Source organism: Nicotiana tabacum, chromosome 3 (genome assembly GCF_000715075.1).
Source record: "Nicotiana tabacum cultivar K326 chromosome 3, ASM71507v2, whole genome shotgun sequence".
NCBI lineage: Eukaryota > Viridiplantae > Streptophyta > Magnoliopsida > Solanales > Solanaceae > Nicotiana > Nicotiana tabacum.
In genome coordinates, this window is record NC_134082.1 from 137265827 (window position 1) to 137337915 (window position 72089).

Below are 72089 nucleotides of genomic sequence, written 5' to 3' on the forward strand. Positions count from 1 at the left end.
ATTACTTTATGATGCCTCACCGTGTATTGGCTATTCACCTATCAATATGCAAACAGAGACCTAATAGAAATTAAAGCACCTTATTCAGACATGTATTTTTTCTTAATTCCGATTTCAGCCATGATAATTAAGGTACCTTATCTAGGCACAAGACTAAAAATTCTTCCTGTTAAATCCTGTATGTCCTCCATTCCTCTCCCTTTAGTCAATATAATCAGCATGAGGAAGGGAGCTATGCATCTCTTCTTAGCAATTACATCCAGTTGGGAATTTACGCTGGCAGTCAATCTCCATATAGTACTCCCTTCTACATATCCTGACATATTTCTCCAAAACACTTGAATAAAATAGAGCCAAGCAGTTGGTGTAACATCATCACATTTTTTTTCCACTAAGAAATCCTTTAACCATTTTATTTTGCATAATATGGACCATGAAGAATCATAAAACTACCCCCAACTTGTTGACATTGAGGCATATTAATTATCGTAGAAACTGTCCAACCACCTCATTAGCATGAAATGGAGAACGAATACGAGGGTAACTTACTTTGATATGCTTTATATTTAATCTATGTGCACACACAAATGGACGCCCGATTACACAATGTGCTTACAAGTGCAGAACCCCAGGAATTTCCTAATCACAAATGACAAAGGAATTCAGAAGAAAGATTAGCCTACTTAATCACCAACGCACCCTAAACCACTGTAAACCAGAAAACTAGCAAACCAAAACCCTCTGAAAGAAAAATAAAACACAAGCTTTGCTTGAGTTTGAGTAGTACAGGGGTGAATCACACTAAACTCATGGAGTGACCAATAATAACCCCCCCCCCCCTAATAACCCCCCGGCCGATAAGAGAAGAGAATCAAAATAAAACGACTGATTGTAGTGTCCTAATAAACCATTTCCCACAGTTACAAAATTGAAGTGCCATACCGTGAAAAATCAAATACTTATGGCCAGATGCTCATATATATATATGAACAAATTGACATAACCATAAATAAGAATCATGCTAGCACATATATGTGTGATTCATGAACTTGTTGAGTTCTTCTCCCTAAATTTGGAAGACAAATGCATTTCTTCCACTATATGAAAAAATGAGCTAAGTCGGACCTATAATCAAATGGAAAAAAGTTATCTCGAAAAACCTATAATTTTTTTGATAAGGATCTCGAAAGACCTACAATCTCTTCGAATCTTGCAAACTTGGTGAAAAATAAAACACAATAAAACAAAAGTCAATATAGACGATAAAAATTAGTTCGGATTAATGCTTAGTAATGTTTGTAAACTTACATTAGGTCCCACATTAGCTAGGAGTATTTTTAATTAAAATTTGTATGTTAAGAGGAAAATATAAACGACATTCTAACATTAGAATCTAAATTATTTGAATATTGGCATAAAACAAGTTCAAATGGAGCGAAGTAGATAGAAGGGATTCATAGAGCCGACCCCTGCCAGCTTGGAATTGAGGTATAGTTGTTTATAAAGAAAAAAGGAAACCATCAAAGAAATTGTGAAAACAAACCAATCAAGGGCACTAACAGAAATTTTTCCAAAATAAGAAATCAAGGGCACTAACAGAAATCTAACATTCATAGCAAAAAGAGGGTTCCCAAAAACCATATGTACATATAAAACCTATAAATTGCACCACACATATACACCACTTGCTTGATTAAGCAACCTGAGTTCTCAATGAATCAAGCATTACTTGATATATAACCGTGAGAAAAAGAAAGTCAACAACTTGAATTTTCTCAGACGAATCAAGTATTACCTGACATAAACTTGATAAGTAGACAGAAATAAAGAATGACGTAGAACCCTACTCATCAAGATAACCAGGATATCACAAAGATTGCACCCTCAAATAGAACAACTAGTAAAGGCCTCTCTGCAACCCTTGAACTGCACGAACCAATTAATGAGTAACCTCAAATCCACCAGAACACAGCAATGGAATTGAAGAACTGGCTATTGTCATCAAATTTTAAAAACTGATAATAGGAAGCTGGATGACAATGGTGAAGGTGATTAAGCAAATGTCATAAGTAAGTTACCTTGAAGGCTTTCACGGAAAAAGCGCTAAAAAGTCAGCATGAGGAGGTTAGTGCAACAATTGAATTAACTGGGTTTTATTTACTCCTGACAGATGAATGAGGAATTGATCTCTAAGAAGACAGTCAAGACAGTGACAGATATCCTGATTCTGCAAGTGGTTGGTGCAGACTTCCTTGCAGCCAAATGAACCAACAGTGATATCAAGATACAAGATCAATCTGATCAAAAGAGAACATAACTATCTCACATCTCAAGTAATTACCCAGCAACTTTAAGAACAAATTTGGAAGAAAATACTCACAATTTCAGTTACACAGGATAACATTTGTGGTAAGATGAAAACCAACATATTTAAACTGACCTTCATCCCAGGATTATCTTTCAGTATGACAACAGATAAAGAGCATGATCATAACGAAATACATTTGCATTACATGAAGGGATTCATTACAAAAACTCAGCAGGAACTGTAATTAACTTTCTCCAACATTTTATCGCCGAAAAGCATTGCCTTCTGACGCTTCTGCTCTCTGCGAATAATGTGTTCGGCGACGAACACTTTCTTCAATTGTGGAGCTTCCTCCCTTCCCAGCACCATAAACACTTCTTTGAGCAGCGTCCAGAAAATTCTTACCACCAGACAAGCCAACATGAACAGCTTCCTTAGCGTCCTTTTCCTCTGCCTTCTTAATTCTTTTCCATCTTTGCTCCTCATGCACCTCAGCATCTCTCTGCATCTCCTGTAGACGGGCAGCTCTCTCTTCTTCAGAAAGCCTAACAGGCCTACGAGAGTTATGACGTGATTCATGCCTTGGTGCAAAATCAGACCTTGTCTGCCTCTCGTACTTCTCAGCTTCAAGATTACCATGCCTACTCTTAGTTTTTTCTCTGCCAATATCATCGTCTCCTTCAGGAACTCGTAACAGAGACGATTTCCGCTCATTAAACTTCTTCTCCTGGTGAGAGACTTTCTTTCTCCTGGAATCGTCTTCGCTCGAGTCTTCATCTAGATCAGAGGTTTGTCTAGGTGAAGGATTCCTTAAATGCTTTGACTTTGAGTGGTGATGCTTTGATTTCTTGTCTCGATGCTTATGTCTGCGTTCATCCTTCTCTTTCCCGTCATGCATCTTATCCTTATTCTTCATCGTTTCAACAGATTTTCGAATCATGGCCATCTGGACAGGGTTGTTCTTCACACGTGCTAGCGCTTCTTGCTCTCGCTGACGAATCATAAGCAAGGGATCTGAATGGAGTTTCCTCCAAGCATCATTGGAAGATTGTGGCTTATCCTCAAATAGAGCTCCTGGCGCAGATGGCACAGATGCTTGCGGCTTCGCAGAAGAACTGGAAGCAGCAGTTGTTCCAGGATCGGTCGGCTTGGCCAAAGATTCAAATCCACTAGAACTTCCCTTGCCAACAGCTAACCCAGAATCATAGAGAAATTCCAGCCTCTCTTGCCTGGGAACCAAGCCAGCTTGTTCCTGAAGTTGGCGAAACTCACTGCGCTCACGCTCCTCCAGGATCTGCTTGCGGAGCTCCTCCAACTTCTTCTGTTCGGCCTCATGCTTCTGCTCTGCTTTCCATACATTTTCAATGTTCCGAAGACTCCCCGTGTGCCATCCCTTCTTATTCAAGAACTTCAAAGCCATTGAGTCTTACAAAATTTTTAACGCTTAGACTGTTAAGACAGATAATTCCTCTCTTGCTTACCTCTAATACCTACATATCACAGGAACCAAATAGGATAAATCAGAATGCGTTTAAGTACAGTTTTTGTTATTTGGTTGAACATAAAGCTCAAAACAAACATCTTATGTCTATCTCTATCTCAAGAATGTTATCATACAAAAAATTCAGCTACCAAGTTCTTCATCCAAAAAAAAAAAAAAACAGCTACCAAGTTGTCTAGCATCAGCTCAAGGGGCCGTGTGGATAGACTAATTTGGATTTACAGGATATTTAAAATTAATTGATTTCAAATTCTTACTTGTTAGTTGTAGTATATCAGAAATCGTAAATTGTTAACTTAAATAATTAGAGAGGATTCGGCAAATACTTAGATCTATGCCTTTCGCTAAAAGTGCTGAAACACACAACCTAACTGAAGAAATTCCATCTTTTACGGCCGCTAATTTTTCTTTTTCTATAGAAAAAGATATGCAGAGAATTTACAAGTAATACTTCAAGGGCAGATTATTACCCACCAGACCCTTGAAGCAATTACAACATCGGAAGCAAATAAAAAACAAAATTAACTTGAAAAAATAAAAAAGAAATCGGGTTGAGGATTTCTATATGCAGTAAGAGTAAACAAAAAGAAAGAGTAGAACGAATTAATACCTGATATGTTTTACCAATTACAGGAACAACTTTAATTAGGGTTCTCCGGATAGTAGATAGAGACAGAAAGAGAGAGGTGGGAAAGAGAGAGGTGGGAAAGAGAGAGTAAAAGAAAGGAGACTTACAGCTTGATTCGGCGGAGAAGGAGATCGCCGTAGCTCGCCGACGGGAAATTGGCAGCCCCGTAATATAGTGGTTCGAACTGGTCCGGAAAAATGTGATCGCAATTGGCAGCCAAGAGACTGTTTTAGTCAATTCTCTAATGCATATTATCTAACCGCCTACACAAATCCTAATCCTGGATAAACCGGAACCTAACTTCTACAAATTACAGTTTGACCCCAAAATCAAATATAAAGACCCCTGTTCGGTTCTTTTTTTTTCACCCTCCAAAAAAAGATGTATTTGAAGTATACATGTTAATCGGGCTTGGCCAGCCCAATGACAGTCCGGTTCAGCCCGGGTCAGCCCATCATGCCAGGGGTGGGACGGGCTGGGAAGGTTAGGGGAGGGGGGAAAGCCGGACGGAAACGAACATATTTTGGTAACCGGTGCCCCGGAACCCGGTTAGTCCTGTTATCCATTATCGGGTTTTTACCGGGCTACAACCTGTATCAGCCTGGTTACCGTTGGAAAAAAATTTTAAAAAAACATTTGTTGATCGTTGTCAATGGTCAAATCCAAAAATGACCGTTGCCAACGGTCAAATTCAAAAATATCCATTGGGCAACAACCATTTTTTATAAAAATGGTTATTTCGGCTTACCCCCTTAAGAAAATAGCCTCACTCTAACAATTGATAAATTACAATTTTAACCTTTTAAAAATTATAAATAGCCCCCTTTCTTCTTTATTTTTCTCACAATTTGCTCTCTTACTACTCTAATTCTCTCTCAATTCTCTCTTGATAATATTGCTTATTGCTCTTAAATTCTCAATTATGTTATAAAATAAAGACTATAAAGTAAAGACAAGTATAGAGAGAAACTGATATATTATTCGAATTCAAACTAATGTACATAATGAACTGAAATCCCTTCTATTTATAGAAGAAATGAAGCTGTTGTGTAAGCTGTTGTGTAAGCTGCTACTACAAGCTGTTGTGTAAGATGCTATTACAAGCTGATGTGTAAGCTACTACGCAAGCTGATGTGTAAGCTGCTACTGCAAGTTGCTGTGTAAGCTGCTACTGCAAGCTGCTGTGTAAGCTGCTACTATACCAGATATGGATAATCTTCTACTGAGAGCAATGTTTATCCATAACGGAGTACTGAATGGATAAGCTTATTATACCCGGTATGGATAATCTTCTACCTAGGGTAATGTTTATCCATAACCGGGTACCAAAGTGATAAGCTTCTTCAGGAAGCTTATTTCCAATAGAGTACTAAATAGATAAACATATTTACGGTGGAGTCCCATATGGATAAGCTTCTTCAGGAAGATTATTTACAACGGAGTACTAAATGAACATCCATAATATAATATATTTATAACACTCCCCCTTGGATGTTCATTAAAAGATAATGTGTCTCATTAAAACCTTACTAGGAAAAACCACGTGGGAAAAAAATCCTAGTGAAGGAAAAAGAGTACACATATTTAGTAAGACGCATTGCTAGGTGCCTCATTAAAAACCTTGTAAGGAAACACCCTATAGGAAAAAACCTTAGTAAGGGAAAAAGAGTGCATCGCGTATTTTACTCCCCCTGATGAAAACCTTGTTTCAAATATTTGAGTCTCCGCATTCCAATCTTGTATACCATCTTCTCAAAAGTTGAAGTTGGCAAAGATTTAGTGAATAAATCTGTTGGATTATCACTTGAACGGATTTGTTGCACATCAATGTCACCATTTTTCTGAAGATCGTGTGTGTAGAATAATTTTGATGAAATGTGCTTCGTTCTATCTCCTTTTATAAATCCTCCCTTTAATAGGGCTATGCATGAAACATTGTCTCCGTATAATATTGTGGGTCTTTTATCACATTCCAACCCACATGTTTCTCGAATAAATCACTGATCTCAATCATATGCACTCTCTGCTTGCCGGTTTGAAATCGAGCTTTATGGGTATCGGATAAATAACCTGCATCTGCATTACCAATATGATCTGCACCACTTTTGTTAGTATTAACAAGATAAATAAGTGCACCATCTACATCGAGATAGAGTATTTCAGGACCAAGGAGCTCCTCGTCCTCTTCTAGAGGTTGGAACGGATCTTTATTCACTTCAAGTGATTGAATATTCATTGGTGTACTTAATGGGTACACTTTGTCCATGTAAAAGTATTTTTAAGACCCTATTGGAGCTCTTCCGGAGTTCCAATAAGATTTATGTCTCCAACATAAACAGCAAGTGTAACAAATTTTGATGACATTTTCTTTATAAAAATACATGGACAAATAACATAATTTATGTAACTTTCTTTCAGCAAATATTTACTGAGACGATTATACCACACGCGCACAGATTGCTTTAAACCGTACAAAGATCTTTATAATTTGATCGAGTAAATTTCTCAAGACTTTGAATTATATGCTTCGGGCATTTTCAATCCTTCAAGGATCTTCATATAGATTTAGCCAAATAAGTCATATAGGTTAAGACTTGTATCTAAATGGTATGACATCTTCAAGTGTCTGGACTGCTAGTCCGATCCTCACAATCTTTTACAATATTGTGCACTATATTGTATTAAATATATCGTCGACGATCATTTTGTGTCAGTTCCGAAGCTACATAACTTGTGGAGATCTCATCACTTTCTTTATTTCCAGGTACCTGAACTTTTTCGGGGGTTTCATGAAATGTTATGTCGTGGGCTCTTCTAGAGCTTATTTCCTCCTCATTTTGATCATTAGCTCCTACTATTTTTCAAGGATTGTTACCTTTGGAACCGATTGGTCTACCACGCTTCATGCGTACAGTAAACTCTATCCTTCAGGGACTTTAATTTTAATAGGAGCATTTGCAGCTGAAATATGATATTTAATTTTGGATCAGCAAATGCTTCTGGCATTCGACTTGAATTATCTTCTAAGTGAGGATCATGATAATTCGATTCATATAGCATATTTTTCAACTGTTTATTCCATCCTCCAAATGTTAGAAAAACTAACATATATCCCCAATCATATTTGGGAAACATATCTTTGTGTATTATGGTAGAGAAATTAATCATATACCACACAACAAAAGATAGTAAAAATATTTGGTTTTTGATCCTAAACCAATTGTGAAGGGAGGACTTATCATATATTGTTGATCTGATGCATACAGGTGCTGCTATATGCAATTTAGAAAATCTTAGACCAACACTTGAAGCTTTGTTCTCATAAGCAATGGTTTAGCCATTAATAGGAGGTATTCAATGATAAACTAGTTTGGATATGAACCAGCATTATCAAGATGAACTGTCTTGATTTCATAATCTGAAAATTATGCTCTTAATCGAGAAAAGCAATTCCAAATGCCAAACTGCAGGTTGACAATAATTACACATGTAACCATCTCATGTATGCACCTATAAGTGGTTCACATGATAGGTGAACGGGCCCATATTCACCTTTTATATATTTCAGAATCAGGGGTCTTAGTCCCAACTTTAGCTGGTATAATCAATTCATTATGAGAACAAGCAACACATGAGAATTCCTGAAGAATCTTCTAGTTCTTTAGTATATGCTTATCTGAATTCTCAAATAGCTCATTTAAAAATGGCAAATGAAAACTTCAAGTTTATTATGTCATGTGATATCTCTTAGTAAACTTCTGGTTTACTATGGCATAAACTTTTGCTTTAGTAAACTTCTAGTTTACTGTGATACATGATATAGTACAAATTAAAGAATAAGGCGGGTAACTTCTCACATACATATTATTTTACCCCCTATGATTGTGGAAACATGAAGATTATCAATCTTCCAATCATTTGTAGTCTCAATATGATAGCCATTTGTATTAGTAAACTTCAGGTTTACTACAACATATGTTTTGACCATAATCATATAATATGAATGACATATTTGTATATAAGCTCTTCGAGAGCCTTCATTTATTATCCACAATCTAATATTTATCTGGCACTACGGGTGTCATGTATTCTTTAGGCAAACATTTAGCTCTTCAGGAGTTGTTGATACATTTTGTACTATCAAATATTGCTTAGACACTGTTGGTGTCATAAGAGAAAATCACAATCAAATAAACAATGTAAAAACAATTGTTTAAGCACACGCAAACTCTTCTTCATAATATTTTCCTACTTCAGGAGGTAATTTCAATTGTGTTGCTTCTTCAGGAGCAAATTTGAAATACGAAATATTGAGTATATATTCTCTCAATTATATTACCTCTTCTGAAGGTGAATTGTGATATATTCACATCAAGAGTGCGTTCATATTTACCCCACTTATTAGTATTGTCACATTCACTTCAGGGAATGAATTAATATTATCAAAAGTTCTCATCCTTCAGGAAATCGAACATAATTATCTGAATGTGCATTAATCACATCAAATTATGATGCCTCAGCCTCTTTTAAAATATGTACTACTTCAGGAGCAAATCAAGGCGTGCATTTAATATAGAGAATATTTATGTAGCTTATCTTCAATTGAAACCATAGAAAGCCTAAATTATCACTTCTGGTGATCATAGGCATATACCACTTCTGGTAGTTAACAAAATATAATTATAATGAGATATACGAAATATAACCACTTCTTGTGGTTGTATATTTCTTGCAAACTCTGCTAGAGTTTAAGTTGATCTAATAATGTTATCCATATTCTTCAAAATGACATAAACAAGATATATTATAGTAAACATCATTATCAAATCATAATTTTTCTTTATGTACAACAATTACATAACCATACTATCTATTACAAATAACAAAAATTAAAATATTTATATTTCTACAGATTCACCACCGATTATATGACTTGTTTCTCCTTCTGGGAGTGCAAGGTAATCAGTTACATCCAAATGCATGAAGTCTAAATTATCTTCAGAAATAAAATTTGCTTCAGCATTTTTCTCTGTCTTCTTTAGGGAGGCTTGATAAAGCTCAACCAGGTGCTTTGGCGTACGACAAGTACGTGACCAGTGCCCTTTTTCTCCACATCTATAGCATGCATTTTTTGCATTTGGTGTTTGCACCGCTTCATGCTTTTGTTACTTCTTTTTCCACTGCTGGTGGTGAGGAGTGTTCTTTGGTGCATTATTATTACCATGATTAGAGTTTCTTTCCTGACCACGACCATGACCACGACTGGGGCCACGGCCTTTTCCACGTTTAGCCTGGTGGAAGTTCGTCTCATTCACTTCAACGAATGGACAAGAACCAGTAGGTCGGCTTTCATGATTTTTTATTAATAGCCCATTATGTTGCTCGGCTATAAGAAGATGTGAGATAAGTTCAGAATACTTTTTAAATCCCATCTCTCGATATTGCTGCTGTAGGAGCATATTCGAGGCATGAAAAGTGGTGAAAGTTTTCTCCAACATATCATGATCAGTAATATTATCACCACATAACTTCAATTGGGAAATAATTCTGAACATAGCAGAATTATACTCACTGATAGATTTAAAATCTTGTAGCCTTAGATGAGTCCAATCATATCGTGCCTGTGGAAGAACGACCATCTTCAGGTGGTCATATCTATCTTTCAAATTATTCCACAGTATGACTGGATTTTTAACAGTAAGATATTCCATTTTCAGGGCCTCATCAAGTGATGGCGTAGGAATATCATTGCTTTGGCATGGTCTTGGTTTGATGCCTGATTTTTGTCTTTGATGGTGTCTGCCAGACCCATTGCATCAAGATGAATTTCAGCATCAAACACCCAAGACATGTAGCTTTTGCCCGATATATCCAGGGCTACAAATTCAAGTTTAGAAAGATTTGACATTATTTAGGAAAAGAAAGTTCTTACCTCAGATACTTTCAAAATATTTGCTCGAGATGGCAGAGTCTCGTGCTGATAACGTGTTATAAAATAAAGACTATAAAGTAAAGACAAGTATAGAGAGAAACTGATATATTATTCGAATTCAAACTGATGTACATAATGAACTGAAATCTCTTCTATTTATAGAAGAAATGAAGCTGTTGTGTAAGCTACTACGCAAGTTGCTGTGTAAGCTGCTACTACAAGCTGTTGTGTAAGCTGCTACGCAAGCTGCTGTGTAAGCTGCTACTGCAAGTTGCCGTGTAAGCTGCTACTGCAAGCTGCTACTATACCAGATATGGATAATCTTCTACTGAGAGCAATGTTTATCCATAATGGAGTACTGAATGGATAAGCTTATTGTACCCGGTATGGATAATCTTCTACCTAGGGTAATATTTTTCCATAACCGGGTACTGAAGTGATAAGCTTCTTCATAAAGCTTATTTCCAATAGAGTACTAAATAGATAAACATATTTACGGTGGAGTCTCATATGGATAAGCTTCTTCAGGAAGATTATTTACAACAGAGTACTAAATAAACATCCATAATATAATATATTTATAACAAATTACTTATTATTTCAAGTTTCATCATATATTTACTTTAGTAACTACAAAATTATAATTATCAAATCAAGTATTCAAGTGAAGTGTTGTATCAATATTCAATATTATCAAATATTAACTGAAGTATGATATCAAATTTAGTGCGACATCCGGAATCTGGTACACTTGTTCCATCTCTTTCTTTTCTTTTGTGTATATTTTTATTTTATTATTTAGAATTATTAATTTAATTTACATAATGGATATATTTAGAGCAGCCAAAAAAGTGTGTACTAGTAGAGGTGGTAGTAGTAAGAGTAAAACTCCTAAAAGATCAAGAAGTGGTATTGATTCTTCTATTAGCTTTACACATATTTTTGAAAGTTCACTTGAGAGTGCATTTAGCCAAGCAAGACAACAACTAGGAGATACTCGTCATTCATTGGGCAGCAACGCTTTGGAAATTCTAGTATGCTTTCAGAGATTAGATAAGATCAGAATAGCGAAATCAAGGGCGTGAAGAGATAGATGAAACGGAGGACCAAGAAATTGAGATATAATGGTTTATGGTTCTGATTCAAGCAATGCCAAAAATGAAGAACCTCATGTTGACATGGATGAACTTACAAAAATGATGCAAAGCATGTGATGTACTCTTTCTTATTTTTTATAATGGTTGTAAACTTTTAATTTGCAAGTTCAAAAATAGAAAAAATCAAAATAGAACTTGCAAATTAATTTGAAGTATTATTTATTATTCAATGAAAATATAAAACGAAAGCCTTCGAGTTTGATCCTTACATATTGGTCTTATTAAATAATTTGTTGTAGCCACTTACTTTCAATTTTAAAATTCAAATTTAAAACTTTAAACTTTAAAGTTTAACGTTTAATTCTAAGCCTTAAAAGTTTTCAAACACTTAAGTATCAGTAACATTGAATAAGAAAAATATAATATTCCCAAAAAAAAAAGCAACCCGACCCGGTCCGGACCCGTCAAGCCCGAACCCGGACATACCATAATTAACCCGAATTTTCCCTATCCATTACCAGCCCGATTAGCTAGCGCACTAACCAACCCGAAAAACTAACCGGACGAGCTGTTTTTTCGTGTCTAGCCTGGACCAACCCATCTGTTTAACACCCATAATATAATAGTTTATTGTTCCAATTCAAGCAGTGCTGGAAATCAAGAACCTCATGCCTCATGTTGACATGAATGAACTTATAAAAATGATGCAAAACATGTGATGTACTCTTTCTTATTTTTTATAATTGTTGTAAACTTTTAGTTTGCAAGTTCAAAAATTAAAAAATCAAAATAGAACTTGCAAATTAATTTGAAGTATTATTTATTATTCAATGAAAATATAAAATGAAAGCCTTCGGAGTTTGATCCTTACATACTGGTCTTATTAAATAATTTTTTGTAGCCACTTACTTTTAATTTTAAAATGTTAAAATTCAAATTTCAAATTTAAAACTTTAAAGTTTTAAGACAAGAGGGGTTGCTCTAATGGTAAGCAACCTCCACTTCCAACCAAGAGGTTGTGAGTTCGAGTCTCCCCAAGAGCAAGGTGGGAAATTCTTGGAGGGAAAGATGTCGGGGGTCTATTTGGAAACAGCATCTCTACCCCAGGGTAGGGGTAAGGTCTGCGTACACACTACCTTTTCCAAACTCCCACTAAGTGGGATTATACTGGGTGGTTGTTGTTGTTGTAAACTTTAAAGTTTAAAGTTTAATTCTAAGCCTTAAAAGTTTGCAAACACTTGTATCAACAACATTGAATAAGGAAAACATAATATACTAAAAAAAAAAGAGTAACCCGACCTGGTCCGGGCCCATTAAGCCCGAACCCGGACGGGCCCTAATTAACACAGATTTTTACAATCCGGTTAGCCATCCCGGAACACTAATTGGATGGGCTATTTTTTTCATATCCAGCCCAGACCAGTCCGTCCGGTTAACACCCAGAATTTGAAGTTTGAGAAGTTTTAATATAACTTCTACTGCCTCTCAATTTTTAAAGTCTCTCAATTATTATTTGAAGTTTGAGAAGTTTTAATAAAGGCTTCCATTATTTCAATTAAGAGAGTATATATGTCAGGCTAGTTTGGATTTTTTAATTATCAAACTAAATTAATGGTGTTAGGTTTTTAAATCTATAAACCAAATCAAACCAACAAAGTCAGATTTTCACTCTCGATTTTTCTGAGGTTTAATCGGATTATTTCCGGTAAAGTCTTCATAGTACAAAATATATAACTTGTGCTCCAAGTATTTCTTTAGTCCTAATAGGATATAACTACATAATGTATTTTTCAAAAAATAACATAATAATATGAGATGAGTTATAACATTGTACTAAGATACTCAATAACAAAGATAATAAAATCGTATAAAATAAATATTACTAACTAATAAGCCATAATAAAATGAACATAATCTAAAAGTATTATATAAGTCATGCTAAAACAAGTACGTCGAATAAGTACTATTAATTGCATGACTGAGCATTAAAGAAAAAGATAAACTAAGTTATGGATTTTCATTATAAATCAATGCAAAACTAAAAATAAATATCCAACACTATTATCATTTCTAGTGTTGAATTGAATTATTGTGTCAACATTAATATTGATTTGAACTTTATTTGAGTTACTATATTTATGGGCTCTAAAACTTATTGGACCATTCCACAATGTTAAGTCCAAGCTTGAAATAATACATTAAAAGATAAAACTGTGAAAAAGTTTAAAAAAAATTTATAAATTACATTATATAAATATTTATATGTATAAAATATTTTTAAAATTTGTACAAATGCATTGTTAGTTTGGTTTGGTTTCGGATTGACTTTTTAAGCCAAAACTTAGGCAAATCAATTATGGTCGGATTTTTTTCCCAACACTAAACCAAATTAAGGCAAACGTTTTTTCGGTTTGACTCGGATTATCGGTTTGGTGCGGTATATAGGTTTTCTTTGTACACCCCTAATTTTAATTGTAGCAATTTGGTACCTTAGTTCCAGTTTTTTTCCTTTGATTGATTTGTTTTAGTTAAATATATTTGCTACTATTACTTTTTATTTGCACATATTATTGTTAGAATCAGCCATGGAAATGAAAAAGAAGAGTGAAGCAGACGAGAAGAATTGGGAATTTTCACTATGGCACTAACTGAATGAAATGTACAGAGGTGTACAAGCTGTAATATACAGCTCTACTAGCTAACTAACCGGCCTATTCTAACAATAATAATAAAAGACTCCAACTTTATATTATTTACATATTGACTCCAAGACTAATAACTAACTAACATGTTATACTTCAATACTCCCCTTCAAGCTGGAGGGTGAAATATATTCAGTACACTCAGCTTACTTAATAACAAATGATGTTGCCCTGAAGTTAAACCCTTCGTAAGCAGGTAATCCAACTGATTTGTAGTATGCACATACTTGGTTTCCAGAACTCTTTGGGTGATCTTCTCTCGATCAAAATGACTATTAATTTCAATATGTTTATTACACTCATGGAAGATAGGATTGGCAACAATCTCCATAGCAGCCTTGTTATCACAATAGAGAGTAACAGGTCGAAGAACAAGCACACCTAACTCTGAAAATAGTCCCAGTAACCAAGTGACCTTAGCAACAACAATGGTCATACTTCTGTACTCTGCTTCTTTACTACTCCTAGAGATTGTGTGTTTCTTATTAGACTTTCAAGAGATCAAGGAGTCCCCAATTTTGACCAAATAGCCACTAATAGATCTTCTAGTGACCGATCAAGCTCCCCAATCTGAGTCACAAAATGCAGTAAGAGAATGCACAGGTGATCTTTTTAGGAGAATGCCAAGACCTGGTGCATTTTTGAGATATCTCACTACCCTAAGATCTGCCTCCATATGGGATCTTTTAGGAGCCTATATGAATTGGCTAAGACTCTAGACAAGATATGATATATCAGGCCGGATAACTGTTAAGTACAAAAGCTTGCCAATAAGCTTATGATAACTGGTAAGGTCTACCAAAGGATTAGATAGTAGGTGAACAACCTGCCACCTTATTAAACTCTATTGTGGTCAATTTTTGATTGATTTCTAGAGGAGTTATGGCTGGCTTGGCTCCACTAAGCCTTAGATCTAAGATCAATTCTAGAGTGTACTTCCTTTGATTGAGTAGGACACCATGTTTGGACCTCACCACTTCAATACCAAGGAAGTACCTTAGCTCACCCAAATCCTTAACTTTAAACTGTTGATGCAATGAATGTTTGGCCTCTTTGATCAACTCTAGATTGCTACCGGTGAGTAACAAATCATCTATATAGATCAATATCACCACAATATCCTGTCCAACCTTCTTAGAGAATAGGGAATAGTCAAACTTGCTCTGTATGAAACTTGCATGTAACAGAACTTGATTAAGCTTAAGTTCCACTGTCTAAATGCCTGGTTAAGCCATATAATGATTTCAACAACCTGCAAACCTTTTTGTTCTCCCCCGTCTCTAAGCTGAATGAAATGTACTGGGGTGTACAAGCATTAATTGAATGAAATGTACAGGGGTGTACCAGCTGTAATATACAGTTCCACTAACAAACTAACCGGACTATTCTTACAATAATAATAAAAGACTATAATTTTGTATTATTTATATATTGACCCCAAGATTAATAACTAACTAACATGTTATACTTCAATAATTATAACACACAATCTCATTCTGCTTTTTAATACAATAAGGAAAAGACCATATGATGAAAACGATAAATGAAGAATCAATGTATATCATATTTACGAGTTAAATTAAGCCTCTACTAGTGAATTAGAACATCCATATATTGAATTAAATTTCCTAGTTATATGCCTATTTTAATAGAAATTGTTATAAATATAAATTTCCACTACATGTAAGTAAAACAAAAAATTTAAGAAACTGTGAGTGGTAGTGAGGGAACAGAAACATTAGCTTGCCAAATGATAAGAGGTGACTTTAAGGCTTTCAAAACTCAAGACATGCATTGCTAACTCAAGTACAACAAACAATTTACTCACGAAGCACTTTGCTAATAGTTTCGTACCATGAAGTTTAGTTGTTGAACATGTTTAATCTTGATATACCCATTATTAACAATTAACTCATTAGATAGACTGATCTCTACATTTTTTCCATTTTGCTATGTATTACTATTGTTTTCAGTATACAAAATAACAAAACTTTAATTTGTTATTCACCTATTGCTAGATAGAGACAGAAGTAGATCCAAGATTTGAAGATAAGGGTACATGAACGGATTGTTCAACCAGTGCCTCTATTTGACTTTTAATCTTAAAGGTTATGAGTAAAATATATGACCGTTTTTTTTACATATATACATATATTCAAAAAAACTGCCAAGGTTGATCGTGTCCAATGACCTTGTTCAATATATAGGTCCGCCTCTAGGTAGAGAGGTTTAAACTGAAACAAAACTAGAGGGGTATAATATAGGAAGTTTGATTATCCCTTAAGTGTAGTAGGGATGTTCTTGTTCTATATGAAGCACAATGCATGAAGATACACACAAGAAAACCATGTTTTAACAATCTTTTAATTAGATGCCCTGGTTTGTACTTCCACTATTACTAGTAATGTTAAAGCTCGTATAAATATAATAATATGGTCGGAGTGATATTTTGGAAAAGCAAGAGCCATATGTATTCCATTTTCAAGAAACAAGTAACATATTATTTAGAAGGACTATGAGGAAAATATAAACATTCAACCTGTGAATTGTATACGGTAAAAATCGATCTCAGAAGACAGATAATTTAGGAAGCAACACGTATCAATCAGCAGTGATTCAACCATGTTCACACCGGGTATAAACTTGTGGCCGAAAAAGATGTTTACACCGGATACAAACCAGTAGCCGGATAAGATATTAATACTGGATACAAACATATGATCGGATAAGAAGCAATTCAAGATATGACTGTTATAGCGACGTTACAGAAGACCCCAAGATTCATTTAGCCTTTACTAGCCTTTATTAGGCTTTATTACCCATTAATATTCTTTATCGCCTTTTTATTACCTTTTATTATTACATTAATATCGGTGATTAATTGGGCATAAATGGCATATACATCTCATAGCTCTAGTATAGAGGCTTTAATTCTATTGTAAGACATCAAGAAGTACTAATAGCAAAAGACTAGAATTCTTTCTCTCAAGCTTTATACAATATTGTCAAGATTTTCTAATTATTCCGGATCCTGGTGGGAGCATTCTAAAGCTCAAAATTGTATTTTTCTCAATTCCTTTTATTTTAATCATTTTATTCTTCATCACTTTATTTTATCAAATTAATTTAATCCCCGTGTCTATAAATTACATTATAAATTCAACTGAACTGTTTTTTCAATAAACAGTTTGGCACCAAGCATGGGGCATAGACAATTGTGATTTTATTTTGATCTGTTCATCTTATACTAACGTGTTTTAAAGATTTTTCCTATTTTAAGAATATTACAGTTATGGCACACAATGATATCAATAGCTCTCTTAATGATGGAACAAATTATAATGATGAGCCCTTGGACAATCTCCATAATAGAAATCAACAGGATGGTTCAACTAGAGAAACCTCTCTCGATAGTAATGAGTCAATTCCTAATCGAATAGAAAGAAAAATTCGACACGAGAGGAGTCCTACCCCTGATGATATGGATAGTGAGCTGATCGCAACCTACTCCGCACCACTAAAAAGTAATGAGAGAGGGTCGCAATAGCTTTTACCCGATTTTGGGTCGGGATCGATTTCCACAGAGAGCTAGAAAGGGAGTTGAGTATCTATTTAGGTTGGGATTGCGTATTGGTTCCAAATTGCACTTCTATTCATTTTTTGGTTTTCTTTATAATTCTTCTATTATCAAACTACAAATTATAATTGCAACTAAATTAAGCTAAGCGTAAAATGCTACAAGTTGTTCAAATATTCTAAAAGGCACTAAGGTAGTGACTTTCACCTAGGTGAACAATTGACGGATAATTGCATATAAGACACGATTGACATGATTGGGGAATATGTTATAACTGTTGCTCGATATTACCCACTCTCATACCTCTCGGTAGAAAGAATGATTTTGCCCAATTGACTTTCTCAAGACCAATTGGGTATGCATATTTGCTCAAGCAACTAGGGTTCAAGTCGGATATTACTCTCTCAAGGTTTAACCCTTTAATTGGGACTGTCAATTCTCTTGAGTCCATCCCAATTCCTTGTTGGATCAATTTTCGGAGACTTAGGCTCTCTTTCTCAAGAAGAGCCCAAGTCAACTTAGCACAAACTAGTGTTTGCAACCACTAATTCAGTAATTAAACCATGAAATAGACCCAAATAGCAAACACCCATAGTCAATCTAGCCCTAAATTGCAACACCCGTCAATTACCCACACTAGGGTTGAGCCACAACCCTAGCTAATGGGTCTAGCTACTCATACTTGAAGAGAAAAATAGAGAAATAGATGAAGATGAACACATATTAATTAATTGCTAAGCTAAATACAAAGATTCAATGATAAAAAGTAAGTAAAATGCCCAAAATGGCTACATGATACGTTCCCACGAGCGCAACAGCTATTCTAAAATGCCTGATACCCTAAAAATGGAAAAAGATTCTATTTATACTAAGCTGGAAAAACTGGACAAAAATGCTCCTGCGGGGTTAGTGCGGACCGCACAAAATGGTGTGCGGCCATACTAGGCTCTTGAACTTGAAAACTTGACTCTCTGAACCCAGGCTCCGCGGGCCGCACAGAATGTACTGCGGCCGCGGAGACTTCTAGCGCGGTCTGTACAGAATTGACCGCGGACCGTACAGGCTTCAATCCTTGAACTTGGCATCTCTCTGAATATTGGCTCTGCGGACCGCACAGAATGGTAGTGTGCCGCATTGCCTTCAGTGGGGACCGCACAAAATCTTCTGCGGCCGCACTGCCTTAATGCCTGAAATACCAGCTCTCTGAATCTCCCTAGTGTGAACTGCACAAAGTGTAGTGCGGCCGCACAAGGCCTGTTTTTCCTGAGTTTGTCTTGTCTTCAGTACTTGTGCAGGTTTCACTCCTTTTGAGTTGATCTTTGACACCGTAGTCACTTTGTGGATCAAACCTGCAATCAAGCACAACTTATGAGCCTTTTGGGACTAGTTTATATGAATTTATAATCAAAGTGTAAGCAAGAAGGAGTATAAATGCGTCAAAATTCCTAGTTATCAACTCCCCCAAACTTAAGCTTTTGCTTGTCCTCAAGCAAACAAAATAAGACTCACCCCTTAAAGGTAAATCTAAGAAATTTTCAGCTGTCCTAAAGCAACCTCAACTAGCATCAATTGGGACTAACAATTGCTCTTAATACAAATGAGTCATTAACAACATTTAACCTTTGAAAAACCATGGATCAAGTGCGACACAAGAGCTTCAAGAGTTGACTCAACACATTAAAGAACTCTCTCAATTACTTTGGTCATTATGGAACCCAAACTCACACATCCTCAACTCTCCCTAAGCAAATCTCACTTTTAGAATATTGGTACACAAAACGAGGTTAGTGGAAATTCACTCATCTCTCACAAAAAAAAGTCACAAGTCCGGCTCTAAGTACCATATACTTGCCCCATATGTGAGTATCCACTAATGTAAGCTTCATTCAACTCAAGATCAATAGGGCTTTTGTGGAGATATTGTGAAGGCTTTTGGTTCAAGGTAGAACATGTTTTGGTCTAAGTAGGTTCCATCTTCCCTTAAGCACTTCTTTTGATTCATTTGGCAAACATTCTCTTGACTCTTTGAGTCATTTCACTTCTTTCTAAGGGGTTAGAGAGACACATTGTCACTCTATCTTATGCATTTCAAACCTTTTTCTCCTTTCTCAACTTTCCACACCTTTCATTCTTTGCTTTTCTTGAATCCCTTTTTATTCTTTTTCACATTTAGCATTCTTTTTTTTGTCTTTTGCTTTTCTTTTTCATTGCCTTTCCTTTTCTTCACTTTTGTGCCTTTTTACCACTTTGTTGTCATCCTCGTCTCTTCCCCCTCCCCCCCCCAAAATTTACACTTTTGCCATGTGCTAAAGGAAAGATCAGGTGCCAAGAGAGGATATCTTTTAGAACGGGTATAGGCTTGTATCATAGTTCTTGAAAGAAAAAGGTCTAAGGCTCAAAAGGGTTAACTAGGGATCATATCATTGGTAGGCTATGGAACTGTTCAAACTATCATTTGGATCAAGGAGAGCCTATAATCATGCCTCAAGTCAAAATTCACTTATAATTTTGCCTCAACAAATATTCAGGGCAAGTTCTACACCAATGGCTCGGGACTTGGACGTGCAATTCAATTACTCACCACACAAGCTTAGGGATTGCTAAAGACATAGAGTCGGGGGCCCACAACGACCTTAGATACGATTTGAGAACACAATGATCCTGAAAAACTACTTAATATTTATCGGTCAATACAAGAGTCTCAAGGTCATGACTTTCACCATCCTAAACACAACAATTTATTTTTGACCATGAGATCAAAGGCAAATGTGTTAGGCCCAAGTGAAGATTTGCTTGAGGCACCCTTAACTACTAACTATTAAAAACAAAAAAAAACGGACTCAAACCTTTAAGAAGGTTGTCACGTCATCCATCATTGGGAAGAGCTACCCGGTTCACACAACACTCCACCTTTGGAAAGAACCGTGGCATTAAGAAAACTAAAGGCTTGTTGAAAATATCCAAAACAAAACAAAAGGCTACGAACATAAAGAAGAAGCTAAAAACGAAAAAATTTGCGGAAAATAGAATGAATATATACAAGAGGGGATTTGAATATACAATAGATGGGATGAATATGTACAATAAAATGTAACTTTATATACAGACCCAAAGTAAAATAAAAGTGCGATAAATGTAACTAAATATCAAATTATATACAGACCAAAGATGAAAAATCAAGAAAGCATAAAAATGTATCAATATATGTACAGTCATCCAAAATGTAGGGCCTACCTCCTCAAATGAAAGTTGGCATTGTCCCCAATGCCAACTAGTCTAAATAAAGCATCAAAAGGATAAGAGGAAAAAGGATATAGAAGACTCCCTAAGCCATGTCTGTCTGCATAGGATCATGAGTGGTCCATGGGTCCTCTGTGTGCTCGGGAACCTTAGACTGGTTCCCGGTGGTCTGCTCCTCTGCTACTGGGACCTCGGCCTGGACCTCGACAGACTTTGGAACTGGTACATCCTGTGGCTGATTGGAGGAAGTCTCTGGTGGGTCCACCAACTAGATGATAGCATCATCAGCTCTAGGAATAATCCTCATCCTCTTCGGAGGCCTCTGTGTCTGCTCCTATTGTGGCTGAGCTGCTGGGACCAGGTCCTCGAGCAATAAGTCTAAAGGCAGCTGATCTGCCTTCAGTCTGTCAACATCTGCACGCAGCTCCTTCACGGACTCCTTAGAGGCTCGTGTCTTCCGTAGCTTCTTGTGCTCCCGAGCAAGCTCCTTGAGAGCCTTGCTATGTGAATCAACTGCCTTTGAGAGCGCAGCCTGAGTGTTGAGGATCTTCTTCTGATTGTCATCTCCTTAAGCGTATCCTCTATCGACTGTGGCATCTGTGGAGCTGGGGGAACCGACTGGGCCTCTACGGTGGTAGTCAAGATGGACAATTTGGATGAGGTAGTCTGCATCCAGTTGTTGATACTCAGAAGTGCCTGGCTCAGACGATGGGCAGTAATAGGATGGGTTTGGGAAGATAGGATCTCCGAGCCCGCTGATGTGGATGGACTGGCAGGAATAGATGTGGATGTGGAAGGTCCGGGAGGGATGTCAGCAGGAGTGGAAGTAGGATCAGCAGGGACCTCTACCACAACTGGCTCTTCATACTGGCCAATTGGGGCAGGAGCTTTGTAGTTCTTGCTCCTAGGATTGTCATCCCCCTTCATGCTATACCAGGAAAATGGGGCTATCGCCTTGATCTTGATGTCATAGGGTCTCTTGTCCACCTCCAAGCCCCGAAAGTACATTTTAAGGAAGCTGGGAAAAGGGTAGTTCCGGTCATGCTCCGCTCCCACTATAGTGATAATCCGAGACATCACATTCCCCACGTTGATGGGGTACCCTACCATGATAGAAGCCACTAACACATCCCGGTGGAGAGGAAGGGTGTTTTCATGAGTGGTAGGGTCCAATCGACTACAAACAAAAGTCTCTCATCCCCTCGCCTCAAAGTTCAAGCTCCTTCTCAATATTTTGACTCCAACAGTCAACCAGTCGGGGACGGTACCTGGGATTGTCAGGTACTATGCTAACCATGGACGGACCTCCTCGCCCATTTCCAACTTCGCCATATACAATGTCTCATCCTCCTCATTGAAGCCCAGATACTCATTTATCGACTTCCCATCAAATAGCACCTTCAAGTTCCGAACTTTGGTCACTTTGGAGCCCTTTTTGATGTGGGCTACATTGCAATAAAACTCCTTGACCAAGTGTTCATTGGCGTCTACATAGTCATCCATGAAATGCTCCCAGCCCACTCTATTTCTAAACTGTCTTTGCAAGTCGGGGTTGTGGGGTAATAGGTCTCTATCTATGAAACTCCTCTCCAGGATTAGTTTTCTCATCAGCCACAACTCCCTAAACTTATGGTACGCCACTTCACTTACAAACCTATCCTCCCAAGTTTCGGGCTTCCTAGTTCTAGCAACGCCTCCCACCTGAGGCTCACCACCTTCAGCTACCTCCTTATCTCCCTCTACTTACTCCTCGTCTGCACCCTCCCCATATAATGAAGCTGTGGGGGAGGTGGAGTATTCACCACTACCGGCTGCTGAGCCCTCACACAACTCAGTAGAAACATGTGTTGGTGCTTGGGCAGTGGGTGATGGTAGAGGAGTAGTATCTGTCAGTCCAAATCTTCCCGGCCAATCTTTTCAACATATTCTGGCACGGAGTCCGAAGAAATGTCCTGGGAGGGCACATACTCACTCCCCGACTGATCACAGGCTCTGCCAGCTGCTTTTATTGCCTTCCTCATCTTTTTTATGCTTTGTCTAACTTGGGGAGTAAATCTAATCATCTTCTTGCCTTTTCCCCCTGGGAGGATTCACTTCTGCCGAGTTGTTTTGAGTCTTTCCCTCGTTGTTTAACCATTATCTACAATCACAATCACATGACATTGTTAGTATCAGTTGCAACATTAGAGTAGCAGTGAAAATTAAGTGTTGCAGAACATGGGAACATAGTTGCAGAAGTCCTCAGAAGTTCCCAGTGCGGACCACACAAAATGGAGTGCGGCCGCACAGGGCCAGTGCGGTCTGCATAAAATGGTAGTGCGGTCCACACAGAGATGGGGTTCAAACTACCCATCCTTTGTATCTAACCAGTGCAGACTGCACAAAAAGGTAGTGCGGCTGCACAGGGGCCAGTGCAGTCCGCACAAAATATAGTGCGACCGCACTACTCAAGGTTCAGCTTTTCAGAAGTTCATCAGTGCGAATGGTACTGCGGACCGCACTGGGGCACTGCGGACCACACAAAAATGACCGCGATTCGCACTGAGTGCCTAATTTTGGCACCGAGTTAGGGTTCATGGGATTTTTGCTTTTAAGTCCAAATTTTCACCTAATGAGTGCCCCTAAGTCATTTCCCAGTCCACTAAACTAACAAAGTCCTCATGAATTCAAAATTTAACTACTCTAGCCTAGGCAATTGAAATAAATACGAGAGGAAGAAGAACAGAAGCTAAGAAAACAAAAATTAAACGAAATTACAAAATTAAATAAGGAAAAAGGAAGATTTTGTTACCAGATTATGAGATGAAGTGAAACTAATCAATGCCAAGCAAGTAATTACAATCAAATGCACGGGATGAACAGTATTAGTATGCTCTGAGAGTTAAAATTTTGAAAAGGGTAATAGGAGACCCTCAAGGTCTATTTATAGAAAAGCCCCTGAGGCCCAGTCTCACATACCAGTGCAGATCGCACAAAATAGACCGCGGTCCGCACTGAACTGTTTTGTTCAAGTTTGAGAAGGCAACACTCTACGGTTCGCACAAAATGGACTACGGCCGCAGAGGTCCACCGTGGACCGCACAAAATGTAGTGCGGCCACGGTGGAAAACTTCAGAGAGGCTTCATTTTACCCACACCAGTGTGGTCCGTACAAAATATACTGCAGCGGCACTGGCAACTTCAGAGACCTGTGCATTTTTTTCTACTATGTCTTGTACTGCATCAACACAACTTTGTAACATCTCACAACTAGTTAGCCTAAAAATCAATCTTATACTTCAAAGAAAATCAAAGAAAGTAAGAAGAAAAACACATAGGTTGCCTCCCAAGAAGCGCCTGATTTAACGTCGCGGCACGACGCAGGTTACCATCACATCATTTGAAATGAAGAAGTGCCACCACGTGGCTGTCATCAATTTTCCCAAGATAATGCTTGACCCTGTGCCTGTTAACTCTAAAGACTTCACCATTTTTATTTTTCAAATCAAGAGCACCAAAAGGGATCACAAACACAACTTCAAACGGCTCACTCCATTTTGATTTAAGCTTTCTCGAAAACAGACATAACCGAAAGTTGAACAAGAGAACCAAATCACCTACTTTGAACTCCTTTCCACGAGCATATTTATCATGAAGGTACTTCATCCTGTCCTTATACAAGGATGAACTGGAGTAGGCATGGAATCTAAATTCATCAAGTTCATTGAGCAGCTCTACACGAAGATTGGCTGCAACATCCCATTCAAGATTTAACTTCCTCAAAGCCTGCATGGCCTTGTGCTCTAACTCAACCGGATGATGGCAAGCTTTCCCAAACACCAACCGATATGGAGACATACCAATCAGAGTTTTGTAAGCTATCCGATAAGCCCATAGAGTGTCGTCCAACTTCTTTGACCAATCGGTCCTATTAGCATTGACCGTCTTTGACAATATACTTTTGATTTCCCTATTGGAGACTTCCACTTGACCACTTGCTTGAGGATGATAGGGGGTAGAAACTTTGTGATTGACACCGTACTTAGAAAGCAACGTGTCGAAAGCTCTATTGCAAAAGTGAGACCCCCCATCACTGATAATCGCACGAGGAGTGCCAAACCTTGTGAAAATGCTCTTCTTAAGAAATGCAACAACACTCCATGCTTCATTGTTAGGCAAAGTCACGACTTCAACCTATTTTGAGAAATAGTCAACTACCACAAGAATATAAGTATTCCCATAAGAGCTAACAAATGGACCCATAAAATCGAAGCCCCAAACATCAAAGATATCCACTTCAAGAATGGTATTGAGAGGCATCTCATCCCTTTTAGAAATTCCACCCGCTCTTTGGCATTCGTCACACCTCTTCACAAAATCACCCGCATCTCTGAACAAGGTTGGCTAATAGAACCCACAACTAAGAACTTTCGAGGCGGTCCTCACCCCACTGTGATGGCCACCCTAGGGTGAAGAATGACAAGCCTCCAAGATACTCAATTGCTCTTCCTCTGGGACACACATTCGGATCACACCATCCGTGCAAATCTTGAACAAGTATGGCTTATCCCAATAAAAATCCAAACTATCCCGCTTGAGCTTCTTCCTTTGATTAGAAGAGAGCTCACACGGGATTATTCCGGTCACAAGGTAATTAGCAACATCGGCAAACCATGGCATATCATTCATTGACACTGCAAGGAGTTGTTCGTCGGGAAATGAATCATTGATCTCAAGGCCATCACAAGGCCTCCCCTCCTCCTCCAAATGGGATAAGTGGTCCGCCACTTGGTTCTCACTACCTTTCCGGTCCACAATTTCTAGATCAAACTCTTGAAGTAGTAGCACCCATCACATCAATCTTGCCTTGGAGTCTTTCTTTGTCATCAAGTACCTAAGAGTGGCATGATCGGTGTGCACTATGACTTTGCCCCCCATAAGATACGGCCAAAACTTTTCATTGCAAATACTATAGCCAACAACTCTTTCTCGGTAACTGTGTAGTTCCTTTGAGCCTCATTCATGGTCTTGCTTGTGTAGAATACTGGATGAAATATTTTATTAACCCTTTGGCCCAAAATAGCCCCAACCGCAACGTCGCTTGCATCACACATGAGCTCGAAAGGCAAGCTCCAATTTGGTACGGTAATGATAGGGGTAGTGGTCAACTTAAGCTTGAGAAGCTCGAATGCTTGCATACATCCCTCATCGAACACAAACTTAGCATCCTTTTCTAGTAGCTTGCACAAGGGGTTTACCACCTTCGAAAAATCTTTTATAAACCTCTGGTAAAACCCTGTGTGCCCAAGAAAACTCCTCATCCCTTTGACAGAAGTGGGGGGGGGGAAGCCTTGAAATAACCTCAATCTTGGCTTTGTCAACTTCAATCCCACGCTTTGAGATTTTGTGGCCCAACACTATGCCCTCCTCTACCATGAAGTGACATTTTTCCCAATTAAGCACGAGATTGGTGTCTTCACATCGGGCTAATACTCTATCCAAATTTCCCAAGCACTCTTCAAAGGAATCACCAACCACACTGAAATCATCCATGAAGACCTCCAAGATATCTTCCATCATATCGGTGAAAATAGCCATCATGCATCGTTGGAAGGTCGCCGGAGCATTATATAACCCGAACGGCATTCGAGAGAAAGCGAAGGTTCCATACGGACAGGTAAAAGTGGTCTTCTCTTGGTCCTTCGGGGCAATTAAGATTTGATTATACCCCGAGTATCCATCCAAAAAGCAATAAAAAGCACGCCCCGCAAGACGATCAAGCATTTGATCAAGGAATGGCAATGGGAAATGATCATTTCGGGTCACCTTATTTAGCTTCCGGTAGTCCATACATACCCTCCATCCGGTAACTATCCGAGTAGGAATAAGTTCATTGTTGTCATTTGTTACCACAGTCATACCACCCTTTTTCGGTACACATAGCACCGCAGAAGTCCATGAGCTATCGAAAATAGGGTACACAACACTGGCATCCAACCACTTGATCACTTCTTTCTTTACCACTTCTTGCATTGCCTCGTTCAATCTTCTTTGATGCTCCAAGGAAGGCTTTGCATCATCCTCCAAGATAATTTTGTGCATACAGAATGCGGGGCTTATTCCCCGAATGTCGGCCAAAGTCCATCCAATTGCCTTTTTCTGCTTTTGAAGAACCGCCAAAGTGGCCTCAACCTGCATGTTAGTAAGGCAAGAAGAAAGAATAACTGGTAAAGTAGAGTTTGAGCCTAAGAATTCGAATGGTAGTGCGGCCGCATTGCCTTCAGTTCGGACCGCACAACACCTTCTACGGCCGCATTGCATTAATGCCTGAAAAACCAGCTCTATGAATCTCCCTAGTGCGGACCGCACAAAGTGTAGTGCATCCGCACTAGGCCTGCTTTTCCTAAGTTTGTCTTGTCTTCAGTACTTGTGCAAGTTTCACTCCTTTTGAGCTGATCTTTGACATTGCAGTCACTTTGTGGATCAAACTTGCAATCAAGCACAACATGTGAGCCTTTTGGAACTATTTTGTATGAATTTATAATCAAAGCGCAAGCAAGAAGGAGTATAAAATGCGTCAAAATCCCTAGTTATCATGAGCCGGTGGTTGTTACCGTAAAAATGTTAAAAGCACAATGGAAAATTATGGATCATCTCTCAAGACAGGACCGAATAATGACTAAGCTTCAACAGGCAATACCAGAGACTTCAAATAATTCAAATGGTAGAGTTCTAGTCCCTCTTGGTGTCCCTATAAATCAAACAACACCAAGAACCGGTGACACCATTACCTGGGGGGGAGTTCGGAAGAAACAACAATAAAGTAGGCGGTGCTTGTAGTGGATCTAAAAATGAAAATAACGCATAAGATTCTTTCAAAACTGAACTCATGAGTTTTATGAGGGAAATAAATGCTCGAATGGATCAAAATGTTAAAGAATTTCATGCTCGGATAGATCTGATTCCGAGAGCACCTCCGGTCCTAAAGGGCTCGGACTCAAAAAAGTATTTTCAATTACAATTCAAACCCAGTGCGGCTCTGGAGTTGATTCCAAAGATATTCAAAATGCCAGGTATTCTAAAATTAATGGAATATCGGATCCATAAAAAAACATTACAACTTATACTTCATCTGTGAAGGGAAACGATTTGGCTCCACATAAGATCGAATCAGTCTTGTTAAAGAAATTTGGTGAAACCCTAACAAAAGGGGTTTTAACATGATATTCACTTTTACATGAACACTCAATTGATTCTTTTGAAATGCTTGTAGATTCTTTTATTACAGCTCACGCTGGAGCGAGGAAAACAAATATTTTCAGAATTATTCAAGGAGACTCAGAGTTGTTGCGAGGGTTCGTGATAAGGTTCCAAAGGGAATGCATGTTGTTACCGACAGTACCGGATGAATGAGCAGCAGAAGCATTTACAAAGGATCTCAATCCCTTAAGCTCTAATGCCTCAAGGAAGTTAAAAGAAAGTTTGTTAGAATTTCAAGCAACAACTTGTGCAATTGTTCATAACAGGTATGAGCCAAAGATTCACGTAGAAGATGAACAAATAATTACATCGGCATCTTCTAAAGCCCGGAATCAAGGTCAACAGAACTTTGATCGGAGGCATTCCAGACACCGATTTGAACCATACCCATTAATATCACGGACTAACATGAGGCAGGGGCATACTCGAAGCGAGTCGCTAGAAACTAATTTCGATGAAAGACAATAATGTCTACAAATGTTGGGGACTGTTGCATTAGAGCAGCAAAAATCGCGACAATAAGTATCGTAAGCATCTGAAGATGGCTTCAAAAAAATACGTACAAGATGCCATAAATAGCCCGAATTGGCTTCAAAATAAAGAAAAAGATTGGGGACTGCAAGTTAAAGGACTCGGGACTGCCAGATCAACCCGGGGAAAAAAGAAATAAAAGAAATCAGAATCAAAAACCGGGCTAGACCAAATAAATGTTAGCCCAACCACAATACTCTTGCAAGATATTTTTGTTCATTTCCTATGAATTCTCATATATCCAAAGTTATAAATACTTGTGTATATTCAAGGTATAGAATGAAGCAAAACTTGCACTGTCTAAAAACATTCTTGTATATGTTTGAATCATTCTTAATATTTGCTCATACTTAGAAGCAAAAAAGGGATTACAAATCCGAATAATTATGCCTGGATGAATAAGAGACGTCCTCTTCATAAGCACTGTAAACATAAGTTCCCTCTCTTATGAATCCATCCAATCAAATGGCTAAAAGTTGGATGCCTTGTTTCCCAATTGTAAAGTTAACCAGAAGCATTAAAATCTCATATCTCATCAAAATCAGAAGTACAAAATTCCTAGTCATTAACATCTCCGATCTCTAAGGCTGTGAGGTTATAAAAGTTTTGGGTTCAACTAAAAACCCAAGAACCAAAACTCAAAAAAAAAAATTGGGTACAACTAAAAGTCCAAGAGTTAAAACTAAAAAAAGGTTTTCGGGTACAACAAAAAATCTAAGAGTCAAAATTCAAAGATTAAAAGTGTAACGATCTAACTGGTCATTTTGAGCTCTAGCATATCGTTTGGCAGTTTGAGACATTGAGTAGCTTCACTTCATGTATTATGACTGGACGTGTAGTTGGATTAGATTTCCGGGAAGATCAAAGTTGGTTTGGAAGAATAATTCTCAATTCGGAAGCTTTAAGTTGGAAGAGTTGACCAAGGTTTGAATTTTAAGTAAACGACCTCGGATCGGAGTTTTGACAATTCTTTTAGGTCTAGATTATGATTTTGGACTTAGACATATGTCCGTATTTGGATTTGGAAAATCCGTAGGTTGATTTGATGGAAATTAACCTACGGAAACCAAGAGCAAGGTGGGAAGTTCTTGGAGGGAAGGATGCCGAGGGTCTATTTGGAAACAACCTCTCTACCCCAGGGTAGGGGTAAGGTCTGCGTACACACTACCCTCCTCAGACCCCACTAAGTGGGATTATACTGGGTTGTTGTTGTTGTTGTTGTTGTTGTAGGTTGATTTGATGCTTTTTAGCAAAAGTTGAAAGATTGAAGGTTTCGAAGGTTGATAGATTTGACCAATAGTTGACTTTGTTGATATTATATCCGGATTATGGTTCCAAGAATCGGTATAGATTTGTTGTGTCATTTTAAACTTGCATGCAAAATTTGAGGTCATTTCGGGTTGATTTGGCATGGTTCGACATAAGTTTTAGAAGTTTAAAAGTTCATTAGTTCATTAAGCTTCAATTGATGTTGTTGTATATGACTTAAGGGCTCGAGTAGGTTCATGTTATCTTTTGGGACTGGTTTGTGTGACTGGACAAGGTCTTGGGAGCCTCGGATGCGTTTCAGATGTGTTTGGGTTGTGTCGCGCTCTTATTCGATGTATCAGCATCGTTTCCTTGGGTATAAAGGATGCTATATTGAGAAAACGATCATTTATTTGTTATTTTATTAAACCATTAGCTCTGTCATATCAACAAGAATAACGAATTCCGACGTCGTACGAGAGAGTTATGCCCCTTTCCGTGTCAGGAAAGATTGCTGGTTTTTTGTGCGAACCTTTGTTCTTTGCGAATGCGAGAGAGGTTCCGTGAACATGAAGAAGGATTTCTAAGTTGACCAGTTAACACGAAAAATTTCTCTCCGCGAAGGCGAAGGTGTTCTGCCAAGGCAAAGAATGAAAATCACCTGGATAGTGTTTTAAATAGACATACCAAGCATTTTAGTATTTTGAGTATATCTTGAGTTCTAGAGCTCCGTTTGAGGTGATTTTCACGGAGTTGCGTATCAACAAGGGGGTAAATATATGACCTTTATTTTGATGTTTTTCCATGATTATTTTTGTTGGTTGTAGAAATTGGGGTTTTGAGCCCTAAAGGTATGAGATGGTAAATCCATGATTTGAGGGTCAATTCATGGACGAAATTGGATAGTTTTTGGAATATATACTATATGTTATGGGTCATACTTATTTTCGATAATTTTCGGAATTCAGACGCGTGGGCCTGGGGGATGACTCTGTTGACTTTTCTTGAGGAGTTGGGAATTTGTTTCTAATTGTTAAATTACGAGTATCGGATTATATTTTGATTGGTATGCATGTTGTATGATTAGTTTCGGATCGGTTGGCATCAGTTTGAGGTGTTAGAAAGGCGTTGGAGCCGATTATCAGATTTCGGAGCAAGGTAAGTCTCTTGTCTAACCTTGTGAGAGGGAAATTACCCCGTAGGTGTTATATTTATTACATGCTACATGTTGTGGGAGTTACGCACATATAAGGTGACGAGTGTCCGTGTGTATGCTAGAATTCTTGATTACGTCCGGGTAGACTTAGACTCACGCTATGCTTTAATTGTACTATTTGAGTTAGGAAAAATACATATTTTACCCATCGACCTTGTATTCAAATCCCTCTTACATACTTGTTAAATACGAAAATAGTATTACACACAAAAAAATTTAAAAGTATGTCAATTACATACCTCTTTTGCCATGTGTTACACCCATGTATTACACATAAAAGAGACGCGTGAAAACTAAAAAATTTACCTGAAATTAAGTTTTTTCCCTCCTTTTTTCAACTATTTCCTTTTCAAATTAAAGAAAAAAATATAACTCATGTTCTTCCCCAACCCCAAACCCCAGTGTTTTCTCCCCTCCCCCATTTCGTATTCTTCCCCAACCCTCATCCTAGTTTTTGTCTCTCCAACCCCCATGACTAAGAAGCAAAAAAAGAATTTAGGAGCTATTGGGTCTTGTAAAAATTACCATTATTGACTTTTTGAAAAAGCTTGAAAATTTAATCGGGTATTGTTTATTTTGATGTTCCATGACCTAGAAAATGAGTTTGAATTCGTGATTATTATTGAGTAAAAATTTACTTATGTGATTAATTTTGATAAAATTTTAAAAAATACCATTAACAAATTTGAAGATTTGGGTTTGAGCTTGAATTTGAAATTTGTATAAGAATTTGTGATGGATGTTCCTAAAACTTGTTAAAAATGGGCAAAGAATTGAATCTATAGTTAGGAAAGAAGGTTCTTGTGGTAGAAGTGTTGGTGGTAGTATGGTGGTGGTGGAGAAGATGATGGGATTGAGAAGATGAGGAGGGGGAGGGGAGAGTTTCTTTTATGTATTTATTTTTCTTTGGGAAGATGAGAAGAGGGGGTTTTAGGGGGGGGGGGGCAGGGGTTTTTTTTTCAGTTTTTCCTTTTTTTTATTCTCGATTTGAAACGTGCCAGATGCTGATTGGCATGTGTAAGAGCAATATTTAAGCAAATGTGGTCAAACACCGAAGTGGTGTGTAGATACACCTTTAAAAATTTTGGTATGTAATATTATTCCCGTATTTAAGAGGTGTGTAAGAGGAATTTGGGGACAAGGTCGATGGAAAAAGTATGTATTTTGCCATTTGAGTTATTCTTGCATGTTTAATTGCTTTAATTAGCATTATGACTTGAGACTAGACTCGCGTAGAGTAATGGACTCGTCATTTTAGATATTTGACAAGCTACTTGTTTAGTCGTAGAAATTGTACTTCCGTTACGAATTTCTCCCGCATTGTGTGTATTCATCAAAAGTTTTCTTGAATCTCATAACTCACACGTATATTCGTGAGTGAAGTCAAAGACCCATAAAAGCTTCCTATTCTAATGGGATAGGGCTAAACGCCTCAGTAACACTCTTATGGGATCGGGTCATTCGCCTCGGCAGGATATTGTAACATACTCTTATGGGATCAAGTCTTTCGCCTCGGCAGTATGATGTAATTATTCTTTTGGGATCGGGTTGTTTGCCTCGACAATTTCATAAAATACTCTTATGGGATGGGGCCGCTCACCTCGGTAAAATCGTGCGTAATATTTGACAAGAAGTCAGTGTACTCATAAGTTTTCCTAACTTGAGATGTAACGATCTATTTCGTGGGGACTATATTATATACTCCATTTGAGGACTTCATGTTTACTGTTCAGATAAGATCGTATCATGTACCAATATTTATTTTCACTGTTTAATTACCATGTTTCGTACTTGTCTACTTTATTGTACTTGATTTATTGGACCACTAGCAAGTGTCGATGTCGACCCCTCGTCACTACTTCTCTGGGGTTAGGTTAGATACTTACTGGGTACGCATTGCTTTATGTACTCATGCTACACTCCTGCACTTATTGTGCAGATATATATTTTTGGTGGTCGTTGGGCGCAAAGGCGCAACTATTGCGGGAAATTTACGGTGAGCTGCATTCCATGTCATGATCCGCAGCACACAGAGTCTCCTTCATGCTTGTTATTGTTACCCAGTATATTTTACATTTCATATAGATGTTGTATTATTATGGTACTTCCTAGTAGATGCTCGTGCACTTATGACATCGAGTTTTTGGGGTTCCTAGTGGATGTTCATTATTGTAGTTCACGTTATTATAATCACTTCATGTTATGATTCATTTATATTCGAAAATTTGGTAAATAAAAGCACAAATTTCTATGGGTTCCAGATTTTATTCTATTTATTTAATGAAGTTCCTGATTTTAAAAATTAAAATGGATAATTTAGAGGAGGTTCACGCGTTGGATTGCCCAGCAACAAAGTTGGGAGCCATCATGATCTATTATGAAATTTGGGTCGTGACAAAGTTGGTGCACACAAAAAAACCAAGATCAAGCTTTCTACAATGGTAGTACTTTTTCAGCACCAATCGGTCATCGACAAAAGAATAATAAGTGATGGAGTTGTCATCTAAATTCCTAAATTCTGCACTCTTTTTTTATTCGCTCGATTTTTGTCCAGATTGAGTTTTTATGGCAAGGTTTATAATGAGGCAATAACGAGGGTGCAAAACTTCCACTTTTTGGTCACATTATAGTGAGTAACCAGAAAGTGGGGGGACTATCTATATATGGTAAAAATCAATCTCAGAAGACGGGTGAATTAGGAAGCAACACGTGTCAATCAGTACTGATTCAACCATGTTCACACCGTATACAAATCTGTGGCCGGATAAGATGTTCACATCAAATACAAACCTGTGGCCGGATAAGATGTTGACACCGGATACAAACATGTGATATGATAAGAAGCAATTCAAGATATAATGTTACAGAAACGTTACAGAAGACCCCAAGATTCCTCCGGCCTTTATTAGACTTTATTACCCTTTAATATTCATTATCACCTTTTTATTACCTTTTATTGTAACATTAATATCGGTGATTAATGGGGCATAAATGGTAGACTACGCACCCCATAGCTCTAGTATAAATAATGGCTTTCATTATATTGTAATACATGAAATACTTAATAGCAAAAGACTAGAATTCTTTCTCTCAAACTTTATACAAGTGTTGTCAAGATATTCTTATTATTCTGGATCCCGGTGGGAATATTCTAAAGCTCAGACTTGTATTTTTCTCAATTCTCTTTATTCTAGTCGCTCTGTTCTTCATTACTTTATTTTATCAGATTAATTTAATCCACTTATCTATAAACCATATTACAAATCTAACTATACCATTTTTCCGATAAACATGAATCAGAGATGATACATTATTACACTTCTTTCTAGGTACATTATAATGTCAATGAAAAGAACAAAAAATACCAACATAATTACGAAGTGACAAAAGAAAATAATTTCAAGTTAGTACTAGGAATGAATCTTTCTCTTGATGCAAAAGGTATTGTGTCACGCCCCGACCTTGGGAAGCGCAACCGACGCTCAATCGAGATATCCAGTCAAGCAAGTCTACTCGATGATCTCTACCCGACCTAACCTATGAATAAAGTGAAGATGAATATCAGGAATTAGACAATGAAAGGATGACATGTACCATACTGGTTTTGTTACCATTAGTTACAAATTCCCAAAATACATTATGCCTTCGTAGTTTTAGAGGTGGAAATATGTGTCACAAGAACAACATTTCAAGTTTGACTTACCCAAATCAAAATACAACCCACACTATATCTACGGAGCCTCTAACAGAAAAAAAAAGTAATATGATGGTGCCGGTAATAAGGTCTCGGCTACCTCAAAACACTATACATAAGGAACAAAGACACAAGACCCCGATATCAAGTGGGGCTCACCAAGTCAGCTAAGAAGAGAGTGTACCACTATCACTGATCGATGTCGCCTACTTTGGAACCACCTGCATCTATTAAAGATGTAGCGCCCCAGGAAAAATGGACGTTAGTACATATGGAATAGTATTAGTATGTAAGACTAAACACCCTCTCAATGAATCGAGTAACGGTACAAGGAGAAAGAAACATAGGATCAATAAGAGCCTCAAACAATATTAATCCGTCAAGCTAAGAGAAAGAAAATTTTCAAGTAAATACCAATATGTTTAAGTAGGGAGATCTTTAGTACCGATACACCATTTGCTTTTAGTACGGAGTCGATCTCGGCCGGATGTTCTAAGCTGTCTCACCCCAAGACATCCAGTCACAACACCAGTATATATGCATCATGGCGTTCGATCTCGGCCCGATCGGCTAAGCCGTCTCACCACAATGTCGTATGGGTCGACATCATCTTTTGCTAGCAATCATCTCATCCAAATTAAAGGGAATAATCTCAACACATCAATCTCATCCCAATTACGGGAAATAGTCTCAACACATCAACACGGGGATTTACCCCTCAATTACTACTACACCGGCATATGTAGTTTCGGGGTTAGGTTATTTTAACCTATCCTTCCTCGGTGACTAATCAATACTCTCAAAACATTTATTATATAAAGGAGCTAAGCTTATTTCATAATCTTTCACGCATCCTTTTATTTCATAGGCTCTATTGGCCACAAGTATAATTTTCATTATTGGCACGATGGCCGCATTTTATATCTTATACTCATTTCTTTCACTTTCAAGCATCATAATTATCTATAATAAGAGCATTTGAAATCAAGATTTCAAATATGTATATGAGCAATATAAGTCTTAAGCACATTTAATTTTCCTTCCAAAATTAGGCATAATAAACTTGCAATTGAAACATGATTCTAAATCATAGCATTTTGATACATTGGTCATACTTGAATACATTCCCGAAGGAGAACATAATATGATATGAGCAATTGGAACACATTTTGAGTATGTATCTTTTGACACAAAGCTTATTTGGAGTAACCGAATTTATTAGGAATGACTCGAAACATGAGAAATAAGAACTTGGGCCAATCACACTTGAAACTTATGAGAATATCATGAAATTCGATACTTTACAAGAGAAGTTTGGCCAACATACTTCATTTGAGCTTTCCTTAAACTACTACAACATTCCGAAAATCCAAGCGACTTCAATCTATTAAAGCATGACAAAATTGAATCATAATTAAGAAGAGATTTGGGGGTCAGCTCATTTAAGCATTTAATAAAAGACTAGGTGTGTAATTTGACTACAAGGTTCTCTTATGGAGTATTTCTTCACCCCACAACAAAAATCAATCAACAATTAATCCCGGGTAGTTCAATAACCTCCAAAATCCCTATATTGACACATGTATGTCATATCTTCTACTCCCCATCTTATTTACGCTCGTAACAACTTGCGTGGAAGATTTAGAAAAAGAACTTACACAAATAGGTAATGGCTTAGCAAATGGCTTCCTTGATTCTTCAAGATTGGGCAAGATGGTTGAGTAGAGTGGTTGGAGCTTCTTCCTCCCCACTCTAAAAACTCCAGACCTTTGGCTCCCAAATGACCCCTTTAGCGGTTTTTATTAAAATGGGATCGGGTTATAAGAACAGAAAATGGACCCTCCAAACTTAACTCTGCGATTGCAGCGTGTACTGTAGAATAGGTATGCAGTCCGCATAAAGGACAACGAATTCATCCTCCAAAACTGGGCTGGTCGGGTTAGGTGTGCGGTCTGCAGATCAGTTATGCGGTCGCGGAATCACCCTCTGGAATTTCTCATGTTGAATCTGCGATGAAAGTGCAGCCCGCGAAATGATTATGCCGTCGCATAATAGACCACAAAATGACCTTTAAACATTGGCTTTGTTTCTGTTGCACTCTGCAGCAGATCTGCTGTCTGCGAAGTGGTTCTACGGTCACATAGTGGACTATAGAAAAACCATATTTTGCAAAAATTATTCTTCCAGCTCCCCAACGCATTGTACAACCCAAAAAGTTTGTAACGCGATGAGCTTATCTACAACCTTCAAACACGTTAGCCTACCTCGATACCACGAAACTCCGAATTCTAGGTACATTTTTTTTCTTTTTCCGGGGCCTTACATATTGTCTTGGTATATTTGTTCAATCAAAATCTTAGAAATTGTGATATGGGAGGTTATATTGTCGAATATAAAGCATGAGATCCAATGATTACTCATGTTATGAAGCAACAATAATTTAAGCATGATCCGTTAGGAAGACAAAATATAAAAGGTATTTATTTAGTATTTAAAACAAAAACCACACCAAATTATAGAGGCAAAAATAAGTGAAAATACATATATTTTTCTTCCTCTACCGCTTCGTTAGAAAATTTTACTAAATATATGTATTAATAATGTACGGAAACGATAAAGTATGAAAAAATGATACCACTTGACATAAATTGTATTTTGGTGTATTGGTTATTTGCTTAATTTTGCTCAAAGAGATCAAAGGCTCAAAGGTTACCCTTATGTATATTTTTAGAAGAATTTCTTACTCCTCATATTAAATATTTAATTAAAAGTAATACACATTAAATATTTAATTAAGAGTAATATAGTTATATACTAGGTATTTTTGTATAAAAATAAATTGGCCACTAAGAGAGAGTAACAATAAGTTGATCTTTGATCCACCAACAACGCCATTAACAACCATTACAAGTAATAAGGATCGGCAATAGGGAAGAAAGCATGTTGAAAAAGAGAAGCTGAATATTAACAGGAACAGCACGTTAATTTACACAGGTACAAAACGGTTAATGTCGAAGCCCAAGTAGAGATCTAGATCCTATCTACACTACACAACATCACAGACAGAAAGTAGAAACTTCATTTGCAATATTCACAAACCTAACAAACAAAAGGCTTATTACTCCTATTATCTACTCTATATTAGCGAGCCGCCATACTTAAGCTGCAACTTTCTTAGCCCTTTTAGCTGCAGGGGACTTAATAGACTTGGGCTGCTTTGCCTTTGCCGGAGCAGACTTCTTTGCCTTCTTAGCTCCAACCTTTTTCGGCTTCTGTGTCAGTTTTGCTTTCTTCGGCACCTCTGTTTTCTTCGCTGTAGCGGTGGCAGACCTGGTGCTTCTAGGTTTCTTCTTAGAATCGGCCTTTGGAACCTTTTTGGTAGAGGCTGTTATTCTCTCCTTTTTCCCGGCCTCGGATAGCTTGTACGAAGCCTTGATTTTCATAAGCTTACCCTTTGCTGCAGAATTTTTCAATTGAAGACCGAGAATTTTCCTGAAATTCGCTGGTAATTCGTCCTTGTGTTTGTCCTCCGTGTATTTTGCAATTGCATAAGGACTTGATCCACCTTTCTCGTTCAGAGCCAACAGAGCCTCTTTAATCATCTGTAATATTTCCATTCCAATATTAAATACACCGAAATTGCTAATTATAAAATCTATATTCATTAAAAATTGGCAAATTAATGGATAAATACCTGAAAGTAGGGAGGATGAGTAACAGTTTTGGCAGATTTAGGCTTTTTCTCTCTCGGCGCTCTAGGTTTCTTCTCCTTAACAGACTTCTTCGTCGCCGGAGGTTGATTCTCAGCCGTGGGAGCCTCTGCCGGCGGCTGCTCCACGGCGGGGTTCTCCACTTCTCCAGTTGCCGACATCTTTCTAAATTCTCAAAATTAAGGTGATTGAATTACAACGTGCTGTGATCATTCTGGAATACAAGTAACGCTATTTATATTGGGGAAATGATCCTGCTTTCACAGTTTCTGCATTTTGATTGGTTCAATTGGAGTGATGAGGATCGATATTTTAATTAAGAATTAATCACGTGAGCACACGTGGATGTCATCTAGACGTTGGTTCACTGTGAATTGGATTAAGAGCTGTTATTCTTATCTAGAAGGAAATACTGGTGCTGGTTTTTTCTTTCATTGTGGGTGTTCTAAGGGGTGTGTTTTCTATTTAACTTTGTGATTTTATTTTAAATCACAGAATTTTGATCTTGATTTGAAACTTTTTTAGTTATTGAAACTAGAAAATTGCTGATCCAATGTGGCTGGAAAGTAGCAAAATGGTGGGCATTTGCATGTATTTTTGAGGTGTTAAAGTAATACGGTATAAAGGTCAAGTGATAATTTGTATACATTCTAGTTAAACTAATACTCCATTGACAATTATAAAATGACATCGTGGGTAATTAGCCATGCTTAGCAGTAATGATAATATAATTCTTTTTAGAATTTCTTTTTCTTCTTCAGAGCAGTAAACTTACCAAAAAGATTTTAATACTTTGAGATTTGAGTTTCATAAGTATGGGTCACGGTAATTTTTCTAACTCATTGGTCACTTAAGAAATGATACTTCATTTTTGTACAGGGTAAAATATGTTCATATTAAATGATCATATAAGAAAGTGATACGCGGAGCCGAAGATAGAAGGCATTGATGTCCAAAGACAACAATCTCATTTGTTACCGGAGAGAATAATATTCATAAAGGAGAAATAAATGTCCGTCACCCGGTAGCATTTAATGAAAAATATTTTATAGCATTAAGTGCATAATCCGTTACAAAGAATATGACATTCACTGTCTACCGTTACACATTATTCAATGGCCCTCATAATTGTCATTTAAAAGGGGCTTGATCCTAGGACTTTGTTCCCTATGTGCAACTATAAATAGTGAACTCTACCAACATTGTAAGGACACGAATTTTTTGACAAACATACACTATACTTTGTTCAAAACTCAATAACATTTTACTTTCTTGCTTATTTACATTATTCTTACTGCCTCCGGAAGCTCTGCTCCCGGGACCAAGATATCTGTTGTTTTATCTCAGTTTTAAGGCTAAGTCTTACATTTTTGCCTAATTTATTTATCAAATCGATTCACTTGTTTATAAACCACGTATAAATTCAACTGTATCGTTTTACTAGTAAATAATTTGGCGTCCACCATGGGGCATGGACAATGGTATAATTGAATTGATCCCTACATCTATTACTAACTTTTTTGATTCTTTGTTCTTAGCAAAAATTATTAAAAATGGCAAATAACGATGCCAATATCGCACACAACGTTGAGACCCAAGGAAATCAGCCTCAGCATGAAGATTCCAACAGCGATACCCGTAACGAGGGGAATGAGGCCACGCCAGTCCATGACAGGCAATATCCACGACATGTTCGAGAGACAACTCTCGATGATGCTAAAGACGAGCACGTTATCGAAACAGTAAGGATCCTAAGGGAGCAACAAAGGGCCATTATGGGACATCTCTCGTGGCAGGATCAAGTTATGACGGAATTAAGGAAAGCGTTGTTGGGTGATTCCAACAACACGAATGGACGAGGTCCAGCCCCTCACGGTGCTCCCGCAAATCGAACAACGCATAGGGTCAATACCAATACCCAGAGAGGCGACGTGGGCTTTGACAGGGCCGGGGGGAACGGTAGCGGATCCGGTAACAACAATAAGAATGATCCTTTTAAAACTGAATTTCGGGCGCACTACTAGTATTGAAAGGACCGCATTCAAAGAAGTACACTCAATTGCCATTCAAACTCAGCGCAATACCAGAGTTGATCCCGAAGTGGTTCAAAATGCCAGACGTACCGAAATATGATGAGAATTCATATCCTTATGAGCATATCACCACCTATACAATGGCAGTGAAGGAAAATGATTTGGCTCTGCATGAGATTGAGTCAATTTTATTAAAGAAATTTGAGGAAATCCTCACGAAGGGGGCCCTCACATGGTATGCACTCTTGTCCGAACATTTTATAGATTCCTTCGAGATGCTCGCGGACTCTTTCATTAAGGCCCATGTTAGGGCCGAAAAGGTACATGCCCGAAAGGCCGACATATTCATAATTGCATAAGGAGAGTCCGAATTATTGTGAGTGTTCGTGACTCGATTCCAGAAATAGAGGATGTTGCTCCCGCCGTACCAAATGAATGGGCCGCAAAAGCATTTACTAAAAGGTTAATCCGAGAAGTTCTGATACTTCCTGGAAATTGAAAGAAAGTTTGTCTAAATTCCAGGCAACAACATGGGCGAATATTCACAACTGGTACGAGTCAAAATTAGAATTGAAGATGACTAGCTCGATTTTCCGGCGTCTACCAAAGGTCGAGACCGGGAGAAAATAAAGAGAAGTTGAAAGATGATTTTGACACAGATCGACGATTTTCAAGGGGATGATTTTTGCTCTATGAGTGGGCCTAAGGATGCGACAAAGGTTTTCGGTCGGCGGATAGATTCTCTACCGATAGGAGAACTGATCGCGGCCAAAATAATAAGTCATTAAAGGACAAGGAGACATCGGATCCTCGAGATTCTTCCTACCCTAGTGTCACGACCCAAACCGATGGGTCACGATGAGTGCCGGAGTCCTACCTGTCGAACACCCATAAGCATACGACTAAGATATAAATATGAATAACATCTACTGAATTACAAGAATAACATGCATAGGGAAAACCTGTCCAAAAGACATATACATATATACGTGTGGAATACGTAGGGCGAGCCGACAAAGCTGCTATAGACAACTATATATCCAAAATTGGAAGCTGACAAGGCCACATATTATCTAACTATACATAAACTGTCTACAGACCTCTAACAAAATATACAAATGTACAAGGGCGGGACTAGGCCCCATCACACCCATATATGTATACAAACATATCGTACCCAAATCCAAAGCAGCTTCGGAACAAATGGAGCACAACAACTCTCGCTGATCAAGGATCCTAAGAAGGGGTCAGCTTGTCTACCTGCACCTGCGGGAATGAAATGCAGGCCCCGAAAAATAGGGCATCAGTACAATAATGTATTGACTATGTAAGGCATGAAGATCAGTATATAAGAAACATAGATGAAACATGGAATAACGAATTCCATCTGTAAGTCTAAATAACTTTGTAAATTCTGAAACATTTATAATGTCATGCACGTTCATATAAATGTCGTGTCATGCATAGGTATATGTGTACATAACATCATCAAGACTCTGATAGCATCCCATCATATCATCTCGGCCACTATGGGCAACATCGTTAACATACACCAGTTGATTAGTTGGTGGTGAGTATATAATGTCGTAACCTTTTTTCATATCCCATATATATATAAGTACATATATATATACGTGTATATAATGCCATGTGGTCATGGGTCAATGTACATGTATAAATGAATGAAATGCATAAAAATATGCCACCAAGATCAATATACATTTCGGATAAACTTCAACAACTACATATTTTTCTGAAACCCATGAACAGAAGGTGTGATAATAAGATATATGGGAATTCAAGAACATAGGCACCTGAGCACCTCTAATACTCCTATGAATAGAGTCATTTATGGAAGTTATGCATTTGCTCGTTTTGTTTATAACATATGGATCATGACAAAAGAAAGGAAGGATAGCCTTAATATACCTGAGCCGGTTCTCTAGATAATCCTTCTAACACACGACAATTGCGACAAAACTCGTGACGGCAAGATCGGAGTAGGCAAAAAGTTGTAAGGTATTCTTGTGATAGATTCTATAAACCACGTATAAATTCAACTGTATCATTTTACTAGTAAATAATTTGGCGTCCACCATGGGGCATGGACAATGGTATAATTGAATTGATCCCTACATCTATTACTAACTTTTTTGATTCTTTGTTCTTAGCAAAAATTATTAAAAATGGCAAATAACGATGCCAATATCGCACACAACGTTGAGACCCAAGGAAATCAGCCTCAGCATGAAGATTCCAATAGCGATACCCGTAACGAGGGGAATGAGGCCACGCCAGTCCATGACAGGCAATATCCACGACATGTTCGAGAGACAACTCTTGATGATGCTAAAGACGAGCACGTTATTGAAACAGTAAGGATCCTAAGGGAGCAACAAAGGGCCATTATGGGACATCTCTCGTGGCAGGATCAAGTTATGACGGAATTAAGGCAAGCGTTGTTGGGTGATTCCAACAACACGAATGGACGAGGTCCAGCCCCTCATGGTGCTCCCGCAAATCGAACAACGCAAAGGGTCGATAACAATACCCAGAGAGGCGACGTGGGCTTTGACAGGGCCGGGGGGAACGGTAGCGGATCTGGTAACAACAATAAGAATGATCCTTTTAAAACTGAATTTCGGGCGCACTACTAGTATTGAAAGGACCGCATTCAAAGAAGTACACTCAATTGCCATTCAAACTCAGCGCAATACCAGAGTTGATCCCGAAGTGGTTCAAAATGCCAGACGTACCGAAATATGATGAGAATTCATATCCTTATGAGCATATCACCACCTATACAATGGCAGTGAAGGGAAATGATTTGGCTCTGCATGAGATTGAGTCAATTTTATTAAAGAAATTTGAGGAAACACTCACGAAGGGGGCCCTCACATGGTATGCACTCTTGTCCAAAAATTTTATAGATTCCTTCGAGATGCTCGCGGACTCTTTCATTAAGGCCCATGTTAGGGCCAAAAAGGTACATGCCCGAAAGGCCGACATATTCATAATTGCACAAGGAGAGTCCGAATTATTGTGAGTGTTCGTGACTCGATTCCAGAAATAGAGGATGTTGCTCCCGCCGTACCAAATGAATGGGCCGCAAAAGCATTTACTAAAAGGTTAATCCGAGAAGTTCTGATACTTCCTGGAAATTGAAAGAAAGTTTGTCTAAATTCCAGGCAACAACATGGGCGAATATTCACAACTGGTACGAGTCAAAATTAGAATTGAAGATGACTAGCTCGGTTTTCCGGCGTCTACCAAAGGTCGAGACCGGGAGAAAATAAAGAGAAGTTGAAAGATGATTTTGACACAGATCGACGATCTTCAAGGGGATGATTTTTGCTCTATGAGTGGGCCTAAGGATGCGACAAAGGTTTTCGGTCGGCGGATAGATTCTCTACCGATAGGAGAACTGATCGCAGCCAAAATAATAAGTCATTAAAGGACAAGGAGACATCGGATCCTCGAGATTCTTCCTACCCTAGTGTCACGACCCAAACCGATGGGTCGCGATGAGTGCCCGAGTCCTACCTGTCAAACACCCATAAGCATACGACTAAGATATAAATATGAATAACATCTACTGAATTACAAGAATAACATGCATAGGGAAAACCTGTCCAAAAGACATATACATATATACGTGTGGAATACGTAGGGCGAGCCGACAAAGCTGCTATAGACAACTATATATCCAAAATTGGAAGCTGACAAGGCCACATATTATCTAATTATACATAAACTGTCTACAGACCTCTAACAGAATATATAAATGTACAAGGGACGGGACTAGGCCCCATCATACCCATATATGTATACAAACATATCGTACCAAAATCCAAAGCAGCTTCGGAACAAATGGAGCACAACAACTCTCGCTGATCAAGGATCCTAAGAAAGGGGACTGTCAGCTTGTCTACCTGCACCTGCGGGCATGAAATGGAGGCCCCGAAAAATAGGGCATCAGTACAATAATGTACTGACTATGTAAGGCATGAAGATCAGTATATAAGAAACATAGATGAAACATGGAATAACGAATTCCGTCTGTAAGTCTAAATAACTTTGTAAATTCTGAAACATTTATAATGTCATGCACGTTCATATAAATGTCGTGTCATGCATAGGTATATGTGTACATAACATCATCAAGACTCTGATAGCATCCCATCATATCATCTCGGCCACTATGGGCAACATCGTTAACATACACCAGTTGATCAGTTGGTGGTGAGTATATAACGTCGTAACCTTTTTTCATATCCCATATATATATATAAGTACATATATATATATACGTGTATATAATGCCATGTGGTCATGGGTCAATGTACATGTATAAATGAATGAAATGCATAAAAATATGCTACCAAGATCAATATACATTTCGGATAAACTTCATCAACTACATATTTTTATGAAACCCATGAACAGAAGGTGTGATAATAAGATATATGGGAATTCAAGAACATAGGCACCTGAGCACCTCTAACACTCCTATGAATAGAGTCATTTATGGAAGTTATGCATTTGCTCGTTTTGTTTATAACATATGGATCATGACAAAAGAAAGGAAGGATAGCCTTAATATACCTGAGCCGGTTCTCTAGACAATCCTTCTAACACACGACAATTGCGACAAAACTCGTGACGGCAAGATCGGAGTAGGCAAAAAGCCGTAAGGTATTCTTGTGATAGATTATGCTGGGCTTATTTAGAGTCAAGTTTCTAAGATGATTAAGGAATTTTCTCGCTTGAATTCTTGAATTCTTGAATCCTTTGCGTGAATATTCGTTGTCTACCTTAATATAAGACATTTCTCTTAAATTAGAAAGGTGTTAGGCTTTAAATGGTATGACTAAGCCACATATTACTCAAATATGCCACCTTTCCACTCATAATGTAAGTGTCATAATTTGGACAAGGTCTTGCTGCCACGTTAGACTCATTGGTCTTTATCCAAAGACCTTAATTAACCATCCACCAACTCTTTAATCAACTTATTAATTCCCTACTAATCCAATATTTACCACATAATTAAGAATTATCTCAAATTACTTAAAATACTACTCACTTGACACACTTTATGTACTCTACTATCATGGTCATGTGGCACCTTGTATGATACTAGTCCATAAATATCGGGTATTGTAGCTCGGAGCGTATTTTATCCCAAATCGACAACTTTCAACGAAACTCATTTTCTTTGATTTGTTTACCCTTTATCTTTCACGATACTTACTTATTGCTTGTTATAAATAGCATAAATTCTTATAATCTCAAGAAAATCTCATCCCCAAGCTTACATCGTTTAACTTACGATAAAACTTTAACGTATGAAAACGCGAGATGTAACATCCTTCCCCCCTTAGAAACATTAGTACTTGAATGTTCAACTCCCCGGGATCTATATAAACTTTGGCAGAGTCGTCTTTGTAACAATAATACTACCCCCTCTTCTTGTAGAAACTCAATAATTCAATGGCACATAGGACCACAATCATCAATAACGACAATGGCCTCACACGACCAATGACAATAACTAACACAAGAATCCATACACGTACCTTAAGGTTGTGATGTCTCAGTCGACCCTTCTCTGGAAGAGGAAATAAGTGAGGATATCTAGGCTTCATGTCTTCTTCAGCCTCCCAAGTCGTTTCTTCCACATTGTTGTTTCTCCAAAGTACTTTTACCAAAGCTATGTCTTTAGTTCTCAATCTTCGAACCTGTATGTCTAATATAGCAATGGGAGTTTCTTCATATGATAGCTACTCTGTGACGTGAACATCGTCAACCGACATGATTCTGGAAGGATCTCCAATACATTTACGGAGCATAGACACATGAAAGACTGGATGTACAGACTCCAAGTCCGAAGGCAAGTCTAACTCATATGCTACCTGGCCTACCTTGCGTATGATCCTATATGGTCCAATGTACCGAGGGCTAAGTTTTCCTTTCTTACCGAACCTCATAACACCTTTTATCGGTGATACCTTTAGGAATACCCAGTCGTCAACCGAAACTTCAAGTCTCACCGTCGATTATCCGCATAAGACTTCTGATGGCTTTGAGTTGCTAATAGCCTTTCTTGTATAAGCTTAATTTTCTTGATTGTATGTTGTACCAATTCTGGTTCTACTAACGTAGTTTTCCCAACATCGAACCACCTTATAGGCGACCTACACATCTGTCCGTAAAGAGCTTCATGTGGAGCCCTTTGAATACTAGAATGGTAGCTATTATTTTATGCGAACTCAATAAGTGGCAGATAATCATCCTATATACCTCTGAAGTCTATCACACAAGCCCATAACATATCCTTAAGTGTTTGAATAGTACACTCAGCCTGTCCGTCTGTCTGAGGATAAAATGTTATACTAAGACTTACCTGAGCCCCTAATCCTTTTTAGAAGGACCTCCAGAAGTTAGCTGTAAATTGAGCTCCTCTATCTGAGATAATAGATACAGGAACACCATGCAATCACACTATCTCCTTAATATAAAGCCTTGCATAATCCTCTACGGATTATGTAGTCCTAACGGGCAGAAAATGGGCTGATTTTGTAAGCCTATCAACAATCACCCATATAGAATCGAACTTACACAGGATACAAAGTAAGCCTACGATTTAAATCCATATTGATTACTTCCTATTTCCAAGTTAAAATCTCCATAGCCTGCAATAATCCACCGGGTTTTTGATGCTCAATCTTAACCTTCTAACAGTTAGGGCACTGAGCAACAAACTCCGCTATATCATTTTTTATTCCAGCTTACCAATATACTTTCCTGATATCATGATACATCTTTATGGCTCTTGGATGGATAGAATAACGAGAATAATGAGTTTCTCCCATAACCTGCCGACACAACCCTGCAACATTAGGGATACATAATCATCCTCAATATCTGAGGACCTCATCTTTTGTAATCTCAAACGGTGACTTCTACTTCTAAGGGGTGGTATCCCTATAATGAACTAACACAGGATCCTCGTACTGGCGTTCCTTCACTTCACGTATCCTGAATAGTAATTCCAATATCACCTGAGTCTAGTAATCGAACTCCAAGACTAGCTAGCTGATGAATCTCATGGGCTATTCCCCTCTTCTCTGGATGTAAATATGACAGGCTACAAATAGATCTACGGCTGAGGGCGTAGGCTACCACGTTCGCTTTTCCCGAATGGTATAAAATATCAACATCATAATCTTTAAGTAGATCCAACCATCTCCTTTGATGTAAATTCAATTCCTTTTGCTTGAAGATATACCAGATGCTCTTATGATATGTATAGATATCAATATGAATGCCATACAAGTAGTGCCTCCACATCTTTAATGCATGAATCACTACAGCTAACTCTAAATCATGGGTCGGGTAATTCTTCTCGTGCTTTCTTAGTTTTCTTGGAGCATAAGCTGCAACCTTATCATGTTGCATCATTACACAACCTAATCTAACGCCCGAAGTGTCACAATAGATAACATAATCATCGTTTCTTTTTGGAAGCGTTAGAATCTGAGCTGAAGTTAGTCTATCCTTTAATGCCTGGAAACTCCGTTCGCAAGCATCAGTCCACTGAAACTTAGCTCCCTTCTAAGTCAATTTACATGGTTATTCTAACAATTCATGAAATTCCTCCTTTAAAAGGCCCAAACGTCATCCTTTATCTATCATAATTATGCCCTTATTCCTCTACCAGGGAAACATTCATCTCTTCTAAATGCTACTAGTCTTAAATTCCTTTGAGTTCATTCAGACTATACTGAGCTTTCTATAACTTAGAGAAACCATCAGCTCTATTATTTTCACGGGCTTAATCCCAAGGACTTATGCATTCTCGTCACCTTCTCACTCACCTTTTCTTATCCTTACTTCTGTCTTCCTAAAACCTTGGCGCTCTACCATACTTTAGCTTATGACCTACACATATCTATTTATACTTATTCGCAATCTTCCTTCAACTTTCTTTCACCATAGATTTTCTTATGTTATTCTGGAAATCAAGCGAGACATCACATACCGCTTTTGTCAAAGATGCTAAAAAGGAAGAAAATCCCTTTACAAGTATCGTGTAATAATCTGCCAAAAAAAAAAAAGAAAGCTACGAACCTCCATCAGTGTCGTGGGTCTAGGTCAAGTCTTTACTGCCTCAATCTTTTGTGTATTAACCCAAATACATTCACCTGAAATAATATGCCCAAGGAAAGCTACAGAATTCAATCGGAATTCACATTTAGAGAATTTTGCATACAACTTCCCTTTTTTGTAGAACTTTGAGCACAATATGCAAATAATCTGCGTGCTCATCTCTGAACGAGAATACACCAATATATCATCAAATAATACAATCACGAATAGATCTAGAAAGGGTCTAAACACTCAGTTGCCATCCTTAAAATCCGCCACTTTCTGTATGTGCTCAATCATTATGGCAGGCAAACTCACAGGGTTAAAACTGTCCAATTGCTCTATTAAGAATAGATCAGATTTGGAAGTGACAGATCGCCTTTCTGCTCGAGGCAACAGAACTTTGTTAAGCAGCTCAAACAACAACTGGTAGACAGGAAGTAGTGCTTTCTTATGGACCTGGTCCCCCCTTCTGATTAGAATTATCTTTCACGACTGCATTGCGGAAGTTGTATTGACAGACATCTCGTACACTAGACACCCCAACTGTAGGAACCTGTAGAATTTCCCCAAGCAATTTCACGTCAAAGACAATATCCACCCCATTGACTAAGGCACACATATGGTCAACATCAAATGGAAAGAGACTTGCAAAGAAACTCTTGACCGCCTCCTCATACACTTTAGGAGCGTCAATGTAGAATAGATGCGTCCATTGCTGAAACCCCACCATTTCTAGAAGCTGACGTATTCCTACCATCTCAGAGATTGTTGGGTCAAACATACGATCCAGCAAAACCTTTTGATGCCTTAGTCGCTCAGAGCCAAGGCAGACGCCACTTCTGGCTTTCTTCCAAGAACTGGGTTCTTCAACTGTTTCAAACTTGCGTTTCCTGTGCTTTTCTCCACTAACTTTACCTTTGCCCTTGGACTTGACAAGAATATCTTCATCACTCACTCCCTCTTTTGTCTTGGACTTGGAAGTAGATCCTTTTTCCATGGAAACAGACTCAGCCTTTTTCGAGGACCGCCTTACAAGGGAACCAGGTTCCTCAGAAGTTCCTTCCTCATTCTTTTGTACTTGTTCTATTTGGCACGCCGAGCATTGTGCAAGTTTCTCTCTTTACTTTCTGTTTAAGTATTGCGCAAGTTTTCCCTTTTGTGTCCTTTTTGTTTAAGTATTCTCGCAAGTTTTACGCGCCGAGATATGCCAAGCTTCGGGTGTATTTTTTCCCGGTAGTATTTCGATTCCGGTTACAAGTTTTTTCGAAATCACCCCTTAGGCGTGAAGGTTTTATTTAGTATTTGAATTCTGCGCACAAATTCTTCCGAAATCAACCCTTTAACATGAGGGTTTTATAAGAGAAGACCCTCTTATGTTTACGGTTCTCTTGAAAAGGATGCCTCATGTTTATTATGGTACTAGCATTTGAAGTACTTGTTTAACTTTCAAATGATAAAATCAATTCATCACTCAGACAAGAAACACGATAGAAATAAAAGGACTTTACTTTCCATTTTCAAAAGTACATAAGCATTCGTTGTGCTTTTCTTGTGGCTAACTTGTACAACTTATTTCTACGGGGCTGGACGTGCAGTCCCCGATCCCGATGATACAACTATGTTTTCGGGTTTTGTATTCTGGTAGATGTGATAGTCATTATTTCTGTATCCTCATATCATTCCCTCCAGTGTTAGAATGCAAAGAATGCGAATTTGAACACTGAAAGTTTTGCACCTTTGAGGATTCCACTAGTGAATTGCTAGATAATCTTCAGTTCGATAGCAAACTTCACTTCCCCTTAGGAATTTATGTTATCGAGCCAAATATTATCTAATAATCCCCCGGTGGCTTGCACTTGTGAATGTTCAGATAATTTTTGTTCGACAACAAACTGTACTTTCTAGTAGGAACTTTGCTATCGAGCAAAAGACTACCTAACCGATCCGCAGTGGTTCTTTGCTTGTATGCCTTGTCATTTAAAGGTCTTACTTATGCTACTGAAGCTTTCTTCGTAGTATGCTTTCTGTTACTGCCTCGTTAAAAACCTTGCCAAAAAACTCAAATTGGGACAAAAACTGGACGAAGGGAAAAAGAGTGCAGCACATACTTTTAGTGTAGGTGAGGCTCATCAACAATAATATCTTTTGAGGTATTCCACATTCTAGTTGTTCATCAATTTAACTCAGTTTTGATTTTCTAGTTCGTATGACCCTTTTTCGGTGACAACTGAAACCCGATAGGGGCCTTCCCACATTGGGCCTAGCTTTCCTGCATTGAGCTCTTGTGTGTTCTGACTTCTGAGTTAATTTCCTTAAAACTAAGTCTCCTACTTTGAAATACCTGATTGGCTCTTCGATTGTAATATCTTTCCATTCTCTGCTTTTAGGCTGCCATCCTTATGTGCGCCCAAGTCCCTGCATTCGTCGAGCAACTCCAATTTGACCAATATTGCTTTATTATTTGTTTCTTCGTTCATTTGAAAATATCTCAAGGTAGGTTCTCCTACTTCCATCGGGATCAGGGCTTCTGCTCCGTACACAAGAGAGAAAGGAGTTTTCCTCGTGCTTGATTTGACCGTTATTCGATACGCCCATAGTATTCCTAGTAGTTTTTCGGGCCATTTGCCTTTGGTTGCTTCCAATCTCTTTTTGAGATTTTGTATAATTACCTCGTTTGTTTATTTTGCTTGACCGTTTGCGCTTGTATAATAGGGTGATGATATGATCCTTTTGATTTTTAAGTCTTCAAGAAACTTTGTGACCTTTGCGCCTATAAATTGCGGCTCGTTGTCACATGCTATCTCTTTTGATATCCCAAATCTGTAAACTATATTTTCCCACAAGAAATCTACCACTTCACATTCGTCGATCTTCTAGTAAGGACTTGCTTCAACCCACTTAGAAAAATAGTGTTACAACCCATATCCGCATGTGTTAGTTCATGCCATATATTAGTTAACATAAATCCAAGAAGGAATTATCTTTGAGATGATAAGAAGTCAATCCTATTGGTCTTAAGTGATACAAGAGTGTATAAGGGTGATTAACCAGTATTAGAAGTTAAACGAATCAAGGATGTTGTAACTCGTATTTTCAGGTAATCTAGCGGTGCTTAATACACTCAAGAGGTCATTTATTAAGGTATTTTAATCATATAATATCCTTATCATAAGTCTTGAAGTCAAACGAGTTATGAAACAAAAGTCGACAAAAGTTGTCGCAACTTAGGTTCATAATTTTACTTAAACATTAGGTCAAATGTTTCTAATCTTTTCTCATAATTTATAAGGAATTACGCGGTGATCTACCAACCAAATTAAATATCTATGAGTCTAGTTTCCAACTCATTAAACCGTTCATCGATACGATCTCGGAGTAGAGAGATATTCGCATTTTCGCGAGATTGCACCAAGCACCTCTCTATGGGGCCCACTAAGTCGGTTTAAGATATTTGGACCTATATAGGATGCCTCCAACCCGTTTTAAGTCATTTCTTTTCACTATTTTCAGACCTTAGAACCCTAGGAACATCCTTTCAAGGTTCTCTCAAGATTCAAGACCCAAAAAAAGGGCAAACAACACAAATCAAGTGTCGGGAATTCCGTGGCGCTAGTAAGTCTCTTATTCTTCTTGTTGTTGCTCATTTTTGTGTCGTTTCAGCTCGTGTGGGAGGTTGTTTTAAAGGGTTTATGTTCTGTAAATACTCACTCATGTTCTTAATATCAATCCTAGGTGATTTCAAGCCTTCTAAAGTGATTCTAGTGCCGAAAAACACTAATTGATCGCTAGTTTCGCTTTTTTGTTGTTGTGGCAGCATTGGAGGGATATTTCATGGAAATTTAAGGTCAAATTGGATTTTGTTATTTCTGTATAAAGGTAAGGAACCTCTTAATCTATATGTATTTAAGATTATCCAAGTTGCGGCTAAGCCATTGAAGCTAGAACTTGTGAGATATATATCGAAAGGCTTGGTAGTAATGTTATTGTTTTGTGGACTGTTTTGCGTTGTTGTTGGGCTGCGTATTTTACTACTATCTTGTGGAGTTTTGGAGGAGGAAGGGTGTGGAGAAACACCATATATATGTAGGGTTATGGGCTGATAGTTATTCGTAACATTTCCAGGTTGTTTGACACGACTACGGTGGTCGTCGTATGTATAGAGTGATTAGGCTATGTGTGGACTATTTTGGGAGGCTCAATATGTTTATTATTGATGTTGTTTGGGCTGTTTGGTGACTGTTTTGAATGGTGTGAGGTCATATTTATAGGGGAGGTGTTGTCCGTTTCATCGTAAAATAGGTTGTGGTCGATATATAATAGTTATGATGCTTAAATGATAACGATAGTATCGTTTCTCTTATTGTAGACTAAGGAGTTTTGACAATTGCATAGCTTGAGATTGAGGCAGTATATACAAGGTATGTGAGGCTATCCCTTTCCTTCTTTTGCACGACTCCGATTGTACATAATGTAATGAACGAGCTTCCAAGATACTCTACTCTTAGAAGCTAGCAGTACTTACATTGTTTTCCCTCTTATGGAACGATTGATGTTAATGTTACTTCTCTTATTCTTATGTTATCAATGTTGTTCGTACTTCCTAAATCTTATAAGGTTCATAGTGAAGAGTTAGTCCTAATAACGTGTATAGAGGATACCGACCTTACGTCACTCCGAAAGGTTTAGAATGTGATTCCATGAGTCGAGCATGCATTATATATATATGTATCTATTTTACTCTACCGAGCCACGCTATAGTTGGCCGGGTACGGCACCTATTGTGCAACCACTGATCAGTTGGGTTTTACCAAGCTCCACGTGGCCGGGTACGATTCTACCGAGCCTATTATGGCCGGGTACGATATGATGATGATGATGCCCACAGAGGCGAATGCTTTAAAGGTTTATGTATTTATACATATGTATCATGCATTTCATGTAAGTAGCCCTTAGAGGTACTAAGATGTTACAGGTTGTATATTCTCTATCCTTGCTTACATTACTGATCGCATTTATGGTTCCTTGCCTTACATACTCAGTACTTTATTCGTACTGACGTCCTTTTATTTGTGGACGCTGCATGTCGTGCTGCAGGTCCTGATAGACAGGCAGGTGCAGCTCCCCCACCACAGTAGACTGTCCAGTTCAGCGGTGGATTGGCGAGATCCCTTCTCCGGACTTGCCTTGGTCTTGGTATGCAATTTTTGTTATAGACATTATGGGTATGTCGGGGCCCTGTTCCGGCTATGTTGCAACACTTATGTTCTGTTAGAGGCTCATAGATAGGTGTCGTCTCATGTATAGTTTGGTATGCCTTGTCGGCTAGTTTTTGTTGTATAGTCTTTAATAGTAGCGAGGTAGCTCATAACTTATACGTAGTTTCTTGATTGTCTGGTCATCCCCTGCTATGTATGTTTATGCCGTCATATTTTATTGCTGGTTGTCCATGATCTAAGTCTACCATTTATATTGATTTCGTCAGCCTTAAAAGATAATAATGAAGGTTAGATGAAATGTACTTTGGTGCTCGGCAAGTGTGGTCGGGTTCTAGTCATGGCCCTTCAGTTTGGGTCGTGACAAACTTGGTATCAGAGCAAGTCTGTCCTAGGGGTTGTCTATGAGCCGTGTCTAGTAGAGTCTTGATTATGGATGTGTAGCGCGCCACATTTATAATCAGGAGGCTACATGACATCTAGGGTTGTTACCTTCTTCCTGAATCTAGATCGTGCGTAGAGTTGAGTCGTAAGTGTTCGTCTCTAATATTCACCTTGTTTTTTCAGTGATGCCTTCGACTAGGAAGCAAGCGATTAGTAGACGGCTTGATACAGCAGCGGGAGAGGGTACCAGTCAGGTGCCCCAAGTCAGAGCAGGACAAAGTGAGGCTCAAAGTGAGATGCCCTCTCATACCTCATCTACTCCATCTCCTCCAGAGGATATTAGAAGGCACCCAGCGCCTCCAGTTCCTCCGTCTGGCACTCCATACCAGGATATGCGGAGTGCTTTGCAGTTATTGACTAGCTTGGTAGCTGCTCAGGCTCAGAGGCAGAATACAGGTGCTGCTGAGAAACCAGTTAGTACAAGAGTTCGTGATTTTATTAATTTAGACCCTCCAGTGTTTACCGAATCAGACCCCAAGGAGGACCCACAAACTTTTATTGACCAGGTTCATCGTACACTTCGGGTTATGCATGTTAGTGATACAGAGGCAGTAGAGTTGGCTTCTTATCGGCTACGGGATTTAGCGGTTCTCTGGTATGATAGTTGGGAGAGATCCAAGGGTCCGAACCCTCCTCCAACTGTGTGGAAGGAATTTTCTGAGGCATTTCTTCGTCACTACTTGCCAGTTGAGATACGACGAGCTAGAGCTGATAAGTTCTTGAACAATGTAATATGAGTGTGCGAGAGTACAGTATGCAGTTTGATTCTTTGGCAAGGTATGCTCCCCATATGGTGGCCGAGATGAGTGATAGGGTGCATATGTTCGTGAATGGGTTGGGACCACATCTAATAAATGAGTGTACGACAGCCTCCTTGGTGGAGGGCATGGATATTTCCCGTATTCAAGCTTATGCCCAGACCCTAGAGGATCGTAAGCGCCAGCAGAGGGCAGTTAGGGAGCAGGATAGAGGCCAGCATAAGAGGGCGAGATTTGCAGGGTATTCTGATGACTTCAGAGGCCGCATCAGGCCATAGTTTTCGAGGAGTTCGGCGCCACCTGTAGCTAGTGCTCCTCCACAGTTTCAGAGGCCTCGATATGATCGATCCTATTCTGGTCCAGGTCAGAGTTCGCGGGCATCTGGCTCGCAACATCACAGGGATACTAGTCAGATGAGACCCCCAACACCACATTGTGATCAGTGCGGCAAGGCCCACTTTGGACTGTGTCGTCGAGGTTCTGATGCATGCTATTCGTGCGGGCAGCCTGGCCATATGATGCGGGATTGTCCTAATAGAGGAGGTGATGGTATGGCTCAGCTGACTGATCTGTGTCTGGTTCTTCCTCATCAGTTCGACCTCCAGCACGGGGTTTTCAGCAGTCGACAGGTCGTGGTAGGGGTAGAGGTGCAGTGCCGAGTTCGAGTGGTGCTCAAAATCGAACCTATGCTCTAGTAGGTCGACAGGATCTCGAGTCGTTTCCAGATGTTGTTACAGGTATTATATCTGTGTTTTCTTATGATGTATATGCGTTGATTGATCCGGGATCTACATTATCATATGTTACACCCTTTGTGGCTAATAAGTTTGGTATTGAACCTGAATTGATAAGTAAACCCCTCGCGGTATCTACTCCGATAGGAGATTCTGTGATTGCTAGAAGGGTATATAGAGGTTGCACTGTGATGATTTGTAGTCGTCAAACCTCGGCAAATTTATTTGAGTTAGAAATGGTTGATTTTGATGTGATAATGGGAATGGACTGGTTGGCCTCATGCTATGCAAATGTTGACTGTCGTACGAAGATGGTTAGGTTCCAATTTCCGGGTGAACCCGTCATTGAATGGAAATGGAACATTGCTACACCGAAAGGTAGGTTTATTTCCTATCTTAAGGTAAGGAAAATGATCTCAAAAGGTTACATTTATCATCTCGTTCGCGTTAGGGATGCGGAGGCGAAACCGCCTACTTTACAATCAATCCCTGTGGTCAACGAATTCCCAGATGTTTTCCCAGATGAACTCCCAGGCCTTCCTCCTGAAAGGGAGATTGAGTTTAGCATTGATGTGTTGCCTAACACTCAACCGATCTCTATTCCTCAATACAGAATGGCCCCGGCAGAGTTGCGAGAGTTGAAGGTGCAGTTGAAGGACTTGCTGGATAAGGGCTTTATTAGGCCTAGCACTTCACCTTGGGGTGCACCAGTCCTATTCGTGCGGAAGAAAGACGGGTCGTTACGGATGTGTATCGACTATCGACAGTTGAATAAGTCTACTATAAAGAACAAGTATCCACTTCCAAGAATTGATGACCTGTTTGACCAACTCCAGGGTGCCAAGTATTTCTCTAAGATTGATTTACGTTCAGGGTATCATCAGGTGAGGGTTAGGGAGAAGGATATTCCAAAGACGGCCTTCCGGACAAGATATGGCCACTTTAAGTTCTTGGTGATGTCATTCGGGCTAACAAATGCCCCAGCAGCTTTTATGGATCTCATGAATACTATATTCAGGCCCTATCTTGATGTGTTCGTGATTGTATTCATTGATGACATTCTAGTGTATTCTCATTCGGAGGCGGAACATGCGGGCCACTTGCGGATAGTATTACAGACGCTTCAGGATCGTAAGTTATATGCTAAGCTCTCCAAATGTGAATTCTGGCTGAACTCAGTAGCATTCCTTGGCCATGTGATATCTGATGAGGGTATTAGTGTCGACACTTAGAAGATCGATGCAGTAAAGAATTGGCCGAGACCTACAACACCATCAGAAGTCCGCAGCTTCCTAGGGCTAGCAGGATATTATAGGCGGTTTGTAGAAGGATTTTCCTCTATATCATCACCATTGACTAAGTTAACACAAAAAGCTACCAAATTCCAGTGGTCTGACACTTGTGAACGTAGTTTTCAAGAGCTGAAGAATCGATTGACATCTGCACCAGTGCTCACTCTTCCTGAAGGAACAGAAGGTTATGTGGTGTATTGTGATGCCTCAGGTATAGGTTTGGGGTGCGTATTGATGCAGCGTGGGAATGTGATTGCTTATGCATCAAGATAATTGAAGAAGCATGAAAAGAATTATCCAACCCATGGTTTGGAATTGGCTGCAGTAATATATGCTTTGAAGATATGGCGGCACTACTTATACGGCGTCCATGTTGACATCTACACAGATCACAAGAGTTTACAATACATCTTCAAGCAGAAAGAGTTGAATTTGAGGCAGCGTAGGTGGTTTGAATTATTGAAAGACTACGACGTCGAGATATTGTATCATCCCGGTAAAGCCAATGTTGTGGCAGACGCTCTCAGCCGTAAATCAATGGGAAGCTTAGTACATATTGAGGCAAGTAGATGGGGGTTGATTAAAGAGCTTCATCAGCTAGCCAATATGAGAATCAGATTGTTAGACTCTGATGACGGAGGTGTTACTGTACAGAATACATCAGAATCATCTTTGGTAGCCGAGGTAAAAGCACGACAATATGAAGATCCTATCTTAGTACGATTAAGAGAAAGCATTCAACAGTGTAAAAGTATAGCTTTTGGGATCGGAAAAGATGGGGCACTGAGATACCAGAGCCGATTGTGTGTGCCTAATGTGGCAGGGTTGCGAGAGAAGATTATGAATGAGATTCATCAATCCCGATATTCCATCCATCCCGGTTCGACAAAGATGTATCATGATGTCAAGGAGCAGTATTGGTGGGATAATATGAAGAAGTCTATTGCAGAATTTGTAGCCCAGTGTCCCAATTGTCAACAAGTAAAGATAGAACATCAGAAACCCGTTGGATTGCTTCAAAATATAGAGATTCCGACCTGGAAGTGGGAGGTGATTAATATGGACTTCATTATTGGATTACCTCGCTCTTATCATAAGTTTGACTCCATCTGGGTGATAATTGATCGACTTACAAAATGTGCCCATTTTCTGCCAGTGAAGACAACTTACACGGCTGAAGATTATGCGAAGTTGTATACCAAGGAGATTGTTAGGCTTCATGGTGTGCCCATATCTATTATATCAGACCGAGGAGCTCAATTTACGGCTAACTTTTGGAGGTCTTTCCAGAAGGGTTTAGGCACACAAGTAAATCTCAGCACTGCATTTCATCCGCAGACTGACGGACAGGCTGAACGTACCATTCAGACGCTGGAAGATATGCTACGAGCATGTGTTCTAGATTTTAAGGGGAATTGGGATGATCATCTTCCACTCATAGAATTCGCCTATAATAATAGCTACCATTCCAGTATTAAAATGGCCCCATACGAGGCACTATACGGGAGGAGATGTAGATCACCAGTTGGATGGTTCGAAGTCGGTGAAACAGAATTATATGGGCCAGATTTGATTCACCAAGCTATTGAGAAGGTGAAAGTGATACAGGAGTGATTGAGGACGGCACAAAGCAGGCAAAAATCTTATTCTGATGTCCGACGTCGTGATCTAGAGTTTGAGGTTGGTGATTGGGTTTTCCTGAGGATCTCACCAATGAAGGGTATTATGCGTTTTGGGAAGAAAGGTAAGCTGAGTCCAAGGTATATCGGGCCGTATAAAATTCTTCGACGGATTGGACAGGTTGCTTATGAGTTAGAATTGCCATCAGAATTGGAATTTGTCCACCCGGTATTCCATGTATCTATGTTGAGAAAATGTATTGGAGACCCTTCTCGAGTCATCCCTATCAAAGATGTACAAGTTACAGAGGACCTATCATATGAAGAATTGCCAGTGGCGATATTAGATCGGCAAGTCCGCAAGCTGAGAACAAAAGATGTAGCTTCCGTCAAAGTATTGTGGAGGAACAAAAATATGGAAGAAATGACATGGGAAGCAGAAGAGGAGATGAAGTCTAAATACCCTTACTTATTCCAGAATGAAGATAACAAGGATGCTGGTGGAAGACAGGATACATTGGAAGAAGAAACGGCTCTATGAGGTAAGCAATAATTTGAGAATACTCCTCCTTAATACAAAATGGTGATATGTAGATAATGTAAATACGCATAATGCTTTGTGTAGCCTTGTGAAGCCATATGTTGGGCTTAATTACTTGCAAGTTTTGCTAGTGACCATTTTATAGGGGAAAATTGATCGGAAATTTCCATTGGAATCCACGATGATTTAAACTCCCCATAAACCCTTACATTCGAGGACGAATGTTCCTAAGGGGGGGAGGGTGTTACAACCCATATCCACATGTGTTAGTTTATGCCATATATTAGTTAACATAAATCCAAGAAGGAATTATCTTTGAGATGATAAGAAGTCAATCCTATTGGTCTTAAGTGATACAAGAGTGTATAAGGGTGATTAACCAGTATTAGAAGTTAAACGAATCAAGGATGTTGTAACTCGTATTTTCAGGTAATCTAGCGGTGCTTAATACACTCAAGAGGTCATTTATTAAGGTATTTTAATTATATAATATCCGTATCATAAGTCTTGAAGTCAAACGAGTTATGAAACAAAAGTCGACAAAAGTTGTCGCAACTTAGGTTCATAATTTTACTTAAACATTAGGTCAAATGTTTCTAATCTTATCATAATTTACAAGGAATTAAGCGGTAATCTACCAACAAAATTAAAGATCTATGAGTCTAGTTTCCAACGCATTAAACCGTTCATCGATACGATCTCGGAGTAGAGAGATATTCGCATTTTCGCGAGACTGCGCCAAGCACCTCTCTATGGGGCCCACTAAGTCGGTTTAAGATATTTGGACCTATATAGGATGCCTCCAACCCGTTTTAAGTCATTTCTTTTCACTATTTTCAGACCTTAGAACCCTAGGAACATCCTCTCAAGGTTCTTTCAAGATTCAAGACCCAAAAAAAGGGCAAACAACACAAATCAAGTGTCGGGAATTCCGTGGCGCTAGTAAGTCTCTTGTTCTTCTTGTTGTTGCTCATTTTTGTGTCGTTTAAGCTCATGTGGGAGGTTGTTTTAAAGGGTTTATGTTCTGTAAATACTCCCTCATGTTCTTAATATCAATCCTAGGTGATTTCAAGCCTTCTAAAGTGATTCTAGTGCCGAAAAACACTAATTGATCGCTAGTTTCGCTTTTTGTTGTTGTGGCAGCATTGGAGGGATATTTCATGGAAATTTAAGGTCAAATTGGAGTTGTTCTTTCTGTATAAAGGTAAGGAACCTCTTAATCTATATGTATTTAAGATTATCCAAGTTGCGGCTAAGCCATTGAAGCTAGAACTTGTGAGATATATATCGAAAGGCTTGGTAGTAATGTTATTGTTTTGTGGACTGTTTTGCGTTATTGTTGGGCTGCGTATTTTACTACTATCTTGTGGAGTTTTGGAGGAGGAAGGGTGTGGAGAAACACCATATATATGTAGGGTTATGGGCTGATAGTTATTCGTAACATTTCCAGGTTGTTTGACACGACTACGGTGGTCGTCGTATGTATGAAGTGATTAGGCTATGTGTGGACTATTTTGGGAGGCTCAATATGTTTATTATTGATGTTGTTTTGGCTGTTTGGTGACTGTTTTGAATGGTGTAAGGTCATATATATAGGGGAGGTGCTGTCCGTTTCATCGTAAAATAGGTTGTGGTCGATACATAATAGTTATGACGCTTAAATGATAACGATAGTATCGTTTCTCTTATTGTAGACTAAGGAGTTTTGACAATTGCATAGCTTGAGATTGAGGCAGTATATACAAGGTATGTGAGGCTATCCCTTTCCTTCTTTTGCACGACTCCGATTGTACATAATGTAATGAACGAGCTTCCAAGATACTCTACTCTTAGAAGCTAGTAGTACTTACATTGTTTTCCCTCTTATGGAACGATTGATGTTAATGTTACTTCTCTTATTCTTATGTTATCAATGTTGTTCGTACTTCCTAAATCTTATAAGGTTCATAGTGAAGAGTTAGTCCTAATAACGTGTATAGAGGATACCGACCTTACGTCACTCCGAAAGGTTTAGAATGTGATTCCATGAGTCGAGCATGCATTATATATATATGTATCTATTTTACTCTACCGAGCCACGCTATAGTTGGCCGGGTACGACACCTATTGTGCAACCACTGATCAGTTGGGTTTTACCGAGCTCCACGTGGCCGGGTACGATTCTACCGAGCCTATTATGGCCGGGTACGATATGATGATGATGATGCCCACAGAGGCGAATGCTTTAAAGGTTTATGTATTTATACATATGTATCATGCATTTCATGTAAGTAGCCCTTAGAGGTACTAAGATGTTACAGGTTGTATATTCTCTATCCTTGCTTACATTACTGATCGCATTTATGGTTCCTTGCCTTACATACTCAGTACTTTATTCGTACTGACGTCCTTTTATTTGTGGACGCTGCATGTCGTGCTGCAGGTCCTGATAGACAGGCAGGTGCAGCTCCCCCACCACAGTAGACTGTCCAGTTCAGCGGTGATTGGCGAGATCCCTTCTCCGGACTTGCCTTGGTCTTGGTATGCAATTTTTGTTATAGACATTATGGGTATGTCGGGGCCCTGTTCCGGCTATGTTGCAACACTTATGTTCTGTTAGAGGCTCATAGACAGGTGTCGTCTCATGTATAGTTCGGTATGCCTTGTCGACTAGTTTTTGTTGTATAGTCTTTCATAGTAGCGAGGTAGCTCATACCTTATACGTAGTTTCTTGATTGTCTGGTCATCCCCTGCTATGTATGTTTATGCCGTCATATTTTATTGCTGGTTGTCCATGATCTAGGTCTACCATTTATATTGATCTCGTCAGCCTTAAAAGATAATAATGAAGGTTAGATGAAATGTACGTTGGTGCTCGGCAAGTGTGGTCGGGTGCTAGTCATGGCCCTTCAGTTTGGGTCGTGACAAATAGTCAGTTAAAATTAAAAGAAATTTTACCTTATAGGGGGCGGTGGAAGCGGTCTAACGATATTTATGCCCTACTTCATGAACGACCATGGTGACAAAACTAAGTGCAGTGTCTGTGCCGGTTGATGTACCAACGGTGCATACCGTTGACATTTATCATATTTTTTAACATAAACCTTGGTGCCTTGTTCCATCCAGGGCCAATAGTATCCTGCACTAATTAATTTTAACACTAAGGTAGCTTCGGTGTTCTTAAGCCCAATTGCATCACACTGTAGCAATATGTGCCAAAGTTTGTTATGAACGATGTTTTTTCATGATCCTTCGGGTTCATCTTGATTTGGTTATACCTGGAGTAAGCATCAAGGAATCTCATTAACTCGTGTCTGGTCGTCGCATCAATCATTTGATCGATATTTGGCAGTGGGAACGAGTCTTTGGGCACGCCTTATTTAAATCCATATAGTCTATGCATATGTGAAATTTATTCTTCTTTGGAACTACTACTACGTTAGCTAGCAAGTTAGGATATTTTACTTCTTGGATTGAACCGATATCAAGCAAGCGAGTTACGTCTTTTTTGACAAACTTGTTTCTGACCTCGGCAATAAGACATTTTTTCTATCTTATCGGGGGGATGTTGGGATCCAGACTTAGTTTGTGCATGGTCACTTCTAGCGGTATACCTGTCATATCCATATATGACCATGCAAAACAATCGACATTAAATTTAAGAAATTCAATAAGCCCAATCCTGATCTCGGGGTGTAATCCTGTCCCCAAGTGGAACTTCCTCTCCAAGAACTTTTCGAACAATGCAACTTTTTCAAGTTCTTCTGATATGGATTTTGTTGCATCTGTTTCTTTCGGTACCTGGAAATATCTTGGTACCTGATAGGATTCCGGTTACTCCTCCCTCTGGTTGACTTTGCTCGGCTTGGGAACATGAGTTAGTTCCTATAATTACTATGTCACATGCTCTTTCCCTTTGCTACTGGACACTGAGATTGCATCCATCACCCTTGCTACCGGTTGGTCACCTCTTATTTGTCTAATTCCCTTGGGTGTTGGGAATTTGAGAAACTAATGATATGTTGATGGTACAACCTTCATCTCGTGCAACCATGACCTCCCAAGGATAATATAATAGCCCATATTGTCATCCACCACCGCGAAAAGGGTCATCTTTATCACCCCTTTGGCATTTTGGTGAGCTTGGCTTGCTCCAACACTCTCCATTAATGATGTTGGCCGAATTTCCTAGGTCTACCAAAACACGATTAATTTCAAAATCTAAGATATTTAAAGAAATTACCAATGCATCATTGAGCGGCAACATCAGTCCATCAGCGTCTTCCTCCGTGAAAGTAATGTCATCCTCAGCGACTTCCCGGAGTCTCTTACCATGGGTCACTAACACCTTTGCCTTTTTTGTCGCCGAAAATGTCACACCATTAATCTTGTTCCCCCCGAAAATCATGTCGATCATCACGCGTGGGGGGATCTTTTCCTATTTTCGAAGGTTCTAAATTATCACGATTGCGACTGTAATTATTTTTGGCCCAATAGCTTAAAAATTTCTAAGATGGCCATTTTTCGGCAATGTCGCCACCTCCTCGCGCAAATGCCGACAGTCCCTTGTCCGGTGACCATTGGTTCCATGGTATTCATACCGCAAATTAGGATCTTTTTTGGATGGGATCAGACCTCATTGGTTTCGGGAACCGTACTTCTTTAATGTTCCTTATAGCCGATCCCAGCTCCACTACGCTGACGTTGAAGTTGTATTCAGAAAGCCTGGGTATTACATCTCGCATTTTTGTACATTAAAGTTTCATCGTAAGTTAATCGATGTAAGCTCGAGAATGAGATTTTCTTGAGATTATAAGCATTTACGCTATTTATAACAAGCAATAAGTAAGTGCCGTGAAAGACAAAGGGTAAACAAATCAAAGAAAATGAGTTTCGTTGAAGGTTATCGATTTGGGATAAAATTACGGTCCGAACTATAACACCCGGTATTTATGTACTAGTGCTATACAAGGTACAACATGACCATGATAGTAAGGTACATAAAGTGTGTCAAGTGAGTAGTATTTTAAGTAATTTGAGATAATTCTTAATTATATAGGTAATTGATTAAATATTGAATTAGTGGAAAATTACTAAGTTGATTAAAGAGTTGGTGGGTGGTTAATTAAGGTCTTTGGATAAAGACCAAGGAGTCTAATGTGGCAGCAAGACCTTGTCCAAATTATGACTCTTACATTATGAGTGGAAAGGTGGCATATTTGAGTAATATGTGTCTTAGTCATACCATTTAAAGCCTAACACCTTACTAATTCAAGAGAAAGGTCTTATATCAAAGTAGGCAACAAATATTCACGCAAAGGATTTAAGAATTCAAGCGAGAAAATTCCTTAAGCATCTTAGCAACGTAACTCTAAAGAAGCCCGGTATAATCTTTCTCAAGTATATCATACGGATTTTTTCCTACTCCGATCTTGCCGTCACAAGTTTTGTCGCAATTGTCGTGTGTTAGAAGGATTTTCAGAGAACCAGCTCAGGTATGTTAAGGCTATCTATCCTTTATTTTGGCATGATCCATACGATATAAACGAAACGAGCAAATGCACAACTTTCATAAATGACTCTATTCATAGGAGTATTAGAGGTGCTTAGGTGCCTATGTTCTTGAATTCCCATGTATCTTATTATCACATCTTTTGTTCATGGGTCTCAGAAAAATATGTAGTTGGTAAAGTTTATCTGAAAGGTATATTGAACTTGGTAACATATTTTTATGCATTTCATTTATTTATACATGTACATTGACCCATGACAAGATGGAGTTATATATGCGTATATATATGTACTTATATCTATATGGGATATGGGAAAAGGTTACGACGTTATATACGCACCACCACTTGATCAACTGGTATATATTGACGATGTTGCCCACAGTGGTTGAGATGATGTGATGGTATTCCCTCAGAGGCTTGATGATATTATGTTCACCTATACCTATACATGACACGACATTTATATGCACGTGCATGACATTATAAATGTTTTAGAATTTATGAAGTTATTCAGATTGATGATTCATTTATGTCTCTTATGTACTGATCTTCATACCTTACATACGCAGTACATTATTCGTACTGGTGCCCTATTTCCTGGGCCATGCGTTTCATGCATGTAGGTGTAGGTAGACAAGTTGACGGCCCCCTTCTTAGGTCCTTGATCAGCGAGAGTTGGTGTGCTCTATTTAATCCGGAGCTAATTTGGATTTTGGTACGATATGTTTGTATACATATATGGGTATGATGGGGCCCAGTCCCGCCCTTGTATAGTTGTTATATTTCTATTAGAGGTCTGTAGACAATTATGTATAGTTGGATAGTATGTGGCCTTATCGGCTTCCAATTTTGGATATATAGTTATCTATAGCAGCCTTGTCGGCTTGCCCTACGTATTTTGCACGTATGTGTATATATGTCTTTTGGACAGGTTTTCCTTACACATGTTATTCTCATAATTTAGTAGACGTTATTCATGTTTATATCTTAGTCGCATGCTTAAGGGTGTTCGACAAGTAGGACTCGGGCACTCATCGCGGCCCATCGGTTTGGGTCATGACAAAAGTGGTATCAGAGCAGTTCTGTCCTAGGGTTGTCTACAGATCATGTCTCGTAGAGTCTTGTTTATGGGTGTGTTGTGCATCAAACTTATAAACAAGAGGCTACATGATATTTAGGATGGTTACTTTTCTTTCTAATCCAGATTGTGCGATAGAACTGAGTCATAAGTATCTACTCCTAATCTTTACCTTATTTATGTTTTTAGTGATGCCTATTACTACTAGACGATAGGCGCAAGCCGCTAACACGCGTCATAAGGCTACAAAAGTGTTAGAAGGAGATATAAGTTACACTATGGAGTCAGACCCATTGGAGATCATGGGTTCCATTGAGGAGGATCCATCCGAGGATCCATATGAGTCATCCGTTTGAGTTGTTTCAATCACTCTGATAACAGATGCGGTGAGAGCTCACCAAGGCCCTTAGTTTCATTATCAGGGACCGTTGATCAGGATATAAGGGGAATGGTGCACGGATTGGCACAACTGGGTTCCCTTCAGGCTCAAAACTATGTCAGTGTCTTATGAGGTTTCAGATAGTCCACAGTCTTGGGAGTCCGTCAATCAAGGTTCGTCTGGTATGTTATGGGATATGCAGAGGAAGAGGATAGCAATCTGGCCAAGAGAAGGAAGATAACTGATAAGGATATGAAGATTCCACTTCGAAGTGTGTCTAATCAAGGCTCTCATATCAGGTAAGGGTTAAGGAGAAAGATATCCCGAAGATAGCATTCAGGACCAGATATGGGCACTTTGAGTTTCGTGTTATGACATTCGGTTTGACTAGTGCCTGATCGCAGATGACTTAACCTAAGGAAGAGTGGGCGCTAATACTTTTACCCAATAGCGGTATCGGGGTCAATTTTCCACAGGGAGCTTCAATTTGGAGTTGAGTGTTTGTATGGTCTAGGACTATGTTTTAGCTCCTAATTGATCTTCTAACATTTTTGGTTTTTTTTTACTATCAAATACAATATAGCAACTACAAATTTAAAGCTAAGTTATGCTAAGATATTAATTCTAAGTTATATGCAATATAGAGAAAGGCATTAGGGTCGTGGCATGCATCTAGGTGGTCAACTAACGGGTAGAGATTCCTAATGCAAGAATGATGAATATGGGACTTATGCTATAACTATTGCGCTTTTGCATCCACTCTCACACCTCTCGGTAGAGAGAGTGATTTTGCCCAATTGACTCTCTCGAGACCAATTGGTAGGCCAATTTGCCCAAGCAACTTATGGTTCAAGTTGGGTAATTACTCTCTCGAGGTTTAACCCGTTAATTGGGGCTACCATTCTCATGGGTCCATCCCAATTCCTTGTTGGAATTAATCTTGGGGTCATAGACTCTCTTTATCAAGAAGAGTAAAGACTCACTAAGCTAGACTTAGTGTTTGCAACCACCAAATCTTAATGAAAACATAAGATTAATCCAAATAACAAATACCCAACATCATTCATGCACTAAACAATCACACCCATTAATTACCCACACTAGGGTTGAGCCACAACCCTAGCTAATGGGTTTAGCTAGCCATAATAGAAACACAAATTGAAGAAATAGTAGATGAAATTGACATAATAATTAATTACAATGTTAATCTACTCAAATCCACGTTAATACTAGAAGAAATTGCCCAAAATAGGCTAAAACCATGTAGTCACGAGTTCAACTCCTATCTGATAAAAAACCAAAACTAAATAATTGCTCCTAAAAAGTAAAATGTTCTATTTATACTACATAAGAAAAACCGGACAAAAATACCCCTGAGGGTCTGGCGCGGACCGCGCACAAATGAGGCGCGACCGCGGAGGGTTTTGGGTCTTCATATCTTGCTTCTGGCACTGGGGATGCGGACCGCACAAAAGTGAAGCGCGGCCGCGTGAACTTCATCCACGCGGACCGCACTGATTAGGTGTGTGGCCGCGTGGGCTTTTTCCTTGAATGATTGAGTCTCTGACACTCTTAGGCGCGGACTACACGAAAAGGGGCGCGGACCGCGTGAAAAGGAGCGCGAACCGCGCAGCTTGACTTAAAAATGGCATGGCCTCTGAACTTTTTTGTGCGGTCGCAGGGCAAAATAGTGCGGACCGCGCAGGTTGACCTTGAAAATGCCCAGCCTCTGAACTCTCCTGTGCGGCCGCGTGACAAAACAGTGCGGACCGCATAGGTCATTTTGTTCCCCCCTTTTGTTGTTTTTTGACACTTGGCAGATTTCACTCCTTTTTGAGCCAATCTTTAGTATTTGTCATCTTGTCGCTCAAACCTGCAATCAAGCGCAACTTGTAAGCATTTTGGGACTAATTTTATGGCAGTTAATGCACAAAGCGTAGGTAAGAATGGGTATAAAACATGTAGAAATCACAGTTATCAACTCCTCCAAACTTAAACCTTTGCTTGTCCTCAAGCAAATAAAATGAGACCTACCCCTCAATGGAAAACACCCAAGTAATTCCTGTTTATCCTAAAGTAACCTCAACAAGCATCAATTGGGACTAACAATTTCCCTCAATGCGAATGCATCATTATCACATTTAAACTTTGAAAACTTGTGGATCAAGTGCGACACAAGAGCATCAAGAGTTGACACATTTCATCAAGGAACCTTTCTCAATTTCTTTGGTCATTGTGGAACCCAAACTCACACATCCTCGACTTTCCCTGAGTGAACCTCACCTTTTAGAATATTTGCACACAAATCGAGGTGAATGGACTTCTCTCTCATCTCTCACAAAGAAAAGGCCCTAAGTCCGGCTCTAAGCACCATATGCTTGCCCCTTATGTAAGTATCCACTAAGGTAGGTTTTCCTCAACTCAAGATCATATAGGGCTTTTGAGGAGTTATTGTGAAGGCTTTGGGTAAAGGTAGGACGTGTTTTTGTTCAAATAGGTTCAATTTTCCCTCAAACACTTCTTTTGATTTATTTTGGCACACTTTCTTGACTTAATTGAGTAATTCACTTCCTTCAAGGGGTTAGAGAGATACATTATCACTCTTTCTTTTGCAATTCAAACCCTTTCACCTTTTTACCACTTTTCCACACCTTTTTCACTTTTTTGTTGTCCTTGGATTCCCTTTTTGGTTCTTATTCATTTTTGTCTTTCTTTTTGTCTTTTTCTCTTTTTCATCGCCTTGCTTTTCTTTTGCTTTTGCGCCTTTTTACCACATTGATGTCTTTCTTGTCTCTCCCCCCAAACTTAGACATTTCCCATTTACTCAGGGGAAGATTTGGGTGCCAAGAGAGGGTCTCGTTAAGAACGGGTATAGGCTTGTAGCTTGGTTCATGAATGAAAAAGGTTTAAGGCTCAAAAGGGTTGAACTAGGGATTATTTCATTGGTAGGTTATGGAAATTGTTCAAATTTTTGCGTTTTGGATCAAGGAGAGCATATAATCACGTCTCAAGTCAAGTTCCACCTATGATTTCGCCTCAACAGACATTCAGGGCAAGTTCTAGACCATCGGCTCGGTACTTGGGCTCATGATTCGAATTCTCACTACACACACTCAAGGATTGCCTAAGACGGAGTCGAGGTCCCACAACGACCTTAGATATGATTCAAGCGCACAATGGCCCAAAATGACCACATGATGATTGTTTGGTCAACACAAGAGTCTCAAGGCCACAACTTTCACCATCCTACACACAACATAATATCTTTGACCATAGGATTAAAGGCAAATGTGCTAGGCCCAAGTAAAGTTATGCCTGAGGTACCCTTAACTACAAAAACTTGAAAATCAAAAATAAAAATAAAAAAACGGACTCAAACCCTTAAAAAGGTTGTCACGCCATCTATCATTGGGAAGAGCCACCCGGTTCGCACAACACTCTACCCTTGGAAAGAACCGTGACATTAAGAAAACCAAGGGCTTATTGCAGATGCCAAAACAAAACAAAAAGGCTACGAGCCTAACTTTGCAACTAAAACGAAAAATTTTAACGAAAAATAGAAAACCAAAATGAAAACCGAATGAATATGTACAAAAGGGGAGTAGAATATACAACCAGGGGGAATGAATATATACATAGAGTTTGAGAGCATTTGGAATGAACAATTATATACAAGCCAACTACAACTACGAATGTGCAGAAAGTAAAAGAATATATACAGTAATCCAACAGTTAATCCAAATAGTAGGGCCACACCCCCACGAATAAAAGCTAGCATTGTCCCCAACGCTAACTATTAAGATAAGCACAAAATGTGAGAAAGGATATAGAAAGGCCCCTCAAGCCTCATCTGTCATCCTGTGCTGGTCAGTGGCTCCTAAGTCCTCTGTACTGGTGGGGACCTCAGACTGGTCTCTGGCCTGCTACTGCTGTGCTGCTGGGACAGATGCCTGCTCAAGAACTGACTCATCAACTAGTGGGGCAGTGGAGGGACTCTCCTGAACTGGTGCTACCTCAATCACAACTCCCTTAGTGCTAGGGAGTTTCCTCTTCTTCCTCGGCCTCTGCTCCTCCTCCTGTACCTGTGCAGCTGCTGGCTCTACAGCCGGGTCCCCAAATAGTAAATCAAGTGGCAACTGATCTGCCATGAGCTTGTCCACATCTACTCTCAACTGTGTCACTGACTCCTTGGAAGCCTTCTGCTTCCTCAGCTCCTTGTGCTCCCGAGCCAATTTCTCCAATGTTTTGCCATGTGCCCCAACTGCCTTAGTCAAGGCATCCTGCGTCACCATCATCTTTTCCTGGTTGGCCAGGATCTTCTTCAATGCATCCTCAATAGAGGAAGGAATCTCAACAGTAGCTGGCGCTCCCTGTGCCTGTACAATAGTGGTCAATGTAGACAACTTAGATGTCGCAACTGACATCCAGTTGTTCAAATTGGCAAGGGAATGGGTGAGCTGGTTTGCGGTGAACCGGTGAGTCTTTGATGAAGGAACTACCGGGTCAGCTGCAATAGAAGGACCAACTGCTGACAATGGACCTGGAGGCAATGCCTCATCCATAGCAGGAATGGTGGAAGGCTCACTGGGCTGCTCAATGACCGCTGGCTCCTCAAACTAGCCAGGTGCGGTAGAAGTGGATGCCACATTTTTCTTGCCCATCTTCGGGTTGTCCGGACCCAGCTGACTATACCATGAGTATGGGGCCACCGGAGGTACCTTGACATCATATTTCTTTTTCTTCACCTTCAATTCTCTGAAGTACAAAGAGAGTGTATTCGGGAAGGGGTAGTTTGTTTGGGTCTCATTCCCCACTGTAGAAATCACTCTCAACATAATATTACCCACATTCAGAGGGAAGCCCGCCATTATAGATGCTACCAAGACAGCACGAGGGAGGGGAATGGAGTGATCATGTGTAGATGGGTCAAGTCGACTACACACGAAAGTCAACCACCCTTTGGCTTCAAAGTTCAGGGTGTTCCGAAAGATCTTTTCTTATGCTTTCAACCAGACTGGGACTGTACCCGGGGCTGCCAAGTGCTCGGCCAACCAAGGACGAACCTCCTCTTTCATTGCTAGCTTTTCTAAATATTGCGATTCATCCTCTTCTCCGAACCCCAGGAATTCATTCAACAATTTGCCATCAAACATCACTATCTTGTCCCTCACTTTAGTTACTTTTGAGTCCCGAGCTATATGGTGAACATTGTTGTAGAACTCTTTCACCATATGCTCATTCGCCATTTCAACACGTTCTTTGAAGAAGCCCCAACCCTCTCTAGTGCGGAATTGTGCTTGCACATGAGGGTTGAGAGGGACGAAATTGGCATCTATGAACTTCCTCTCCGGAATCAGTTTCCTTATTGGCCACCACTCCCAGAATCTATGGAAAGCAACCTCACTAACAAACCTGTCTGCCCATGCCTCCGGTTTTCTAGTACGCTCAACCCCCCGACTTGTGGCTCACCTCCCTCAGCATATCCTCCACCCTCCCCTGATAATGAAGTTGTGGGAGATGTGGAGTATTGCTCTTATTCTCTTGCTACGGACTCATCAGACGAGTCCGAGATGACATTAACCGGCTTCTTGTAGGAGGCTACATTATCATGATCCGGTGAAGGAGAATCACGGAGCTGAAATGAAGTGGACATGTGGGTAGGGGCAGACTCCGTGTAATGTTCTGTGAAGGTGCATACTCACTCCCTGTGGAATGAGATGCAGCTCTAT

At 39.1% G+C, this 72089-nt stretch overlaps 2 protein-coding genes across 2 annotated transcripts; both read right to left on the reverse strand.

The window, feature by feature from the left end:
• Positions 1-2309: 2309 nt before the first annotated feature.
• On the reverse strand, positions 2310-4699 carry LOC107791468 (uncharacterized). Its single transcript, XM_016613552.2, has 2 exons — positions 4545-4699; positions 2310-3798 (listed from the first exon to the last, which is right to left on the reverse strand). The coding sequence occupies exon 2, from the start codon at positions 3726-3728 to the stop codon at positions 2571-2573; it is 1158 nt and encodes a 385-aa protein (XP_016469038.1). The 5' UTR covers positions 3729-3798; positions 4545-4699; the 3' UTR covers positions 2310-2570.
• Positions 4700-37854: 33155 nt separating this feature from the next.
• Positions 37855-38803, reverse strand: LOC107808821 (histone H1-like). Its single transcript, NM_001325830.1, is given in 2 exon segments — positions 37855-38515; positions 38608-38803. Coding segments are annotated over 2 exon segments (621 nt in total). The 5' UTR covers positions 38785-38803; the 3' UTR covers positions 37855-38071.
• Positions 38804-72089: the final 33286 nt, after the last annotated feature.

What these genes read in the sequence shown, in the direction of transcription:
- LOC107791468 (XM_016613552.2), bottom strand. Translation starts at nt 3,728, where the DNA reads ATGGCTTTGAAGTTCTTGAATAAGAAGGGATGGCACACGGGGAGTCTT.